Source organism: Pongo pygmaeus, chromosome 2, assembly GCF_028885625.2.
Source record: "Pongo pygmaeus isolate AG05252 chromosome 2, NHGRI_mPonPyg2-v2.0_pri, whole genome shotgun sequence".
Taxonomy (NCBI): domain Eukaryota; kingdom Metazoa; phylum Chordata; class Mammalia; order Primates; family Hominidae; genus Pongo; species Pongo pygmaeus.
In genome coordinates, this window is record NC_085930.1 from 111126976 (window position 1) to 111197479 (window position 70504).

At 49.9% G+C, this 70504-nt stretch overlaps 1 protein-coding gene across 7 annotated transcripts; it reads right to left on the reverse strand.

The window, feature by feature from the left end:
* Positions 1-1228: 1228 nt before the first annotated feature.
* On the reverse strand, positions 1229-36920 carry VIPR1 (vasoactive intestinal peptide receptor 1). Of its 7 annotated transcripts, none has more exons than XM_054483360.2 (13): positions 36140-36315; positions 25067-25172; positions 19591-19698; positions 12833-12939; positions 11321-11424; positions 10694-10826; positions 7864-8017; positions 7265-7325; positions 6927-6993; positions 6463-6554; positions 3690-3819; positions 3410-3451; positions 1229-2704 (listed from the first exon to the last, which is right to left on the reverse strand). In XM_054483360.2, exons 1-13 carry the CDS (start codon positions 36215-36217, stop codon positions 2513-2515), a joined length of 1374 nt encoding a protein of 457 aa, XP_054339335.1. In that variant the 5' UTR covers positions 36218-36315; the 3' UTR covers positions 1229-2512. The 7 variants fall into 7 exon arrangements, with proteins under 7 accessions (XP_054339335.1, XP_054339340.1, XP_054339338.1 ...); XM_054483365.2 differs by lacking the exon at positions 36140-36315 and adding an exon at positions 36724-36920 and having other exon boundaries at positions 1235-2704; XM_054483363.2 differs by lacking the exon at positions 19591-19698 and having other exon boundaries at positions 1235-2704.
* Positions 36921-70504: the final 33584 nt, after the last annotated feature.

The window sequence follows — 70504 nt, forward strand, 5'->3', positions numbered from 1 at the left end:
GGAGAATTGCTTGAACCTGAGAGATGGAGGTCGCAGTGAGCCAAGATCACACCACTGCACTCCAGCCTGGACGACAGAGCGAGACTCCATCTCAAAAAAAAAAAAAAGATGCTCAGGGAAGAATGAAAGACGTTCTAGATGCCCCAGCTCAGCTCTCCACCACCAGTACCTCACTGGTGGTCACCACTGTTGGTCTGGGCAGGGGTGGGGGCTACTGACAATGTTCTCTCTAGCAGGCCTGGGGGGGTACCTGAGGTCAAGGTTAGGAACAATGCCTCCTTCTCAGTCCTATGGCTGACCATGCACAGGGCAGGGCATGGAGTGTGAATCCAGATGGAGAGACCGTGCCACTCCTGGATATGCTGGGCAACTGATCAAAGGGCATTTCCCTGGGGGTGCCTCTGCCCATGGCTCACAGTCACTTCTATTCTGGCCTGAACACCCCTGACTCTGGCTTCTGAGGATACTGGGTTGGAACTGTCATTGATGATGGGTCCTGGGATGGTACTGGGTCAGACAAGGCATTGAAGTAGCTAGGCAGGCAGATCTGAGCCTTCGCCAGCCCATTCTGACCACATTTTACCAGCTTGACATCCCTCTCCTGCTCCTCTAGCAAGTTTGCAGGAGGTGGGACCCAAGGAGGTCACCATGGGCAATGGCTTTGGAGACATCTCTTGCTGACTGATGTTATTTTCCATACTGCCTCTGTGTCTAAACCTTTTTATTAGTGGCATATTGTCTCTGCTCACTCCACTTGTGTTGGTGACATTTGTTTTGTCCACTACCTACCTCCTCTTGGCTGAGCCCTGGGTAATTGCAACATGGTCATCCTAGACCCTTGTTTGCAGGAATGACTGCAGCCTGTGAAACACTCACACTCAACCATTTCTGGGACCCTGGGCAGCTCTGCCAGCTGTTTTGTATATTGATCTGAGATTAGAATGGTCTTTTCTTGGCTGGATTTAAGGAGTGGGGGGACACAATGGGGACCTGGTCTTCATCACACTCAGAAGAGAGAGGATACCACTCAAAAAGATGGGAGGTGAAGGCCCTCAGAACTGTGAACGCCTCATACGAAAATATGGATTTCTGTCAAAAGCCAAAAGAGTGGAGGCATCTGGTTTCAGTAATGTATTAGATCACCCATCCTTCGGGTGGAGGAAGATGGCTCCAAGTTGGAAGCTGGTCCCATTTTAGGCCATATGAGAACATCAACCACCAGGGGAATCAAGCCAATCCAAGCCAACATTTATTGTTGCACAAGCCTGTTGCAGTCCTGAGGGGATCTTCTGGCAGAGGTGTGGGTAGGAAGCTGAGTGGCCACTGGGGTGAAGGGCAGACAGAGGAGGCTGTGACCAGCAGGCTCCAGATGATACATGAGGTGGAGGCCTCCTCAGCCACACTCCAGGGAGGGTGGGGTGGGAAGGGGGATTCAGGGATAATGGCATTAATAATACAAGTGGTAAACAAATAACCAAGAGGATCCGGCTGGTTACAATACACAAAAGTTAGCAGTAAGAGTCTGTGCTTTCACATTCCTATCAGACAGATCTGAGTTCAAATCCTGTATGTGTAGCAGGGTGAGGTATCTGCTCTCTGTCAGAGCCCATGGGTGCACATCTCTGAGCCTAGTTACAACAGTTGGCACATAGGTGGGTGGACAAGGAGGGCAGCTCTTGATTCCTGTTGCTTCCACAGCACAGAGGGATAAGTATGGCTGGTGTGACAGATCCCACTTCACAGATGAAGCCACTGAGACTTGGAGGGCAGGTAGGCTTAGTCTGAGACCTAGCATTCGCTGGTGGCTGCCTTCTCATTTCCCAGAGGCTTCAGAGTCCCTCAGTCCTTGGGTTGCACCATCTTCCCACCAGACTGACCCTGGGGCCACTCCACTTCGGTGGGGAACCACTAAGATAGCTGTGCTGCCCAAACGAAAACTCCAGAAAAACCCACTTTGAGGAGCTGATAGCTAAGCGTAAGAGAGAATGGGGTAGTGAGCTGCATCTTCAGTGAAATGCCTGAGTGGTAATGCTTAACCCAAAGGAACTTGACAGCAATGGTGAAATTTCAGGCACTACCGTGGTGTTGGTGCTGGTGACCTTCCCGGACAGAACCTTTCTGCCCTCAGATCACACCAGTGTTGAGGATCACCGGTTGTTTTCCTCCGATTGGGCAGAAGAGCCAGCAGGGGGCAGAGTCAGGATGAAAGTATGTAGACTTTTTGCCCTTGATTGGCGTAGGGGGCCTTTGGAGGAGGAGTCTAATGACTGAGTTCCACCTGCAGTCCTCCAGGAGAGGAGCTCCCATCTCTCTTACTTGCTAGAAACGCTCCAGGCTGGTGCTAGGGCTGCGTTCTCTAGGAGTGTCCGGACCAGAGACCAGGGGGCCGGGGGCAGCCTCCGAGCCCAGGGCCGGGGCTGGCCGCGCCCGGGCAGGCCTCTGTCCCCGGCGTCTGCCGGGGTGAGTGGGAAGGGGCGGGAGGGGCCGCCTTGGGCCCCTGGGATCCTGGTGGTCAGACCAGGGAGACTTCGGCTTGGAAGCTGGAGGAGCGGCGGGCACCGGGGCTGACGCGGGTCAGCATGGAAACCTGCGTGCTGCACGTGGCGCCGTTGCTGCCTCCCGACGGGTGCCGGTATTTGGGGTTCCAGCCCAGGACGCCCTGCAGGTGCCAGCGCCGCCACTTCCGCCTCAGCTCCGCCTGCACCTAGGAGAGGGGAAGGTGGTCAGGCCGGCTGCTGTGGAGCCTCTTCCACTGCTGATTGGGCTGCCCTGGACTTAGGGTTCTGAACTAGCCAGTCTTATCCTCTTCAGGAAATCAAAATGGAGGGACCCCTATGCTGCCTCGGGCGGTGCGAACTTGGGACTGGGTTGAGGCCAGGTTCAGAAGGAGGCCTTGGAATGGCAGGAGGTAAGAGGCAGAGAGGATCCCAGAATACAGTCCAGGGAGAGGGAGGGATACTGCCTAGGGGTGACTGTACCCCAGTTCTTCCCATCCTGGGTCTCCAGCTCACTTGAGTGGGTTTTTTGTGCATTGTAACCGGAGCTCCACAGCAACTCAACCTTCAATGGAAGCCCTCACCCCTCCGCGCTCACTGCACACAGCCACTTAACTAGGTGTTTCTCAAACTCTGTTGTGCACAGGAATCCCCCTGGGGTTTAGTAAAAAGCTGTTTGTTTGTTTTTCAAAATAGTTATTAAAATGCAGATTCTAAGCCAGCAGGTCTGGGGTGGTCCCAGAGACGCGCATTTTTAACAAGGGCCTAGGTGACACCAGTGCTACTAGTTTGAGGACCACACTTGGAGTAGCAAGGTTTAACCCGTCCTTGCTCTGCACATATCCCACCAATGTTTCCGGACCCTGGTCCTGGGAGTTCCATTGCCTGAGCCCCAAGGACTGGGAGGGGCTTACCTCACCATTGAGGAAGCAGTAGAGGATAGCCACCACAAAACCCTGAGAAGGAAGATGACAGGAGAGGTGAGGCAGACAGACCAGAAGCCCCCAGCCCTGCCCCACCCCTGGCTCCAGCCCCTGTGTTCCTCTGGTTAAGGAAAGAGCTAAGCACAAAGTAGGTGCTTATCTAATACTTATTACAGTAAAAAGATTGGAATGCAGTGGCAAGGGCCAAGACTCCAGGTTGAATTCCCTTAAAAGCCAGGGAAGAATGCAGCCTTAAGTCAGCAGCCCGTACCTGGAAAGACCCCACGACGAGTTCAAAGACCATCTTCACTTCAGGCTTAAAATTGTCCGGAAAGAAGGCAAACATGATGTAGTGTACTCCAAACAGGGGGATCAGCAGGAGTGTGGACCTGGCCAGCCTCCTGGAGACAGGGGAGGGACAGGCCATGGGTATGTGTGTCCACACATGTGGATATGATAGGGCGTGGCATGGGGGCAGCTGGAGGCACAGAAGATGGGGACAATGACCAAGAAGTGTGAGGATGGACTGTAGGTTGCTCTAAATATTATGCCCTTGTCTGCTCCTGTTCCACAGCTGCAGTGCCTCTGCCCTTCTGCCCCCAGCCCTCCTGGCCTGGAGGGAAGCATGAGACAGAAAGAAACCCCCTCTATTCTCACCCTTCTGGAGGAGAGAGGATAAGAGGTAAAGGAGAGGCCAGTGAGAATGATGCTAACAGGGACATGTTAGCTGAAATCCACTATTGGGAGTTCTGTTGCCTGGGCCCCCTGGTCTGGGAGAGGCTTATCATCATTGCAGTAGAGGATGCTCTCAGCCATCAAGAGCAGTAGAAAATCTCTTAGGCAACAAGAGATCCTGGTTCCTTCTCTCCTGGTCTCAGTTTTTCCAATTTGTATAATGCAGTAAGTGTATGCTCGACATAGTCAAATTATAGAAACAGAGGCCCACTATGAACTTGGAAGTGTTTTGGGTACTATGAAGTGTAGTGCATCCATGAGAGACCACGAGAGAAGACATACTATGAAACAAGTCTTTCTAACTGGGGTGCTGACCACTATGCCCAGGGCCACTTGGGAGGGTGATGGGGACCCAAGTTCATACCTGATCACCAGGGACAACCCAAAATTAATCAGTATCGCCCTCTATCTGTGTTTTTTATGCTGTGTCTGCTTCTCCAGAAGTTGCCACCTTCTCTGGGGTTGCATCCCCCTCCTCCTACCTCCCCACACCAGTGCATATACTCCCAGTGTGCTCTGAAGGACCAGCTCCTTCTTCACAGCTTTGTGTACTCAGTAGGGTCAGCATTCATTCTAAATGCTCACCGCCTCCCATGGCCCAGAGCTCTTCCTGGTTCAGGCCTCCCAGCCACCTGACGTCATAGCTGATCCAGGCAATGTGAACCCATTGCTCCCTGGCTAGAAGAGGTGGGGTGTGGATAGGGAGGGTCTCTGACTCTGTCTCTCCTGCCTTAGCAGTCAGTCCATGGAAGCTTAGCCTAAGGCCCGAGGTCCCACAGCAAGCTGGGGGCAGAGGAGCTGGCCTTGCCCCTCCCACTCCTTCCTGGACCTGGTTCTCAGCCACGCCAAGATCCTGAGCAATGCCCACCCCTCTTCGGCTGCAAAACTATCCCACGCACCAGAGGCTAACAGATGGAGGCTTTCTTTAAATCAAAGGCTGATGGGGAGGTGGAGAGTGGGAGTTGACAGCCTCTCCTTGAGGAGCTTCATCTCCGACTGCCCCCACCCTTTTTGCCTGCTGACAACTGTTTCCTTTCTGTCTCACCACACAGACCTGGCCCTGACCATGGCCAGCTCTGTTTGCCTCAGATTCAGGCCCTTTTGAACCATTGTAAGTTGGGGGAAATAAGGTCCCATCGGCAAAGGAGAGGATGAGGGTGCACAGGCCCGATGTGCTGGCCCTCAGCAGACTGCAGACGCCACCCCCCCCCGCCCCCCCCACCAGCCTTTCCTTCTCAGACAGGAAGGGAAGCTCCACCTACACACCTGGCAGGAGAGAATGCAGTCACACCAGGAATGTGAGTCTTAGTCTCATCAGGGAGAATCACAGGATTCCAGAATAGAATCCTAAATCCAGCAGTGTGTGACATTCTAGCCAGGAATCTTAGAACCATAGCACAGACTCTCCAAAGAGAAGCCAGGCCAAGAAGAATCCCAGGACTGGAAGGCTTTGTGGGATGTCCCAGGTTTGTCTTGTGTGAATAGCACTGATACTCAATCTCCTACTCCCATCTGTGAGCATGCAGACCCTACTTGCCTTCCCACAGCCTCCCTTTTCATATTTTTCATGTTTCTTTAGCTCTGTCTTCAAGCCTGGTTGCTCCCGCAAAAAACCTGCCTCTTCCTCCAGTCCTCCCAAGCAGGGGGAACAGTCCTGACACCTTTCCAAGCCCTGGTCCACGGACATTGTGCCCCCTTCTCCCTGCCCATGGTGACATGCTCCAAAACCCTCAAGAAGAAGGGAGTGTATGTCAGTTTCCTCTCTGTAAAGTAAAAATAATTTTGCAGGGGACTGTGTGGATGAAATGACATGATGCATGGAAATCCCTTAGCGTGTGCCTGGCATGTAAACTGCAGGTGTCATCATTATTACTGAGGAATACTGAGTCCTGAACATGGCTGTCTCATTGGCGGATTGGGGTCTCCCCCAGGGCATTCATCTACTATGTGTTTATTGCACCCTTTTTCCATGTGAGGCACATGCCAGGGACTGGGCACATGGTATGAACAAGACACAGATCATCGGTGTCCTCGAGCTCCCTGGCTTGGCAGCAGATGCATACCTGGGAAGGATGCTAGGTGAGTGGGCAGGAGAAGCATGCGTGGGGCTCTGAGTGCCGCCTGGTGAGGGTGGGGCTGGAGCAGGGGACAGTGGTGGGCTGAGCCAGGCTATGGTGGAGGTGGGAAAGAACAATGTGGCTCTTTGGTGACTCTGGATGTTTGGGGTGGGAGGACTTCAAGGAGATGTGGGATGATTTGAGGACTGGGGATGGAGGTACTGGGGGCTGAGGCACTAGGCCCACACTCACGAGTATGGACTGCTGTCACTCTTCCTGATATCTGGGGGCCGCAGTTTCTGAAGCAGGATTCGGATGATGCAAATAAACAGGATGAAGTTTACCTAGTGGGTGGGGACCCGAGTTCGGGCAGTCAGAGCGGGAAGGCTGAGGTGTTCAGGCCCCTCGGCTGCTGGCCTGTCTTCTTTCCCAGGGTCCTGCTGTCCCTCTCTCTATCTTACCTCTCCTCTGGCACTTCCCCTTTGGGCAGGTCATCCGGGAACTCTACCTCCTTCACATCCCTAAGGACTGTGCTCCCAATCCGCTTATGCTCAAGGAAGAACTGGTGGGACGGGGGTGGGGATGATCCTGCATTGGGCATTAGGAAGCTACGTTTTAGTTCTGACCTAGATACTAATTTCCCATGTGACCTTGGGCTAAGTTGCCTGCCCTTTGGGCCTGTTTCCCCATCTCTAGGTGGTGGGAGGGTATCTTACCAAGATGGAGGTGAGGATGGGGCCCTTTATGATCCACCACAGTGAGGAGTTGATGGTGTCCCAGCACCTAAGCAGACCGTGGGGAAGAATGAGAAGGTTTGTCTTCAGCCAGAGAGACACTCAGCAGCACCTCCCCCAGTTGTCCTCAGCTCTGCTCCTGAGCCCTTTAGCAACCCCGGGCTCAGAGTCTGTTGCTCCCCAGGTCCTCCTCCAGCCTCCCCTCTGGCCCGAGAGCTGTGGTTTTTGTCCACTCACCAAGGCCAGATGGCATTATCATCCCACCCGGGGGGCCTGCCCAAGTGATGGCGGCCGGGGGAGTGTGTGGGGCAGCAGCTCACCCATAATCCTCAAAATGGATCCTGGCGATGGTCCACACCATGGTGAATGTGCTGGGTACCCCTGTCAGGCCCAGAGAAAGTGAAAGAGCAGAGAGGGCACAGGAAGCAGGGGTAGAGGGCATGAGAGAGAGATTTTGGAGAAAAGCAGGGAGAGGGACAGAGAGAGAAAAGGGTGGGTTGTCAGGCTGCTGTCTTTGGTTACATAGGTTGTTCACCACGGAGGGATGCTCCACTGAGGGGGTGAAGCTGTATGCCTGAAGGGCTGTGTCTACCTAGACGGACATTCTCTTTCTAATTGTGACAGAGGCCCTTTATAGATTAGCAGTGGCCCTGTGTATTTTGGGAGCTAAAGGGAAATGGAAAGATGTTCACAAAATCTGTCCCACAGGTCAGCCCTAGGTGCAGCTGCAGCCTGAGGGACTTGTCCTGGGCTCAGACATTTTGAGGACTTTCTTGACCCTTGGCTGATATCCTGGCAGGCAGGACCTGCAGCTAAGCAAGACGTAGGACTGCAAGCTGGGTTGGCACCCTCCCCCTAGGGAGTTCTCCAGGCCTTGCCCCCTCTGTTCCCAGCCTGGAAGCCCTCCCTGGTACCATACCCCAGCCGATGAGTATGTACCCCCAGAAGTACTTCCGCTCGGAGAAGAAGGAGACGGCAAGCAGGGTGTACAGGTAGAGGCCCTCCACCAGCAGCCAGAAGAAGTTGGCCATGACACAATATTGGAAAAAGACCATGGCTGCCTTACAGCCCACCTGCAGGGGGAGGAGAAAAGACAGGGTTCACTGGGGCTGTCAAGGGTCCTTGACTGCCCACACCCGTGTCTGGGGGGACAAACACAGTTGCAGTGCAGCCAACTTAATCTCTTTGTTGTTTTGCATTATCCCCTTAAAAATGTACTCATTGGTTTTCCCATTTTCCCTAATTTTAGATCCTCTGATACTTTGGGATAAACTGGTGATTTTAATTATCCATCCATCAATTCATCTATTCACCTTCCCGTCTATATATCTACCCATCTGCCCATTCAATCATCCACCCACCTATCCATGTATCCATTTATTTACCCACTCACCTACTAGACATTCACTATCAACTCACCCATTTATCCATTTTTTATCCATGTGTCCATCCATCATCTATCATCTTCCCATCTATCAATCCATCCACCCACACACCTATCTCTCCATTCATCTACCAACCCACTCAGTCATCTACCCATCCATTCATCTCTGCACCCACCCATCAATCCACTCGTGCATCCACCCACCTATCTACCTACCTGCCCCTCTGCCCATCATCTGTCCAATCTTCCTTACTTAACCCATTTATCCTGCTGCCTACTTAGCCATCCACCAACCTGCCCATTCACACCGCCACCCCACCCACTCATTCATCTAATGCCAATTTGTATTGAAGGTAGCTGGAAGGTATGAGGGAGAATTCTTGCTTGAGTTTGCAAGAGTCTGCTCAATGTCGGGGAGTGGAGGGCTGTGGACTGTGGAGTGGGGCCCAGATGGAAGTGTGGAGGGAGACTGGAACTGAGAAGAGGGTAGAAGAGGGGGAAGTAGAAATGAAGAAGAAGAGAAGAGAAGAGGAGAGGGGTGGCCATTCCTCCTGGGGTTCAGAGGACCTAGTGGAAGAATGGCTTTCTTAGGCAGACGAGGACCACGAAGGAGTTAGGGAGACCCATGAGTAGAGCAATCACGGGGCTCTGGGTTGCCCACTTGGCATGACTGGAAGGTATTCTGGGCCTTCTGTCCCCTCCCAGAAAGTCCCCCATTTCAGATCAAGCCTAGATGTCTGTCAGCCAGGGCTTAAATCCACCCTCCACCAGGAAACTGTCTGGCTTCCACTTCCCCCTGTACCCAAAACATTGGTTCCCACCCTTCCTTCCTGTACCCTTGGTTTGCGACATCCTCAGAGAGAAGCCTCCCCCTGCTAATGCCCCCACCACTCCCTTTGTTTGGAAAGTCCTTCCTCAGGTCTCGCTTCAGTCCCTCCAGTTACAGGAGTTCTTGCCTCCCCATCTTCCTCCCATTTGCTTTTGGAGAATAACTCAACTCTTTTTTTTTTTTTTTTTTTTTTTTGCGATGGAGTCTCGCTCTGTCGCCCAGGCTGGAGTGCAATGGCGTGATCTCGGCTCATTGCAACCTCTGCCTCCTGGGTTCAAGCGATTCTTCTGCCTCAGCCTTCTGTGTAGCTAGGATTACAGGTGCTCACCACCACGCTCGGCTAATTTTTTTTTTTTTTGTATTTTTAGTAGAGACGGGGTTTCACCATGTTGGTCAGGCTGGTCTTGAACTCCTGACCTCGTGATCCACCCAACTCAGCCTCCAGAAGTGCTGGGATTACAGGCGTGAGCCATAATCTGCATCTGGCCATAACTCAGCTCTTTACCAGGACAGTTATCTGTGCTTCCTCCTAGTCTTAGAAAAGCTTTGCAGTAATGAATTGGGAAGCCAGTCTCCATAATTATCCTTAACATGTGCACAGGAGGCAGCAGGTTCCTCCACAGGTCCTGTGGCTCGCAATGCTCATGTCTGACTTGGCCTCCCAGCTCCTGGGACGGAACCTCTGAGAAGCTCTGGGAATGGCCAAAGTGGGTTCCCTAGGTTTTCTCCCCCGTTGTTGAAATGCCTGAGATTCCAGTATGATCATTTCACTCTTTGGGGAGAAGGTACTGCTGACCCCTGATATAATGCACTACCTCTGGGGTCATGCATGAAGCAATGAGTTACTGACCACAAGGAATGAGTGGGGGCTGGAGCTGGTCTCAAGCTCTCTGTCAAAGCTTGGGGCACTCAGAGAGGGTCCCTCAGAATCCCTTGGAGATGGCCCCCTTAGTGACTGGCAATGAATTCCTTAGATGCTCCCTTTACCTCCCTTCCCTAGGAAGGCCCAGAACCAGCCTGATGTCAGGATCAGAACAAAAGAGGAGGACTGCATATGTATGGACCCACTCCAGATGGCACGGGGACGGGGGGGAGTAGGAAAAGTGGCATGGTGAGCAGAGCCCTGGCTATGCAGGTGGCAGATGGCAGAGTTGGAAGGAATCTTGGAAGTCCTTGCATGGATGGGGAAACTGAGGCTGTAAGTTCCCCAAGGCCACATAGGAAGTTAGCAACAGGTGGGACAGGGGCTCTGGGCTGTGGCCATAAAGTGTCCCATTTCCCATCTGCTTTTCTCACTGACGGCGGCAGGTCTGTGAGCGCCCAGATGGGTGAGCAACATCTCCTGTTGCCGGAGGGGAGTGTGATTTGAGTACTGCCAGGTGGGGTTGGGTGGGGGTTGGGCCATCCTTGGATTGAGGGGTGGGGTGGGAGAGAAGAGGGAGGAAGGAGAGGGAGAAGCAGGGGGAGAAGAGGAGGTTGCAGTGGTTAAAGATAACGGTGAGACTGAGGGAGGTGGGCCAGGGCCAGGATCCTCACCGAGCCCTCGGAGCACTGGTCCGACTCCCCGCTGTCGAAGAGGGCCAAGTCTTTGATGAAGACAGCGGCAGCCCTCAGGATGAAGGATATGAAGAGGTGCATGTGGATGTAGTTCCGCGTGCAGTGGAGCTTCCTGTGTGGGGTGGGCAGATCTGGGAGGCCAAAGGGGCCTTGGATTCCCACCCCAGCCAATGCTGTCCTATGCGCTGAGCAAGGATGGGGCAGGGGAGCATGTGTCCTCCAGAGGGCAGGCCCCGCCTCAAAGGGGGTCCCATCCTGAAATACGAGCCCCACCCCCAGGTACCCCATCCGCCTGTGCAGCTGGGCTCCCAAGTGCCTCAACCTCGTGTGTGGCCCCAGAAGCCTCATTCCTGTGTGCAGGCCCCACCCTCTGGTGCCCTGTCCCCAGGTGCAGGGCCATCCTAGGGGAGACTAGGCTGCAACACATGGAACAGCTCGGCCACCTGCCTTCTCCAGGGGAAGCTGGCCTGGCAGGAGCTTGGGACTGTGTGCTGCTGGGGGGCAACAGTGGAGGGGTCGGGGCATGCCTGGGCCACACTGGGCTCCACTGTGGGAGGGACACTTGCCAGGTTTGCTTTGAGGCCTGTCGCTTGGGCTGGGCCTCACCTGAACAGGCTCAGGATAGCAGTGGCGACCAGAAGGGTGGCGAGGGACAGGCCGTAGCCGATGGTGTAGCCGGTCTTCACAGAACCGTAGAACATAGTCTGCTGCTGTTGGAGGGACAGGGAGAGGCTCTTGGGTGGTGGGGTGGGAGGCTCATCTAGGGGGTATTGGCAGGGTGCCCTACACACTCTGCCTGCCCACCCCTGCCTTAGCAAATGAGAAGCCTGAGGTCTGGGGCTCCCAAGAGCAGCTGAGCAGAGCTCTTCAATCCCCTGACTCCTAATGCCCTGGTTTCCACAGACAGGGCAGGACTGTGTCTTAGGGTGGGGTGGGGGTTGAATGTACTCCCTCTCTTTGCGTCTTTATGAGGGACAAGTTGGTGAGGGAGAGAATGAAGACCTTGCATGTCCCTTTTGTTAATTTCATGTCTCCAGCCATGTGCCCGGCTTCCCTTCTGTGCCAGCTCTGAGCTGGGCACCCTAGGGGCAGGGTCTGCTTGCCCTTCCGACACCCCTCGAGGCCCTGTCTCTGTACAGGGAGGAGAGGTATGCAGAGGTTGCAGGATGTCGAAGAAGACACTGGCACTACTATGTCACATTTTAGGCCCTTGGAAATTGGGGTCGGTGGGATGAGGGCAGTCTGGCCTTTCTGATGGAGGAGGGCAAAGCTAGGCCCCGAGGGTGTCTTGCTTGGTCCCCTCTCCTGATGCCCTCCCCATGGACACAGGTGCAGTGCAGCACGACAGCCACTAGGCAAGCCACTCCTTCCTGTCCGCCTCCCACGCTTGCCTGAGGAGAAGCAAGTGGTTAAGGGGGAATGAGGGCCTACAGCTCCAGTGGGCTTCAAAGGCCTCTGAAGAAATTGCTGCCCTTAGGGGTGGGTGGAGTGAAAGCCCCGTCTGAGAAGGGCACCTGAGGGTGGGGCAGATACCATCACAGACAGACACACACACATGCATTTGCACCCCAAAGCAGTGAGGGGCTCCTAGCGGAGGACTCCAGCCTTCCCATCAATGTCCTTACCAGGCTCCCCAATCTTTACAGAGACCATGTTTTAACTGCTCCGGGGAAGATATCTGTCCCAGGACTGAGAACGACAGGCTCTGTCCCTGTTCCTGACTGGCTATTTGGTAGCCAAGGCTGGTTCCTTCCAGGACCTGCAGCACCTCAGTTTCCCCTCTGGATGGGATAGGGTGCTGGTGTCTGCCTGCCCTGCCAACTCCTGGGCTGAAGTGAGGCTCCCATGAGGCAGTGGGGTGGCCCAGCCTGGGGGTGCTGCTTCAGCTTTCGCTGCTCTGGGGGCCCCTCCTGTGGGAAAGCCTCCTCCCATACCCTGTCAGGGGGAGCCAAGGGTTGGGACCCCAGAAAGGCAGGCCTGGAGGAGGCTAGAGGAGGGCAGACTCCAGGAGTCCTGTTCCCACACAGACAGCAACCACACCCCTCGGTGGGAGAGATCAAAGTCTCCTAGGTGGGCCCGGGCGCTCTGCAGGTGGGGTGGGGGTGCCCTGAGACCCACCTCATCCAAACTCGCTGCCTTGTCATCCAAACCACAGGCAATGGGGTACGGGCCAGGCTCCAGGTGCGTCCAGCCTTCGTCGGTGCAGCTGCGGCTTACGTTGCGGCCTGGGTGGAGGGCAGGGGCAAGGACAAAGGCTGAGGCCGGGAGCATGGGGACCTGGCTATCTCTGCTTGGAAAAGGGCAGAGAATTCAGCCCTACTCCCACCAACCCTGGTGCTGTCAGGCTTCAGCTGCCCAGACCCAGTTACCCAGGGCACCGTGGGGGCACCTGGGGCAGGGAGAAGCCTCTTCACAGCTCCTGCACCAATGACAGAATCAGAGCAGACATTCTTGGGCTCAGCCCTTTTGTTATGGTGTGAACCTGACCCCAAGTACAACATACACTCTGATCCTTGTCACAGACCCTGCCTGGATCCTTGTCACAGAATAATTCCTGAACTTTGCTGTGAGCAGAATGCTGACCCTTGTCACAGGGCCACGGCTGGGGGAGGGGTCCCAGGTCTGCCCGGTCCTCCTCAGTCAGCCTGCCTGGGCCTGTGGGGCTGGGTTTCTTCTCACACCTGGAAGGGCTTAGATGTGCTGCTGGAGTGGGAGCAAGGGTGTGGGGGTGAGGAGGGGTGGGGTTGGGGAACCTGTGCAGGCAAAGGCATGTGAGGGGGAATCAGGCAGCACAGCATGGCAGGGGCTTGGGGCTGAAACAAGCAGAGGCTGAGGCTCCACGGAAGCTGCACTGTCCACTGTCCTCAGAGGCTCGAAGCTGCAGCAAAGGGACAGGACCGCTTAGCGGGTATGTGAGGTGAGGGGTACCACTGAGGCTCCCCACTCTCCAGCACTGGGAAGGTGTCCTCTCCCCAGAGAGGGAGAGGATGGGTTGAATAGAAATTAGATGAGCCAGAGAAGAATCTCGCTTCCCCATCTCAGTACCCATTCATCACCACCACCGCCACCACCATAGTCACCATGAGCAGCATCAGCAGCATCACTGTTGTCAGCCTCATCACAATGACAGGTTTTGAGTACTTTTCAAATGTCAGCACTGGTCAAGCACTTTAGGCACATCCTGTTTAATTTCCTCAATCATCCAGTGAGGAAGGTAACTCCATTTCACAGTTGAGAAGTGGAGGCCCCAAGAGGTTGGTTACTTGCCCAAGGCCACATAGAGAGGACAGGATAGAGCTGATCTGGTCTCCAGAGTCTTCCCAGGTAAGCTTGGTTCTCACCTGCATGGAGGTGACCTGAGGACTTATTTTGGTGACCAGGGTCAAGCTGTCCTATGAGCTCAGGAAGTGTCACTGGGCACGTGTGTTTATTTCCAAACTTTGCTGTATGCCCGGAATATACCAGGTGATTCCATATTCACCATTTCTGTAAATCCTCCTGGCAACCCTTGGAAAGAGGTCTTGTCACCCTACTTCATGGATGAAGAACTGAGGGACAGCTGGGGGTGGGGATGGAACAGCCAGGAAAAAGCAGCCGTGGGCTGGGTCTATTTCCACCACATGGCCCAGGGAGGGCAGGAAGGATTTGGTTGAGGAGGGGGCATTGGACTGGGCCAGTTTCCTGCCTTGGCATGCCTTTTTCTGCCCTGGGCTCCCAACCTCACTGCTGCAAGAGGCTCCTAGGACAGCAGAAAAGCCTTCAGCTGTCCCTCTGCACCCCTCTCAGCTTCCCATCGTTGCAGCCAGAGGTAGGCCTGGCCCAGAGCCTTCAGCCCAGCCCCTCATCAAAGGCAGGCTCTTCCTCAGCCCCAGTTCCAGGGAGCTAACTGCAGGCTCTGAGGCCCTGGATCCCACCCACAATCTGATTCTTTTGAGGACTTCCCCCTACAAGGCTCAGGCAGGTAGAAAAGAGGGTTAAGGGCTGGGTGTGGTGGCTCACACCTGTAATCCCAGCAGTTTGGGAGGCCAAGGCAGGCAGATCACGAGGTCAGAGTTCAAGATCAGCCTGGCCAACATAGTGAAACCCTGTCTTTACTAAAAATACAAAAATTATCTGGGAGTGGTGGCACACACCTATAGTCCCAGCTACTCAGGAGGCTGAGGCAGGAGAATCGCTTGAACCCAGGAGGTGGAGGTTGCAGTGAGCCGAGATCACACCACTGCACTCCAACCTGGGTGACAGAGTGAGACTCCAACTCAGGGGAAAAAAAAAGAGGATTAAGGCCAAAATCACCCAGCCTTGAAGCTGGGACACTGGAGCTTTGGGCTCCCTACTCACCAGAGGGACCAGGGCTTGAGAAGGCCAGGCCCAATGACATAGCAAGCATCTGGTATCATGAATTATGCCAGCAAACCTGGGTGACTCTGGCATGTACACAGCAGCTTCACATGCCGCGTGTGTGTGTGTGTGTGTGTGTAGTGGCGGAGGTGTTAGGGTAAACATTAATGTGTTAGGGCTAGGAATTGGTAGTTTTTGTTATCCCATCAAAAAATGGGGATCCCAAGGCTAAGAGAGGTTAAGTCATTTGCCCATGGTCACACAGCAAGGGAGCAGCAGGTCTGGGATGCAGACCAAGGTCTGCCTGACTCCAGATCTTTCTGGGCTCCCAGCAGTGGCCAAAGGGACACTCTGTTTTCTGGAGCCCTGGCTGCCATAGATGGTGAAGGAGGAGGGGAGGGGACAATGGGTCATCTTTGGGGCCAGGTGGTCTCTTTGAAGAGCCCTGGGACTGTGGTCAAGGCCTCATAGCAAGCTGCTCTCAAGGATATCGAAATGGCAGTCACCATGGGATCCCAAGAAGCAGCCAAGAGTCTCCCTCCAGTCTGGGCCTGGAAACCAGCAGGCCCTATATCTGTAGAGGGGGACATGAAGGGCAGGAGGGAGGTAGCAAGGGACTTTAACCCTGTGCTGGGAAGGACACCCCACTGGGGGGGGGTCAGGGCATGCAACAGTGAAGGGGTCAGGGCATGCCTGGGCCAGGCTGGGCTCCACCATGGGAGAGACACTTGTCAGGTCTGCTTTGAGGCCTGTCACTTGGGCTGGGCCTCACCTGAACAAGCTCAGGATAGCCATGACGACCAGAAGGTGGCAAGGGCCACCTTTCTCCCAGTCTCCTCCCACTCACTATGTCTCAAAAAGCAGTCATGGCCCCCGCTTGTGCCTAGGATCCTCCACTCAGTGCCTGGAGCCAGGAATTGAGGAATAATCCTCTCCCTCCTCTCCCTCATCAGTCACCAGTCCTGTCCCAGCTTCTTCTTCCCCAGCACCACCACTACCTCATCTCCCCTGGATTAGGTAGGAGCCCCCTGCTTTTCTGTCAGCTCCCCACCTTGAGACAGCTGGAAGGATCATGCTAACACCCAGACCTGAGCATGGGACTCTCCTGCTGATTCCCTGCCATGGTGTCCCATCCCAGCCAGCAAGTTTGAGCTTCCTAGTCTGGCAGCAAGGTTTTCTCATTTATAGCATCATGATGCAGGTGGTAGGGGAGGAGAGGTATCCCATAGACCCCACAGACATGGTTAACATAGACTGTATGTCGAATTTTCTCAGCCAGAATGGCTCTCCCATATTTATTTTAAAACAAATCTTTTCAAATATTTGAAGGTAGAGGCCGGGCATGGTGGTTCACGCCTATAATCCTAGCACTTTGGGAGGCCGAGGCAGGCAGATCACAAGGTCAGGAGATCGAGACCATCCTGGCTAACATGGTGAAACCCCATCTGTACTAAAAATACTAAAAATTAGCTGGGTGTGGTGGCGGGCGCCTGTAGTCCCAGCTACTGAGGAGGCTGAGGCAGGAGAATGGTGTGAACCCGGGAGGCAGAGGTTGCAGTGAGCAGAGATAGTGCCACTGCACTCCAGCCTGGGGGACAGAGCGAGATGCCATCTCAAAAAAAAAAAAAAAAAATATATATATATATATATATATATAATATATGTATATATAATATATATATGTATACATATAATATATATTATATGTATACATATTATATATAATATATACATATATAATATATATAATATGTATACATATAATATATATAATATATTTGAAGGTAGAAACACAGATGAAAGATATGCAGACTACAGATTAAAGAAGTATGCGCCTGTAATCCCAGCACTTTGGGAGGCTGAGGTGGGAGAATCATGAGGTCAGGAGTTCAAGACCAGCCTGGCCAATACAGTGAAACCCTGTCTCTACTAAAAATACAAAAATTAGCCAGGTGTGGTGGCTGGTGCCTGCAATCTTAGCTTCTTGGGAGGCTGAGGCAGGAGAATCGCTTGAACCCGGGAGACGGAGGTTGCAGTGAGCCAAGATGGTGCCACTGCACTGCAGCCTGGGTGACAGAGCAAGACTCTATCTCAAAACATTAATAAAATAAAAATAAAGAAGTGAGCTATCATGAACATTTTGATGCCTTAATGAGCAATTCCTTGCCTGGCCAAACTCCCTCCTTCAGGTATTTTATCCAGTCTAGGTAGATGACTTTTTTCTAACTCTCCACAATTTTTATCTTCTATAAGGTTTATTTAGCTTTCCCTGTATAACCAGGTCCCTTCCCGTGGGTATACTTCTTCCCAGGCCTGTTGTGTGAGTTGGTGTTGCCATCATTCCTGCCCCACACTTGCAAACTTCCCTTTGGAATTTCAGGTCGGTTGCCCACACCTTCTTCATCTGCTTGCTCAGGAGAACACTGTCTTTTTTCTGTTTTCAGTTCCTAATTGCAGTCTCTTATTTCTCTCCACCATTTTCAGAGACCAGGCCCACAGAGTATGGCTGTGCAAGTTGTTTACTGTACGAGGGCACCTGGCCGGTAGGCATATTCTGCTTGTCACTAGGTGGGCTCTAGTGAGAGGTCATCTCTGCCCGAGGAAGGACTGCCTTTTTCTTGTCAGTCCAAAGGCACCGTATGGGCCCCATTGATGGCGGCAGCCTCAGGGTTAGCTAGATGGTGGGCTGGAGTCCAGGTTCTCAAGGGCAGGAGTTGCCTTGACACATTCCAGCAGGGACAGAAGGAAGAGCCATGGGGAGGAATGCAGTTAGCAGAGCCTCAGGGAGAAAGGTAATTAGCAGGTGCTTGCTTCCAGGGATCAGAGAGAAGGCTGGTTTCCAGGCTCGGTGATGGCGTGCACTGTGAAACCTGCCAGAGGAGCTCATCTCTTATCTGCCCAGGCACTGGGTGTCCCTGGAGGAGGCGACCAGGCCAGGTGGGCACTGGCCTGGAATATGGCATGGCTGTGACCCTCCTAGACTCCTCAGGAGGGGTTCAAGTTCTGTCTTTCACTACTGAGGTCACAACAGCAGGCACTGGGGGGCAAACCGGATTACCCCAAAGAGACCCTGGGGTCTACCACCTATCCCCACTTTACAAACAGGGAAACTGGGGTCCAGGGAGGAAGAGGCCACCTGCAGTGAGAGATGCCTGAGTTCTGTTCACTCTCTGAATAATTACCTAGGTTCTGCTCCTCCTGAGTCCTCCCGACTCCAGGCCTGCCCCTCCCTCCATGCTCCCCACCTAGTCTCACTCTCTTCTCTAAGGCTCATTAAACCTAAGCCTAGGGTGGGGCCTGCTTGATTCCTCCCTCGCCGCACTCACTCCCATTCCCTCCATAAACAACTCTCCCACTTCTCTCCCGCACTGAGCTCACTACCTGAATTCAAGCCATCATTTCCTGCCTGCCTTGTGATTGGGTTTTCCTGTTTACACTCCTAGAATTCTTCCTTCTCACAGAAACCAGTTAGACGTTAAAAACCTAAATTGGACTTTGTCAGTCCCCTGCTTAAAACCCCCCACTTCTAACTGGACTTAGGAAAAAACTCAAGTCTTCTCTGTCCTCAAGGCCCTGCATGGTCTGGCCTCGGCCCACCTGTCCCTCCCCTCCCTTCCTCCCTGGTGCTCTTCCTGCTCCAGCCACACTGGCCTTCACGGAACTTCCTTGGATGCTTATTCCACAGGCTGTTGATTCTGTCTCTCAGTTGTCCCCAATCTGGGATCTTTGCCTGGTGGTTCTTTCTCACCTCCAGGTCTTCAGATTGCAGATGAAGTGTCACCTCCTCAGAGAGGGGCTGTTTGTGAACCTCTGCCTTAAGTTAGTCCCCACTCTCCTTATTCTCTTGTCCAGCACTTTTTATTATTGATGATACATCTGTTTATTTCCTTACTAAATGTCTCTCCAATGAGAATGCTAGCTCTGGGAGAGCAGCCCCGGGGGCTCTTTTATCCTCTCTCCACTGTGTTTGTCCAGCTCAGTGCCTGGCACACTGGTGAGTGCTTCATTCACTGCACAAAAGAATGACTGAATCTATATTGTAAATCTCTTTAATGACTCACTAGCTAGAAAGCCACCTCCTAAAGGGGCTCCCCCTTTTCTTTTCTGCCTCATTCTGTGGACATTCTGTGGACATTCATTTAAGTGGAACATGACAAGGTGTGTAAGCAAAGTCATGTGGTGGCTTCATGGATCCCAAGAGGTCATAGGCTCCAGGCATCGAAAGAATGAATCATGACCAGCCCAAGACAACAGGACTATGGGAGCCATAATTTAATCAAGTACCTGTCAGTCAATCAGTTATCAATTGTTGAGCAAATATTTAGTGAGCCTTTCCCACATGCTTATCTTTATGTGAAGAGCTAATCAAATCCCGTGAGTTCTTTAAAGACCCAGCACCATTGCCTCCTCTGCCAGGGAGTCCCTCAGATTGCTCTAGCCTCTTTGACCACTTTCCTTTGCCTTTGCACTTCCTTGAGAGGTGAGTCCCCACTCCAGCCGGCCCCACTCACATCACCTCTTCAACCCAGGGGTCTTACCTTGAATGGGGGAGAAGAGCTTGAAGATGAGGGGACAGGCCAAGACAACTACCTGGCCCCGAGGGGTGGCTGGCCAGCAGGTGAGGTTGTCCCACATCTTGCTGCAGCCTATGGGGGTAAGGCAGAGGACACATGGGTCAGCACAGTGCAGGTGCCTCCAGCCCTGGGGCCTGAGGCCATAGGCACCCACTCTCTTCCTCCCTCTGCCAGGCTCCCACCTCAAGGAGCCTCCAGTCTGAGAGGGGAGGCACAGCCCTGCTGAGGTTGCACGGGGCCTGTCCTGACAGTGAGGCAGGAAGGAGGCCTGACTACAGTTCCTTGGTCCTTAGCGAGGGATGGAGCGCCCCCTGGGGATGTTTCCAATGCCAGCGGTGGTTTTGATTGTTTCAGCAATAGGGGGGCCTCACTGGCGTTTAATGGGCAGTCACCAGGGATGCCAGACAGGCAACTCCTGCACAGTGATGAATTGTCTCACATTCTGCATTGCTTGCAGATGAGCCACTGGGCATATGTATAGGTGAAAACTTTTCATAATGACCAGAGCCTAGACTCTTACACCATTTTACGTATAAACACACGCCATTTACTTTATTATTTATTTACTTACTTATTTTTTGAGATGGAGTCTCGCTCTGTCACCAGGCTAGAGTGCAGTGGTGCAACCTTGGCAACCTCTGCCTCCTGGGTTCAAGCAATTCTCCTGCCTCAGCCTCCCGAGTAGCTGGGACTATAGGCCTGAGCCACCATGCCCGGCTAATTTTTGTATTTTTAGTAGAGACGGGGTTTCACCATGTTGGCCAGGTTGATCTCAAACTCCTGACCTCAAGTGATCCTCCCACCTTGGCCTCCCAAAGTGCTGGGATTACAGGTATGAACCACCGCGCCCGGCCAACACAAGCTATTTATTGCACAAGTTTAACATACATGGAGTTTTCCAGGAATGCAGCCACTGAGAAAAGGGAGGGAAGATTGTATTTTGTTTTGTTCTGAACTTCACTAAGAGTTGTTCAATGTTTTGGAAAATCATGATACCCATAGCAATGCTGCCTGTGATACTTGAGTCACCAATACAACTACCTGTGTCTATCAGTCTGCATTTGTAGGCTTCACATTCCCAGAATTTATATTTGTAGGTACAACCTTCAGACTACATCTATTGTGGTTATGCTTGAATATGTACATGGTACTTCATTGTAAATTACTTTCCTTTTAATATTTATTTTATAGTATAGCTAGAACATTATTTTTTATAAAGTGGATGGGTGTGTGTCCTGAATTTCATATTATGATAGTGAAGGAGGCATTAGAAAATGTTTTGAGACTCTGTCTCAAAAAAAAAAGAACTAGATGCATCCCAATATGCTCATCACCCCATCGTAGTCTCGCTCTGTCGCCCAGGCTGGAGTACAATGGCGTGATCTCGGCTCACTGCAACCTCCACCACCCAGGTTAAAGTGATTCTCCTGCCTCAGCCTTCCGAGTAGCTGGGATTACAGGAGCCCACCACCACACCCGGCTAATTTTTGTATTTTTAGTAGAGACAGGATTTCGCCATGTTGGCCAGGCTGGTCTCGAGCTCCTGACCCCAGGTGATTCACCTGCCTCTCGGCCTCCCAAAGTGCTGGAATTACAGACGTGAGCCACCGTGCCCAGCCTATACCTAGTTCTTGAACAACACAGATTCCCCCCAACATGGTCGGATTGTGAATTGTGATGGAGGGGAATAGTTAGGGAATAAGTGCAGCGAAAACCCTGCATTGTGGCTGCATTCTCCGCCACAGCCTTGCAGAGCCTGGCCAGTGAAAGATGCACAGTGTGGTCTCTAGGGGTCTGCTTTAATAGGCACATGCAAATGCCGTCATTTAGTCTGTTCAGAAGCTGCATGCCCGTGAGGGACTAGGACTGCTCTGGACGCATCCCATGCAGGAGGCTTAATTGTCTCTTTGCAATCCTGCCAGTCCCATAGATTTGCTCAGAAAACCCAACCCCTGAGCCAAAGTCAACGCCAGCTGGGCCAAGCCCAGCCCAACCCAGCTCAGGTCCGAAGGTTCACAAGTTCCCAAGAAGGGGGTCTGGGAAGAGGAGGTGGAGGGATGTCCTTACTTGGGGAAGAGCCTCGGGACTCTGTGCATTGGAATGGGCTGGCAGCAGCAAGGGGCGCCTTCTGGGGCTGCAGCAGTCAGGCCACATCTATAGCTAAAGGCTGAGGAGGACACCTGGATCCCTAGGGCTTGGCCAGAGATCGCAGCCTTCCTTGGTCATGGACCCTGACCACTTTTCCCCCAACCTGTCTTGAGGGCTCTTGTGGCCTCCTGCTGGCTGCCAGTCCCTCTTCCACTCTGGGCCAGCTTCTCTGAAAGCTGAGTGGGGGCACTTCAGGTCAGTCAAACCCTGCTGGGGGTTCAAGACCCTGTTAAGAATATCAGCAAACATTCATATAACCTTTGCATGTGCCAGGCACTGTTCTAACCTCTTTGGATGAATAACTTATTTAATGCTTCCATTTCACAGATGAGGAAATGGAGGCACAGACTGATTAGAAAACCAGCTCAAGGTCATGTTGCTGGTAAGCGGTACAGTCTATTCTCACTCCTCTTGGTTGGAAGGGCTGTCATTTCTCTGGGAATTTTGCTGCTGCTGGACTTTGTTTACCCCTCTCTGACAGCGCTGGGCACGCCCTGTTATGTAGGCCGGCTATTGTGTCTGAGTCCCTGCCAGACTTTGGGCTCTCTAAACCTCCGGCTGCCAGCACAGGCCGGGGAGTGAATCCGGGGCTGGGTCTCTGGCCCTGAGCTCTGCTTCACTGCAGTGGGACAGAAGAGAGGAAACCAGGCTCTGCCCTTGGGAGGCCACACTTGGCCTCAAGGAATCTCGGCACAACCAAGGCCAGGCTGTGAACTGGTGCTGGGGTGTAGGGCAGCCGGCTGGGCAGGGGAGCAGGATGAGAGGCCAATATGAGGGACATGGTCAGGGAAGCAGGGGACGGGGTGACAGCCATGAGTATACTTGGTACCTGGAATGGCCTGTTGTCCTGGGCTAGGCAACGGGAGTATTTCCTGTGTGTCTGCCCTAATGAGGCCCCACAGGTCCCATCACACATGTCACCAGGTCTACAGAAATACAGGGCCCAGGCTGGCTCTGTGTGCCCAAAGGTGGGGCTGTGCCCTCAGCAGGAAAGCCCAACCCAGAGCTTGGGGTAAGGGATGGTGAGGCAAGATGAGATGGGGCCTCTGCTGTGTCATTTTGTAGACTCGTGTGCACACAGAGATACACACACTGACATGTACACACCAGTACGCAGAACACCAGGCACACATGCAAACATGCACACATGTACACTTACCTGAACACAGACCACAGACACAAGCAAATGGGCACAGAGAGACACACAACTCACAGAGACATACATTCAGAGAGACAGACATGTCTGGGTGTACCACTGACATTCACACTGATAGACATACAAGCCAACACACAGAGACACAGCACACTGGGCAGACACATCTAGGCATGTCGAGATGGCATGTGCCCAGGCTTAAATAGACACACACTTCTGACTCACAAAGATACTCAGAGTCAGACACAGAGCTATAGACCCCAGAGGCACAGACGCAGCTCCAGACAGACATGGGCCAGGAGCGCATACCTAGATGTGCATGAACACGCACAGAGCCCTACACAAGGTCACGGGCAGACCCATGGCCACAACCTATGCCGGCCCTTCTCTGCATCCCAGCCTGGCTGCTGGTGACAGGGTGTTGGCACCTGACGGGAACGCTGTGCCAGCAGTGACCTCATCGGAATCACGAGGGTGGCCTGTCCCCAGGCGTGAGAGGTGCGCAGTGGAGTCTAGAGTCTGGGCCTCTTGGGGCTGCCTATGATCCCACCGCTGGGGCCTGCCAAAGCCTGTCTGCACCTGGTCCTGGCTCCCTGCACTGGTGGAGTGGGGTGGGGCCTATAGGTAGTGGGCAGGCCCAGCCACCCCTTGACCCATGCCTCAGTCTCTGGGCCCTAGAGTCAAGGGGTTGTCCTGCTTTGAGACCAGGGTAGGCAAAGCCCATCTGTGAGGCTACACATACTCACTTACAGAGCAGGAGGCAGACAGCCTGGGCACCAGGGCCAAGGAGAGGGACCCAGAAGGGGTTACATAACTGTCAGCTCTAGAGAGGTGGAAGGGGAACTAGGGAACCAGGAAGACGTAAAGATGTTCCCTGCTCCTGAGCAAGGCTGTTACATAACTGTAAGCTCAGCCTCGGGGAGATGGCCTGGGATGGAGGCCCAGAACGGGCCCAGCCATCTCATGCCTCCAGCCCAGACGTGCCAGGCCACTGTCCCTGGCAGTAAGACTTGAACCTGCCAACCATGCCCCACTCCCCATGGGAAGTCTGCCTCAATGCCTCCCGCCTTTCCAGACTCTCTGTTTCTCCAAACCTGCTCACCCCTACAAGTCTGGTTCAAGTGGTACCAAAGAATTCCATCCATTCTTACCCGGGGCTGCTGAGTCAAAAGGAGGGTGCTGTCATCTGTCCTGATAGCCCTGCTGTCCAGTCTTGGTAGCTGGGCACCACCCTTCACACTGCCAGGTGGAGCTCTCCCAGCCCCCTGAGGAGGAGTGGCTGGGGCCCTCATGTGCTCAGCCCCTGGGGCTGACCTTGACTTGTCTCATCAGCCGAATAATGAGCTGATGGTTCATCTGGCCACTAAGGGTGGGTTGGGATGGAGAGGCCAGTGTGTGTGCCTGTATGTGTATGCTTAGGGGCTGGGCGTGTGTGTATGTGTGTGTGTGTGGTGTCACTATCGGTCCTCTGGATGTGGCAGAGACAGAGCCTGGGGTTGAGAGGGAGGAGTGGGCCTCAGTTTCCAGGCTGAATATTGGCTGTGGTGAGTATTCCACATCTTTCCAGACAAAACTTGTGCCCCTTCTTGCTCTGGACCACTAAGATGACTTTGAGCTTCCATGTGGTCCCTGTGGGGGTCACATATTGTGACTGAATGTGCCTCTTTTTCCTCTGGAGATGCTAACAGTACAATGTTCTAATCCTGGAGTGTGGTGTTATGGGGCTAATTCTCCCCGTGCCAGCTCCAGGGGGTCCTGGAACCTGCCTGCCCTCATGGGTCACAGGTCCCCCACCACACAGCACCCTGGGCCTTGTGTCCTGGGTGGGCTGGCCGCCATGGAGATCTTCACTTTTCCTGGAGAAGAGGGATAGGGACCCCCAGAGGCAGAGTTGGCTCCATGTACTTTTCAGAACCCCAATTTAGTATGTCCTCCTCAGCTGCGGCTGGGAACTCCCCAGACCTGGGGTGGGAATGTGGAAGCCTGTTAGCCCCTTTCTTCTTCCATCTGGCTCCCAAGCCGCTCCTCACCATCATCCAACAAATGTGGAACGAACGTGACTTGGATCTCAGCTTGAGACATGAGGAATCGTGGGCTCCCTGGGGGCATGCAGCCCCTCTCTGCCCATGGGGGCCTCACCTATTGTCTCATTCTCCAGCTGGGCCTCCTCCAGGCACTGCTTGTGCTGCACCTCGATCATCTGCACATAGTCACACTCCTCCTGCAGCCTGGCCGCCTGGCCGCCCTGGGGACAAAGACAGGGAGGGCCCATCAGCCTCATCCATAGACTCAGGAGCACCAGGCCCAGTCTCTGGACTGCACCTGCCCTCTCTCTGGAAGAGATCCAAGTTCCAGATGGAACCCCAATACCAACACCAGACTGAAACCTGAACCTGACCCCAACCTGTTGTCCATTGCCCCCAAACCTGGGTCAGCCCCGAGGACCCTGCCACAGCTTCTTGATGGCTCCCCCAATAGTGCTGCAGCTGTAACTGCTTTGTCTCTTTGTGGGTGGCACAACTCCAGATGGCGGCAAGAGGGCCTCCCCTTAGAGGCCTGAGCTGGCCCTCTGGACTCTGCCACTCTCCAGCTTGGTTTGAGAGTCTGTCCCTGTCTTGATCTCCCTGATGAATGGGGCCAGCTCATGCTACTACTCTGTTATGTGGAGTTGGATCCTGGCCTCTGGTTCCCAGGGCCAGCCCTGGGAAGAATCCAGGAGTCTAGCTGTATTTTCCAGCTGCTGTCATTCCAGGATTCTGTGCTCAGTCCCCTGGGTCACCAGGCTAGGAAGGGGACTCTGGCCTTCCTTGCCCAGACCTCACCTGCCTCCTTTTTAGTTTCTAAATAATTCAAGCTATACCAGATCTACTGAGGGTGGGGAGGTTTAAGGAAGTAAGAGAGCCCCTCTAGGATCCCACCAGGCCTCCCCTGCCTCTGGAAGGTGAAGAGAAGGGATGGAAAAGCCCAAGCTTCTCCTCTCCCCTTCCCTGTACCCTGGCCAGGGATCAGGGGTGGGCCAGACCAGTGTGACTGGGGACACTGACCTTGTGGAAGACATGTGAATGGGGGTGATGGCTGTCTAGGAACAGCCAGAAAAAAACAGGTCTTGGGAGCTCTTAGATGGGTTAGGGTGGGTGAAGGCCTCCATGGAGGAAGCGCTGGGCTGGCAGCACCTTCTGCGTCTTTGGCTTTAGAAAAGTGGTTGTTGGCCCCAGCAACCCCACACCAGTTTCCTCATCTCTGCCTGGGGAGAAGAATGTCAGTTCCCACCAGGGCCATAGAAGAGAGTCCAGCAAGACCACTCCAGAATCAGACCTTCTCAGTGTCTCCTCCAACTTGTCCCTCCCACCCTGGGACAGGGTCCTTACCTCCCTGGGCCTCAGTTTCTCTGTAGGCTACATGGGCCTCAACCACCTCCCCTGCTGACTTAGAGATTCTTGAAGTGGGTCTGTGGGAAGAACATAGGTGGGGGACCTTCCTTTAAGGGGGTCCCTGCTGGCCTACAGGCACCAAAGTGCTTAGTACTTTGACCATTGTTTTAAGTAAATCAGCTCCATTTACTGGGATGTGCATCCCAGCTGGCAGCCAGCAATCCATCGCTGTGGAGGGAGAGGGGTCCAAGCTGAAGCTGAACAACTCAGTGCCTAAGAGGCTGCACAGCCAAGTCCTTTCCACCCCAAACAGCTCTCTCATTCCTGTTGAGGGCTCTCTGGTGGAGCCTGTCTCACAGGCCACCTGCAGGCCAACACTCCCAGAAGCAGCTAGCACCATGGTTGACCTCGTCCAGGTCCAGGGAAGGCCTCCCTCTCCAGGACTCCTTTAGATTTCCCCAGCATCCAGACCTCACCTGCCAAAGTGCCGTTGCCCTGGAAGCCACAGTGAGCACGAGCTCCATCTTGCACCTTTACCAGCCGATGAGGGTAAAGACATTAGCTGGTAAGTCATTTAAAACTTATTGAAAGTAACACAGTTGTGTGATGGAGCATGATACAGTTATTCATATAACTGTTAAAAGATAGGAGACTTCAAGGAAACTGTCTGTGGTTCCTTTTTGGGGTCATGTGCTTTCTCTCCTTCCCATAAGGGTTACTCAGGCTGAAATGCTCAAGACACTCTGTCTCAAGGGATTTGTGGCTGGTTCATCCTCAAGTATAGGGGGAATAGTGGCCAGGAAGATCTCAGAGGTGGCTTCTGGAAGAGGAACCTGGGTACTGGCTACCCTGCCTTGTGTCCCATCATTGGTCTGTCTTGCCTGCCTTGGAGCACATTTCTCACCAAGGTACCATTCCAACCCGATTTCCCACCAGCAACAGGGTTCTTTCTGCCTTCTGGCCCCTTCCCAGCCTCTCCTGATTCTCCTGTCCATTCTCACCTCTCATGACACTGTGAAATGTCATGAGACATTTGAAAACAGGATGGATGGTAGCAGATATCTATTGTTTCTGCCTTCCACCATCCTTTACTCTCTTCTGGTGCCGTGTCCTCATCTGTGTCTGGGAAACAACCTCCTTCCCTACCTCTAGTTCATGGAGTTCTGATGAACCCTCTTCCAGGAGATTGACATGTGACCAAGGCTTAAGTCCATCAGAGCATTCCTGGCCACAGTGCCTGACACATGGCCTGAGTCAGGCTACTCAGAGCCAGGAGGCTCACTCCTGGGACTTTGGATTAAGTGATTAAGCAAGTGAATTTGGTTTTTCCCACTAGACTGGAAACCTTAAAGGAAGCAAGGGCTCAAGCTTCTGCTGTCTTCTTGTTGACAAGTGGAACACATGGATGAAAACTACACAGCTGAAGGCAGAATAGAGAGATGGAGAAAAATCAGGTTCTCTTAATATTGTCTGGGTCTGTGAATGCAGCCATGCCTGAAACCAGCTCTACTGCTAGCAACATGAGCTGATGCCTTTCCTTTATGGCTTGGATCAGTTGAGTTTTCTGTTGGTCACTGTAAAGAAAAGTGTCCAGCCTTGACCTCTGAGGACAAGATAATGGACGTCCTCACTTTCTGGGCCTTCTTAAGCCAGGACTGTGGCCAGGTAGTTTGCCAAGAAATATTTGTTTCCCAATCACCATGAGCGCCTAGGATTTCTGGCAGCTTCTGCTTGCGACTCTCTGAGGGTAGAAGAGTGTTGGGTCAACTTCTCCAGCCAACTCTGCTCCCTCAGCAGCACAGACACAGAGCCCTTCCTTAGAGGCAGTTTGGAGAGAAAGGAGGGGTGGGTACCGAAGCCTGTGGTGTTTATGAAACAGTGGGTGTGGTCTGGAAGATGAGCTCTCTCTTTGTCACAATTTAGTTTAGCGTTAAGCCCTATCTGGAGAGGGGTAGAGGAAATGGAGACCCAAAGAGGGACCTGAGGTCACCCAGCAAATGCGCATTCCCAGATGGGACCTAAGTCTCTGACCGCTGGTCTGGACTGCATCAATCCTTCAACACAGCCTCGCCTTGGGCCCTCTGGTCAACCATTGCCCTTTGAGGGACCGGGCCAGGGCAGCTCCCTCTAGTCCTTATCACTGAGGAATTCAGGCAGACTTTGGACTTCCTCTCCCACTTATTTATTTCCCTATTCTAAACATCCTCATTATCCCTCTGGACTTCAGGCACACAGAGAGCGTTGAAAAATTCCCTGCCTGAATATAGCCAAGTCTGCTGATGTCAGGGAAGTGTTCCAGGGTGGGATATAGCTGGAGTCTGGGCTTTCTACAGAATGGGTATGCTGCACTCATTCTGTAGAGGTAGGTCATGGAGGATGTACAAATTAGACAATTAGAAGTGGAGTAAGAGCACCCCAGAAAGTAGAGCAGCATGTGCACAAGCATGGAGGCATGAAAATGCCTAATACATGCAAGGTTGTGAGAAGCCTGGTGTAGCTGCAGCAAGGAGTTCTGGGGGCATCAGGAGACAAGTCGAGAGATGTAGACTGGGATAGGATTGGGAAGGGCCTGGAATGCCAGTTTTCGAGTGTGAGCTTTCACTCCTAGGCCATGGTGGCCGACAGAGACTTGAAGCAGGAGACTGAGGATGGGGGATACATATTTTACAAATATCCCTCAGGTTGCAGGTGGTGGGGCTGAAAGCTACTGCACCAGTCCAGGCAGGAACTGATGAAGCCTGGGCAGGACAGTGGGTATAGAGAAGAGGGGGCATAGAGAGGAGGGGGCAGGTGGAATGAACAAGACCTGGTTAGTCCCTGTCTCCAACTAGACTCAGGATTCTCCTGCCAACTCCCTGTCATTCACCTCCCACATCCAGCTAACACCATGGCAGAGGACAGAAGAAGACCAGGATGGAGAAGATGCTGTGGACTTCTTCAGTCTTCTTCAGCCTGGGTCCCTTCTGGGCTTAGGAACTCCTGTCCTAAAGAAGGTGCTGAGAGCCCAGCCTGGCCTAAAACTCTCTAGCCTCAGCTCAACGCAGGGTCAGGATGCCTTTAAGCTTACTTTTTGGAGCTCAGTCCAGCACAGGAATTGGTGAGGGGCTAGAGAGAAAGCCCTGCTTTTTCCTCTCCATGTGGGGTTCTCTGAGATCTGGAGCAAAGGCTAGGTGTGGTGATAGGGGTACGGGTGAAGATGCTGGGAGTTGTAGCTGTTAGATGCAAGGGGCTCTGAAAGACAGGGTGGGCCACGCTCAGGTTCATAGGCCATGTTCAACCCCCTCAAGGGAAGCCTGAGACCACAGCTACTGCCTTGAATCAGAAGCCCCAGCCTCATCATCTGGGGCCAGAGAACTAGGGCGGGAGGAGCCAAGTAGCGCAGCAGGAAGTGTGAGTCTCTCGGAGGAGAAGCTGGTCTCTGAGAGGAGCACAAAATGCAGCAGGCTGGATAAGGTGAGGCAGGAGAAAGAACTGTCTGCAAATTGCCAAGCCTGCAGAGCCTCCATGGATGATTTGTGCTTCTGAGGTTTGTCAAGAGGGCTATTTTATTTTTTTCCAGGCTGCAACTGTTAACGGAGGCAGGGGAATGGGGAGTAGAGGACAGGGGGCTCAGGAGTGGTTCCATTTACCCTCTCCCCCATGACCCCACAGCCCTTTACAGAAACCATCTCATATCGCACGACGTATTTACTCTACTCCGCCAGCCCCCTGCTGAAATCATGGAGTAAAAAAGAGACACGGGGAATGGAGGACCCAGAGAGAAAGCAGTGTGATCACAGGCACACGGGACAGCAGCCCAGCTTCCCGTCCTTGCTGGCTTTTGCATGTGAGTGGGCGAGGACGTGCAGACCTTGTAGTTGGGAGGCAAGAGGGGAGAGAGGAGAGAAAAGGGGGGAGGAGGAAGGGCAGGAAAGGAGCAGGTAAAGGACCTATGAAGGTAAGTTGGATCATGGGATCCAGGAGTCACAAAAGAAAGGAGAAACATGCTCGCAGCTTTGCAGAGAGCACTAAAGGAAACCAAAATAAGACTTCCCCTCATTGCAGAGCAGCCTGCTAGGGTGATGGGAATGTGTAATAGTTTGACCTGGGCAGTGGTGACACAGGTGTACACATATGTGACAATTCACTGAGCTGTCAATTCAGATTTCTACATTTTACTAATTTTAAAAATATCTAAAGTCCCAGCGCAGCATGTGACACGCCATCGCCCACCCTGGAAGTAGTAGCCCCTCTTCATGAGGTGGCAGAGCCTAGTTCAGACCAGAGGTTCCAGAATGAGACTGTCTGCCTCTTCCTGGCTGGATGACTTGGGCAATTTACTCAACCTCATCTATAAAATGGGGACAATAACAATACCACCTACTTCTAGAATTGGGGTTGAGGGTCACATGTAAAAGACACCAGCCAGGCACCAGGGGGGTTAGCAGTGACTGCCAAAGCTCTAGTCCAGTCCTCATGCCAGGCTTCCCCTGCCATCCACACCCAAGCCTAGCCACAGCCATAGTTCCTTGCATAACCCCAGGTAGGCTGAAGGTCCTACCCACTAACAAGTGCCAGCCGTACCCACCAGAGGTCTCGAGTCTGCCAGTTACCTTCGCCCCATACTGATTTCTCTTCTCTTCCTTGTATTTTTACATCCCTTAGCCAACAGCCCAAAGCCTCCCCGCTGCAAATTCTTTTTTTTTTTTTTTTTGCCAGCCTCACTTCCTCTTGGGGAAGGCTGAGCTCTGGTAGAAGAGGAAAATGAGAACTGCTGTGTGAGTGTTGATGGGGATGGGGAGGAAGAGGGGGAGACATAGGGATACAGGATTGTGCTTTGGGTAAGAACTTTCCACATCTCAGAGTGATATCAGGACAAGGGCTCTCATAATTAGCAGAACCCAAGCACAGACACTTAGCTTGTTCCCATCTAAGGGTTCTTCTTGGAAGGTTTCTTTTGGGGGCATGAAGCCTTTATTTGCAGAGGAACACAGGCTAAGCATTTAGTTTAAATCCTCTGCCGCTTGTTCACAATCCTGGCCACACCTAGGGAACTGGAGTTTGCAGGACTCCGCTTATAAACACAGTGCCTGTGGGTGACGTTGGTGTTTGGAGCCACCTGCAGAGGGCTGGACTCCAGCACAGGCAGCCACAAGGCTATGAGTCCTTAGTACATGGAGATTGGTTGGTGGCCTCTTCCCCCTCCTCTGGTGACCTGCTGTGCAGGAAGAACTTGTTTTGAAGTTAGGTAGTAGGAGGCACTTCCTGAGAGATAGTGGGCCGCATGAGAGGGGCTGCACGAAAAGACTGAGTCCTGCCCAGTGGAGGCTAGCCTGACGCTCACTGCCAAGGCACCCTGCTTTCTCCCTGCCAGCTCGCTGGACAGTCCCGTCAGACACAGACATGAAACTCCTGCGAGAAGACCAAGCCCTGGATAATATCACCGCTCATCCTGTGGCACTTCATTACATTCTGGCTGGGGATATTTGAATATTAGATATTAAGCAATTCCTATCAATTTTGTTAGGTGTGTAATGACAGTATCATAGTTATATAGAAGAGTGTCCTTTGGTTTTAGAGATGCATTCTGAAATGATTTGGGGTAAAAGGTCAGGAGGTTTATAATTTACTTTAAAATACTTCAGCCCAAAAGCAAATGAAGCATATATTAATTGTTAGATGTTAACAATTGTCAAACCTCGGAATTGGGTATTTGCACGTTCATTATAATATTGTCTCTGCTTGTTTAAAAATTTTCACAAAAAAAGTAAAAATTTAAAACACTATACAAGTGGTGGAGAAATTAAACTGTTTTTTCTTCTTCAGAAATACTTCTAAGGGGCCAGGCGTGGTGACTCACGCTTGTAATTCCAAGCACTTTGGCAGGCTGAGGCAGGTGGATCACCTGAAGCCAGGAGTTCAAGAGCAGCCTGGCCAACATGGCAAAACCCTGTCTATACTAAAAATACAAAAATTAGCCAGGCATGGTGGCGGGAGCCTGTAATCTCAGCTCCTAGGGAGGCTGAGCCAGGAGAATCGCTTAAACCTGGAAGCTGGAGGTTGCAGTGAGCCAAGATCACACCACCACACTCCAGCCTGGGTGACAGAGCAAGACTCCATCTCAAAAAGAAAAAAAAAAAAAAAAGGAAATACTTCTAAGTTATGTGAGAGAGTTTGTACATACTGACATTTTCAATGGGTACAATAAAAATCATTTTGTGTTAAAAAGTCAAATAGGGGAAGGCAGAATCTGGGGGTTGAACAGAAGGGTTTAAGAAAGGGACTAGGCTTTGCATAGTCCCCAGGCCCCATTCCCTGCTCCATGGCCAAAGGGGCCACAGTGAAGGGCCCAGCAATGGCAGAGTTGTGGCACGTGGCAGGTTAGAGCCCTTATCCTGGTCTCATGGCCCATGTTGGATTTCCACTGAGGCTGCCCACAGTGTGAAGGCCCATCTGCTCTGAGAGGCCCCATTGCCTACCTAGGCCTGGAGCCTTACCCCCAAAATGTTTTGGCCACCTAATGAGGACACCTCCCCCATTCCCCAGGACTCCTGCTGCCCTGGGAACCTGTGGGCAGATGGAGGCCAGAAATAGCTGTATAAGATTCCACAGGGCTCCCAAGCTGGGGACGTAGGAGAAGGGATGACAGTCACACAGTTCACATAGCTACCTTCACAGCCTTTACCTCCTTCAAAGCTCACAGAAGTCCTGCTTGAAAGACAAACCCCATTTCACAGAGACTCTGGTGCTCCAGGGGTAGATTATGTCCCACTCAGGAGGCAGAGTTGGCTCCAGCCTAACCCTCTTCTCCCGCTTCTCCTGCACAATGGGCCGAGGCCTCTCACCTTCCCTTTTGTGGTGAGGAACCCGAGGCCCTTCCACAGAGGTTAAAGATGTTCCCAAGGTCAAGCCATTGCCATGGAGTGGAGTGAGGACCAGGTCTCCTGTCCCCAGCCTGGGCTCCCCAAGGATGTCCCACGAACCTCAGAGAAGGCCTAGTCTTAGTGCACCAGGATGGGAGGGTGGAAACTTCCAAAGGGGCTCGCTTTTCCAGCATGGTACCCTGGGAGCCCTGGCCAGGCCTAACTGAGGTGGTAACCTCACTTGAGGAGGAGGTCTGACCCAGATGTGGCCATGTTTCCCAAAGCTCACAGGGTGGCCTGCTGGGGGCCAAGAGGGCCTGGGCAGCTGTGGTCAGCCTCTGGAGAGGCTAGAGGCAGGTGGCAGGGGCAGCAGGATGCCGGTGGCAAGGCAAGGCCTTCAGGAGCTGGTGGCCACTGATCAACCTCAGAGTGGGGGAGAAGCCGAGCCTCTCCCAGCCCCTGGGACTCCTCCTTCTGGGGGCAGGCCCATTGGTCCTGTCAACAGAGGCTGTTTTATGGTTTAGGGTGAAAGATTGGCCCATCTGGTCAAACTCTTTAGGGCACAGTCCTGCTTCTTCCAGGGAGCCTCCCCTGACTGTTCCTCTCAGCAACCCCTGCCCCAGTTCTGGGAGGCTGTACCCCACATCCACCTGGATTCTTTCTCATAAGTCACTGGGTCTGGTCTCCCACACCAGATAGAGAATTTCCCAGGAGGAGGCCTGTGACCCTCCTGCCCCAGCCTCGTACTGGGCATTGCCCTGAGCAGCTCTGCTTCTGGATGAGGAGTCCCTGTGCCTGCTGTCTGGGGGGCAGGGGCAGTAGAAGGCTTGACAGGTGGCCTTGGGGCAGACTTCCTCCTCTGAGACACTGGAGGTTTTCTTTCCTTTTTTTTTTTTTTTTTTTTTGCCTCCCTGTTCAGAGATTTCTCCTTCCCAGGCTGAAGTCAGGGCACCATAAACAGGAGTGATAAGGCCTTGGGCCTTCAACCTGAACTTTGCAGCTGCCATTTTATGACTCTGATAACTCCTGGCACCCACCCCCGCCCCCCCCCACCCCCGCCGTCACACCGAATCCAGCTAGAGCAGGTTTGCCCCATTCCATGAGGGAGCGATTGGTAGCTGGTAGGGAGGAAGGAGAAGCAGGGAGGGAAATAGGGACCCCTCAGTCTAGCCTGCCCTCACCCAGTCCTGGTTGAGTCCCTTCTCCTCTCTCTGTGGACCCAGCCCCTGCACTGCTGTAAGAAACATGGGGATGTAAGAGACCCCAGTCCCTGACCTCATAGGATGGCCAGAATAGCCCAGCCTGGGAGGTGGGTAGGGCTGAAGGGTGGGGTTAGAGGCGGAAGGGTTGAGTTGGCTGGAGCAATCACGGAAGGCTGTCTGGAGGAGGAGATAGAGTTGAGCATTAAACGAATAAGATGTGGAAAGACAGGGGGAGGGTAGGCATTGGAGGGAGGAGACAGATTTGGGCCGTCTCAGGAAGTGTGAAGTAGAAGTGGCCTGGTGTGAAAGGAGACCTCTCTGAATCTACTCTGCCCCTGGGCTCAGAAGCTTCTCAGGATGGAGGAATGGGGTGTCAGCAGTGGTCCCAAGATCCCTGGCTCATCCAAGAAGAGTTTGAGTAGCTTGAACCCGGGGTTGGGAGGGCCAGACGGTGGTTGGAGAGGCCTGAAGGCTTCATGCAAGTTGTGCCAGAGCTGTGGTCTCTGGGACAGAGCTTGGTAAGACTTTGAGTGCTCAGGAGATGGGTCTCATGGCTGTCATGGGTGGAGGTGAGGCTCCTGCCAATTGTCAGAGGTCTGCTCCTAGGACAGGCAATGAGCTTCCCATTCCCAGGGTGCTCAAGACATCTGCTAGATGGAAACACAGAGATACCTGCTCTGGTGGAGGTGATGGTAAGGGAAGTGATCATGGGAGAGAATGAACTAGATAATCAAGATTCCTCACCCTCCCCCAGCCAACTTGGAGTGGGCATTTAAGGCCCTGCCTAAGCAGCAACTCTAGATTACTCAAAGTCTGGGGTAGGAAGAAAATCAACCTCTGTCTAGGTCTAACTGGTGGGAGACAGATGTGGCTCTTGTGTCTCTGGACCTCGCTTTGCCCATCTGTAAAATGGGCTTCAGTAGACTCAATGAGTGCTGAGGTCTCCCCTGTTCTAGAGTGAGATGATCCATGCATCTCCTGCCTCAATCAGCATCTGCCTCCCAGCCCAGGTAAGCCAGCCACAGACACACACATCACACCCACACATGGGGCACACGAGTACACATGTATCAAGGGTATACACATACCCACGTTGAGAGGAAGCAGAAGTGGGAGGAAGAGGGAGGCCACTGCTTGTTGGCATTGGCTTCCTGCTCAGTTCTCTCCATGCACAGGCCTGGTCCCTCCTGTTAACCACCACCCTTAGCCCCTCACTGCCCACCAGCTTCCACCTTGGGCTCTGGTACCTTTTTGCTCTGCTCAGTGGGAGGCCACAGGGAGGGATGTGCCTATCACTCACCTGATCCCAAGAACCCCTTCTCAAGTCCTGGGGCCCCCAGCACTGGTTCTGCTGCTGACACCCCACAGGCACCTCTAGACGGTCACAGCACACAAGAACGGCCCTCACATCCTCCCTGTCACCTACGGTGTACTAAACCTTCCATCTCAATCGGCCATAGTACCTGACCCTGCACCCACTGGCCGCCCCACCCCGCTGCGCACCCGCAACCACGACAAGGAAGGCAAGTCTGGGGCCCACTCTTCCTCGCTGCCCCTCCACTGATGCTGTGCCTGCTCCGAGCTGCGCTGGGAGGGACTGGGCACGACCAATATCCCAGCCCTTGCGTCTAGGTTCGGTCTGGAGCGGTGGGAGGAGGCGAGACGAGATGCTTGATGTCCCCTATTCCTCTTACACAGACACGAGCACAGACGGCCCGGCTCCCGCCGCCCCCCACCTCCCCCGCCCTCCGCAAACCCCAGGCTGCCGGGACTCTGGGCGGCCGGGCGAACACTCACCGCCGGCCCAAGGGCGCAGGCGAGGGCGCCTGCCAGCACGCATAGCCAGCGGGCGGGCAGCGGACTTGGCGGGCGCATGGTCTGCCCTGAGCCCGCGGCGGGCTGCCCCGCGCGGGCAAAGAGCTGGCGGGCGGCGCACCAGGCGGGCGATGGCCGGGAGCCTGGCAGAGTGGCGCTGGCGCTGGGGCCCCAGAGCTAAGAGGCGCAGCTCAGGGCTGGGGGCGGGCCCCGGGGGCTCGTCTGACGGGCGGCGGGTCTAGCCAATGGATGGGTGGAGGCGGGGCCGCCGCGCAGGTATGGGGCGGGGCTGGGGAGCCCCTGCCAGTGTGGAAGCTCTGCGCTCTCTTTGCCAATCCCACAACTTGGTCTTCCGTCGTGAGACATTCATAGGCCTTCGCCCCTCCGGGCTCATCACCCGGGAATCTCGAGACCCGAACACATCCCATCCTTCCATGCTTAGCTCACGACCTTCCCAAGTTCCCACCTCCGTACGCCCCCTCAGCCCCATCCCAGGGCGCTCCTCATGTCTACCCTCGGAGCCAACTCCTCCAGGAGGCCTCCCCGCCAGGCTCCCCATTTCCCACCTGTGCCTCGGAGGGTTCGTGCGCGCAAATCCGATTACGAGACAGGAAGTGCCACTTATCTTCCCAGGCTGCGAGCTGGGGCCCAGCACGTGGCCAGGGGCTGACAGAGATCGGGTTGTTTGATCCATTTTCAACAGCCCCAATTCATCCTTCGCGCCGAAGAAGCCGGACGAGAGGAAGCGAGGGCTCGAAAGAGGCCCGACTCTGGGTTACTTGGTGTTCCCTGCTCCCGGGTGACCTGGCGGGGCGCGCTCAGCACCTGCTGGGTGCCCTGGCCCTTCAAGCCTCGGGGGACCTGCTCCAGGGAGGATGGGGTGTCCGCACCCTCGCCGGTCTCGGTCAGGGCACCTCCCCAGGGAGGCTGGGCTGAAGTGCCAGCGCCCTCGCGTGGGGAGCGAGGTCTGCTCCCAGCCCGCGGGCCGACTCCGCAGCTGACCTAAAACGAACCACAGACCTCGTCCTCCTCCTGCATTCCCTATTTTACAGCTGGGGATACTGGGGTCCAGAGAGGGGCCAGGATCCTGGCCGCCTGCCTTTGGTGCTGAGCTTCCAAGGGGCGGCGGCTCGGCCGCTGGGTGACACCGGGCCAGCCCCTCTTCTCGTTTATTCGTCCCTGGCATGGGGAGCGGGGTCACCAGCTCTGCTCCCTGGGAGCGCGTCTTCTTGTGGACCAAACGCAGGTGGCTGCTGGCCCTCTTTCTACGGGCTCGGGCCTGCACAATCGAGGCTGGAAATGTGGTCGCGGAGGCGGGATAGAGTGGCTGGCGGAGCCGTGTGATAGAAGGAGGGGCGGAGTTCAGTGGAGAGGCGGAGAGGGCAGCGGGTCCCAGAGCCTTGAGCAGAATGTGCGGCTACCTGAAGGAGGTTCCGCGCTAGGCTTTGGCTGAACAGCAGGCGCGCAGGAGTTCCCTGAGGACCCACCAGGGCTTCCCTCCCTACAGCGAGGGAACGTTGGGATGCTGCCATGGGGTGGGCTTGAGGGGAGTGGGGGAAAGCCGGGAAGGGATGAGTGCCCTGGCCCTTTCTTCAGGGCGTGCTTACACTTTCTTTCCACTCTCTCTTCTTCCTCTTCTTTCTTCCTCCGTTCCAGCATTCCATCTCCTGCACTTGCTCTTTTTCCCTTCCCCCACTCTCCTCCTTCCCTTCATTAAAGGGAACCTCACCACCATGGAGCCCCTCCCTCCTTTCTTCCATGCACATTTATTAATCTCTTTCTGTGTGCCAGGCCCTGTGCTGTGCACGGGGGGCACAGAGGTGGATGGGCGACATCCCCTTGCCATGAGGGGAACTTGGGGAGCTACTGGGCTCCCTGCAATTTCCACCTCCTTCCGGATATAATCAGTGAGCCTGGACACAGGCCCTTCCTTAAATTTGGGAGCTGTGGAGATGCCTCTGTCCTAGCCTTTCTTGGGTTTGTACTCGATCTCCCAATGGCGGGAGTGTTTGAATGATCCTCAGCCATCTCCTCAGCTATCCACACCCCTGACGGCTGCTGTTAGCTCAGAAATCAGGGGTCTTTGTCTCTCCTTATGACCCTGTGTACCCCGTCTCGGGTCTCAGTTCCCTGGCAGGACAGTGGAATTGTGTCTTTTTCCTGGGAAGTTACTTCTGCTGGCATGGTGTCCTAGGAGCCCTAGATGTGAAGAGCAAATCTGTGGGTTTGGGGTGCCATGAATCCTCAGCCCCCACTCCTCAACACATGCATACACACACAGCACCTAGCCAGCTGCAGGATGCTGAAATCCTATCATTAATGTGTAATTTCCCCAGGGTTGTTGAAGTTCTCCTGCTCTCCTGGAGGACAAGGTTCTTGGACACTTGAGGGTGTATGATGGGTGTGAGGATTGGAGAGGCAGACCTCACTTTGCCATGTGACCCGCCAGTGGATGGCTGGTGGGCAGGGTGGGGAGGGAGGGAGAGGGACTGTCTACTGGTGGGGATGGGCTGCCTTCCCCTGGCTCTGGAAGGGGGCCCACACTACCCCTCCTCTCCTCTGTTGGAGGGCTCGATGGCCAGGCTGGAGGCAGTGAGTGAGTGAGTGAGTGGCCGGGAAGGCATCTGATGCCTTTGCAGGCCTCACTCCCTGGAAGGGAGTAGGTGAATCAGAAATAATTGTTTCCTTGCAGATGCTTCACAATAAACATCACTTCTTTGTTCTTTCATAATTGTTCTCCTGGGGGATCCACCCTTCCTTACCTATCAAAGGGCACACAACATATTCAGAAATGAAAAGAGCAGAAAGAATATAGCAAAACCAAACAAAAGCCTAAAAAATTCAACCAACATTAAATGTGACCGTGTTTCAACTAATTTTCCCGAATGTCCTGTCCTGTGTTTGGAAGCGCTGAGGGGAAGGGGGTCATCCGTGGGCCCACTCTTGGGGAGTCCTGTAGAATCTGCTGAGGAAGCCATCCTTTTGTGCACCCAGTTGATCTGGGAAGGCTTCTTGGAGGAAGAGGGATGTCAGAAGCAGGCGGGGGGGCCGATGGACTACCTAAGGGAGTGGTCCCAATCTCCCCACCCTGTCCAAAGCCTAAGCCCCTCTGGAGTCTGCCTTGCCTTCCCAGTCCAGGCTTGAGGAGGAGAGCCATAGTCACCTCCTACTCTCTGTTACCGCATGTCCTTCTTGCACGGATTCCTCCCTGGGGGGGTCTGTTCTGAAGTCTCCCCTCTGGGATCCCTAAAACCTGTCCCTAGTCTCTAGCCGCATCTCATATCCCTTCTGGATGTCAGAATCACATGGGTGCCAAGGACACGGGAGGTGGCAGGAAAGAGAGAGAAGTGGAGTCACTTGCCATCCCCCGTGACAACAGGCATGGCACAAAGAGAATCTGCAGTTACTCATTCTGAGCCTGCCTGGCTTCCTGCCTGTCTCATCCATGCGCTGTGTGCCACCCTCGCCTCTTCTCAGAATCGTGCACTCACTGCCTTCAAGGCTTCCAGTTTAGGGGCTTCATGGTGGTGAGGTTCTGTGGTTGAGTGGGAAGGGGGCTTGGGGGCCACGGAGTGGCCTTGACCTGTACGGTGGAGGCCAGGTTAGGAGTTGGTGAGGAAACCACCTGGCTGGGGGAGTCACTGCTCTAGGATTCCCCTGCCAGAGCCACCCACATTGCTGTCTGGATGCAGGCAACATTTGCTTTCTCCGGGCTTCTGAGTTGAAGGGACCTACACTTTTGGTCTTTATCCATAGAGTGGGGCTGGTAGCTCTGGGAATATGGAGTGATCACCACCTCCCCAGGGTGCACCTTCTTTTGGGGCCAGTTCTTCCGGTGAGAAGATGCACCTTAACTCCAGGCTGTAATTTGGTGGGGGGCAGGAGAGGCCTGGGCAGGCATTTAAAGAAGAAATATTCCCTTCATCCCTTCCATAACAGCATGCAGTGAATATCATTCATTCACCCTGCATGTCTCACCACCCACACTCATCTGGGGGCTGGGGATGTGACTGTGACTTAGACATGGGCTGTCCTCTGCAGGGAAGCCTAGCACTGCTTGGGTGTGGGATTGTGGGGATCTTCTGCTGGTGCTACACCTGCATCTAGGAAGAAAACCAAGTTCACGAGAGAGCAGGTGATGGAGAAGGAATCATCCTGACTTAACAGATTTGGAAATGAAGCCCAGGGACAAGTTCTGAAATGGCTATTCCTGGTCCTGGAGGCTGGGGATTAGAGCTCTGTTGGGGGGAAGGGTGGTGCTAACTATAGGTGTGTCAGTTCAGGTCCTTTAGTGAGCAAATGCTAAGGTGGAGTTAGGAGTGTGAACGTTTATTGGATGGCAGGGGGACCTGTGAGAGACAAAAGAGGAGAAAGTAGGACTGGGCAGAGAGAAACTCAGACTGCGTTGCAGATCTGAAAAAGTATCTGCCAATTTGATAGCGAGTTCCAGGGCAAAGGCTGGAATAGAAGCCTTAGTAACCCTACTGTGCTTGGTTAATGTCTAGGGCTGTCTAGGAAGAGCATTGACAGGCCCAGTCATAGACCTATTGACCAGAGCCTGAAGGCAATGTGGCTAGAGGCTCCAGCTCATTGCCCTCCTCACAGTTGAGTGGCAAGCTCTTTCTAGAGGGGGATCCAAGTGATGCCCCTTTGCAGCTGCCACAGAGGGGAAACTGAGGCATGGAGAATGAAGTGTGTGAGAGAGATCCTGCTCCAGGGGATATGGGAAGAGGGGACCTAGGTCCTACTCTTGGAGCTCCTGGTCTGGGCAGAGAGCAAAAGCCTGAGAACTCCTTCCCTCAAAACCCCAGGGCTCAGTTTGGTCCAGGGGGTCAGCAGTCTGTCACCAGACAGCTTAGCAAGGGGGTTGTATTACTCTATTTGCACACTGATGATAAAGAGATACCTGAGACTGGGAAGTTTATAAAGAAAAAGAGGTTTAGTGGACTCATAGTTCCATGTGGCTGGAGAGGCCTCACAATCATGGCAGAAGGTGAAAGGCAGAAGGCAGGCAAAAAGGGGTTGTGCAGAGGAACTCCCATTTATAAAACCATCAGATCTCATGAGAGTTATTCACTAACACAAGAACAGTATCGGGGAAACCGCCCCCATGATTCAATTATCTCCCACCAGGTCCCTCCCACAACACATGGGAATTATGAGAGCTACAATTCAAGATGACATTTGGGTGGCGACACAGCCAAACCATATCAGGGGTCATGGTGCTGGGAGTGTGGGAGACTCTAAAGGGGAGGACTGCTCCACCCTGTTTTCAAAAGCAGCCACAGCTTCTGGTCAAATGCTTGCTGCAGTGTGCATGTGTGCGTGCGTGTGTGTGTGTGTACACATGTGTGTCCGCGTGTAAGAGCATGTGAGTGTGTGCCCTTGTGTGTGGGCATGAGTTCATACAGACACATCTACTTCCAGCCAGGGGTCTGAGAGCAGGGCTAGGCCAGTGTGTGCAGGGAGGAAGTAGAGTTAGGGGCAAGGTTCAAGGTAGGTAGGGCACAGAGGGGCTGAGTTTCAGAGGGTGCCCATAACCACAGACAGCACTGCATCATCTCTCAGAGCTCATTTCTGAGGCAGTGAATTCCTGAGGGGGGTGAGGCCACCTAGCCCAGGGAGAACTCAGACTAACTCCACAGGGGATCTCAAAGTTCTCACGCTCACCTCCCCCTTCCCAGCCCTGCATTCCTGTGTGTAGCTGACCTTCGGCAGAGATTCTGGAAAAGGGAGATAATGTAGGCAGGACAAAACAGACATGGAGTTTAACATAATTGATGCCACCAGAGATTAGTGTGTGTGTTAAAAATGTGAGGGTATCCACTGGGGAAAAAAAGAAAGTATGTAACTCCCAAATAACCAGAAAAAAGAAAAATGAAACTAAGAAAACTCCTTGTATCCAATAAAAGATTGTTTGGGAGGATTAAAAATAAAGATTGTTTGTTTGGGAAGATTAAAAATAAAGATTGTTCATATGAGAGGATTAAAAATAAAAATATATGATAAATAGAAGCATCAAATCAAGTATTAGAAATAATTTCAAAAATGAATCATCATAGTCAATGGGAATGAGTGAGAATTTAAGATAGAAAACAAAAGGCACAAAGAGGATAGTTCACATTGTTAGACCACTCAATCTCTCAAGAAGATATAAACATGCCAAGCGTCTATGCATCTAATGCTATAGCCTCAAGTTATGTAAAAAAGGGAGGGACTGTCAAATCTACAGTCATAGTGGAAGAGTTTAACACCCTTCTCTCAGGAATTCTTTTCAGCTCTCAGAATAAGGAGAGCCACATCTCCCTCTATGTGTATATGTAACTAAAAATATGGTGTCCAGCAACCAAAGCAAGTTGCAGAATGATATGTGTGGTACAATGTTACTTTTATAGAGTTAACAATACTATCTGCAAACAATACTATGTAACTTTTATGGATACTAATTATGCAGTAAAAGTGTAAATCATGTCCAGGAATGATAAACACAAAGGCATGTTATTAGTTACCTCTGCAAAGAGAGGGAGGGGAACGGAATAAAGGAGATGTATTAGCTTATTTTTTTTGAGACGGAGTCTTGCCCCAGGCTGGAGTACAGTGGCACAATCTTGGCTCACTGCAACCTCCGCCTCCCGGGTTCAAGCCATTCTCCTGCCTCATCCTCCCGAGTAGCTGGGATTACAGGCGCACGCCACCACTCCTGGCTAATTTTTGTATTTTTAGTAGAGACAGGATTTCGCCATGTTGGCCAGGCTGGTCTGGAACTCCTACCACAAATGTGGCTGCTTGAAACAGCACTCATTATTATGTCACATTTTCTAGAGTCAGAAGTCCATATAAAGGTTAGCTGGGTCCTCTGCTTGAAATCAAAGTGTCAGCCAGGACTGTGTTTTCATATGAAGCTCAGGGTCTTCTTCCAAGTTCATTCAGGTTGTTCAGTTTTCATTGTTATTCCAAGTTCTTTCAGGTTGTTCAATTTTTTGCAGCTATAAGATTCCCTACTTTTTTGTTGGTCATTGACTTGGGTGTCATTCTCAGCTCCTAGAGGTTGACCTCAGGTTCTAGCCATGTGACTCTCTCTGTAGGCAGTTCACAACATAGAGGTTTGCTTTTTTTGACAGGCCAGCAGGAGAGTATCTGCTGCAGCTTTGAAGCTGTCTGACTTATGTCTCTGAACTCTAGAACCTCCTTTTAAAGGGCTCACCTGATTAAGTCAGGCCCACCCATACTCACAGGGAGGGGATTATACAGGGTGTGCACACCAGGAGGCAGGAATCTTGGATGCCATCTTAGAATTCTGCCAACCATAGGAGGGATACACAGGGGATTCTCAACTGCACTGAATATTTTATTTCTTTAAAAAATGTCTACAGCAGGCCAGGCATGGTGGCTCATGCCTGTAATCCCAGCACTTTGGGAGGCCAAGGAGGGCAGATCACAAGGTCAGGAGATCGAAACCATCCTGGCTAACATGGTGAAACCCTGTCTCTACTAAAAATACAAAAATTTAGCCATGTGTGGTGGCAGGCGCCTATAGTCCCAGCTACTTGGGAGGCTGAGGCAGGAGAATCACTTGAACCCAGGAGGCGGAGGTTGCACTGAGCCGAGATCACGCCACTGCACTCCAGCCTGGGTGACAGAGTGAGACTCTGTCTCAAAAAAGATAAAAATATATATAAAAAAATCTACAGCAAATATGACATTATATTAAGGTCTAATAAAACTGGGTGATGGATATTTGGGTTTGATTTTCTTATTCTTTTCTCCTGTATGTTTGGAAATATTTCATGCATAGACAATTAATAAATTTTAAAACATCAGAAATCACCCTTCTAAGTAATTATTATGGTAAGGAAGTAAAAACTGGAATTATACATTATTTAGAAATGAATAACAATGAATATTAAAATAAGAGATATGAACATTCTAGTAACTGGAGGAAAATTTGTAGCCTTAATTACATTGATAATAAACAAGAAAGACAAAATTAGAGAAATAAGTTAACAGCTAAATATACTAGAAAAAATAATAAATCCAAAGAAAGAAGGAATTAGTAACTATAAAAACAGAAAACAATGAAATCAAAATAAAATATTGAATTGATCAATAAAGTAAACTTTCCTCTTGAGTACACCAGTAAATAGACAAAGGTTTAGCAAGGCTGATCAGAAATGAAAGTGGAAATATACAAGAGAAAGGACATAGTTCCGAGAATAGAGTATATTTGAAAGCTATGAGGGAATACTATCTTAATGCCAATATATTTGAACATCTAGGTGAAATGGGTGCTTTTCTAGAGAAAGATAAACTATTAAATTTACCCCTAAAAAATGCCAAGCTCAGATAGTTTTAAAAGAGAATTATATAAACCTTTAAGGCACAGATAACTCATGTGTAATCAAACTGTTTGAAAGCAGTGAAGAAGATGAAATGTTTTCCGACATATTCTACGAGATATTGTAATGCTGATATTAAAACAAAGCAAATATATGGTAAGTGAAAAAAACTGTATTTCCATTTTATAATTTCATGGATATCAATAAATATATATATCTATGAATTAATTTAATACATATTTAATGTCTAATGTTTAATTCATGTTCATACATAAGCATAAAAGCAAAAATTAAACAGCAGGGTCAATAAAGTACAAAGTTGTCTTAGTTCCTGAGCTAAGACAAGGGAGACAAACCACTGCTGCCCCACTGGGGAAGGTTTGAGGCAGGTCTGTTGTCAGCTGCTGTGCCTTAGGCAGGATGCTGCTGGCCGCTGCCTGGTGAGGTGAGGGGACCTGGGCCCAGGATGGGTGTGGGCAGAGGCAGCCTCACCTGCCAGGTAGGAGTTGAGACTGGAGGAGAGGACCCTGGCTGGTCATAGAGTAGCTGCCCTTGATAAACCAGATGTTTCCAGAAAGGTATGGGCCCAGAGTCTGGCTCCCATGGGCTGAGAAGGTAGAGCACAGCCCAGGTCTGTGCTACTCTGACGAGGACCTCGGGACCCTGAAGAAACACCCAGAGAAATCCAGGTACAGCCATATCCTGATCCTTGCAGAGCAGGGGTGGGAGTATCTATTTAACTTTCTTTTGACCCATCAGCCAGACCTGGGTTCTGACCTGGGGCCTTTGCAACAGCCACTGTGTCATTCCCCCAATTGAAGGATGGGTTCTAGGACTGGGGCCAAGCTTGTGGCTTGAAGACCAGGCAAAGACAGCAAGAGATCTGAGCTAGGTTGGGGAAGCCCAGCTCTAATCCCTCCTCTGTCCCCCATTGCAGCCACAGGAATCCAGCATAAAGGCCTCTAGGGACCCTAGGCCCGACTGTGCCCACAGGCAAGCAGCCATGCTCACTAAATGCTTCTTCTTATCATCTTTATTACTCTGTGATTACCAGAGTGCCAGCCCCATGCTCGGCCCTGGGAGTGTGTGTCTACTCTCCCTGGGGAGACAAAGCTATTTTAGGGTCCCAAGGCCCTCTCGCGAGTGGCTGCCCTCTCCCTGATGGCTGCCCACAGTGGCAAGGTAGGCTGGTGCCCTGCCACTGGACAGGGACAGTGGCCTGCAATCTGGGGTCTGCAGCAGACAGCCTCAGGTCTCACTGGAGCCAGAAGACACCCAACTCCCTCCTAGCTTTTCCTTCATTTGGATGGAATCTCAATCCATTGACTCAGGTTCAGGAAATATGGCTTGTCTTTATTTTCTAGAATTCAAGTTAATTTTGGCTTTATACTCTCATTACACCGGATTGGCAAAAAATAGAACTTCAGCCTTTCTTGGGTTCCTGCGTGGTTTGTTCTGGGAAAATGTTAGAGATCTCCTTCCTTCTCGCCCTCCATTGGTTGCTGGTTCTGCCAAGACCCACAGTAGCCCAGCCTGCATGGTCCTGGCTAGTTCAGGGCCTGGGGCTTTGGGGACTGAGGATTTGGTGGGTCTGGGGCCTGGTGTCCAGGACCCAGCCTCCTGTGTACCCTGCAGTCCCCTTGCTTAGGTGGGAGCAGGCAAAGAACAGGTGGGGAGCAGGTAGTGAGTCTAGTGCTGCTCAAGGGAGACAGTTTGGAGGAATCACAGGGAAGTCCTCCCCTTCTCCTCCTGGGTCCCCAGGCTTGACACTTGAAAACAAATGCCTGGACAGGAAGTGTCTTGAGGTCACTTCTGCTTTTCTTCCAGCCTCCACCCTCCTCTGCAGTGAGAGGAATCATTTTCAGGAGAAGAATAGCAAAGATCATCTCATGCTCTCATTGCCAAGTTGGGTCCCTAACGCTTTCCCCAGGTCCTCACCTCCATTCCCTTCCAAGCTGGGCCAGGACAACCTCAGGCTGTGGTGGTGCTTGCTCTGCGGAAGGAGGAGAGGACCCAGCAGCACCCTCTTTTCTCCTTTTGAGGAAACTTGGTGAAGGCAGCACTCAGCAAGGAGAGCAGGCCTGGGAAGCTAGGGGTGGTGGTGACCAGGGGAATCAAACTGGAGCTGCCTGGCAACCTAGCTGCAGAGAAAAACCAGCTGGATAGGACCACCTGTGCAGGGCTGGGAAGGAGGCCAGGAAGATGTTTGCTGAAGATAGAGAGGCAGGAGGAAGAGAAAAGAGGAAGGAGAGATAGGAGAGGAGGGATAAGGAAGGAACGAAGGATGAGGAGGGTGGGCAGAGGATGGAAAGTTGGGAGAGAAGAAAAAAATGAGAGGGGAGGAGGGAGTGGGGAGGGAAGAGGAAGCCAAATGCTGCAGCCAGGGGAGGAAGGGGAAGTCTTTTCTTGCAAGCGCATCCCTGACTTCTCTCTCTCACCCTTTGCTTCCAGTCTCAGGTCATCTTTAACTCATCCCTCACCTGCTCACCTGTTCACCTGTTCACCACAATTGCTTCCTCAGAATCTCTGGAACCCCATTCTCCAATCTCAGTATCTGGATTGAGTATTATTATTGTTTGTTAAGAAAAGCTTCAGGCAAGGTGTGGTGGCTCACACCTATAATCCTAGCACTTTGGGAAGTCAAGGTCAGTGGATCACTTGAGGTCAGGAGATTGAGACCAGCCTGGCCAAGATGGTGAAACCCCAGCTCTATTAAAAATACAAAAATTAGCCGGGTGTAGTGGTGCACGCCTGTAGCCCCAGCTACTTGGGAGGCTGAGGCAGGAGAATAACTTGAACCCAGGAGGTGGAGGTTTCAGTGGGCTGAGATCACACCACTGCACTCCAGCCTGGGTGACACAGTGAGACTCCATGTCAAACAAACAAACAAACAAACAAACAAACCAAAGAAAAAAAAAGAAAGAAAACTTCAAAATACATGAAATGAATAAAGTATCATAATGATCTTCCATGCACCCATCACTTAATTTGTTTCCTCTGTCCCTCTACCTCAACCACGATTATTTTGAATCCAATTACAGATCCATCATTTTATCTGTAAATATTTCAGTGTGTACCTCTAAAGGATAAGGACTCTAAAAAATAACCACAATACCATTACACACAACACAATTTTCACACCTAAGAAATACCAAAATTCCTTAATAGCATTCAATATCCAATCATTATTTAATTTTCATTCCTTGCCTTATAAGTGCTTTGATTGATTGATTATTTATTTATTTATTATTTTTATCAGTTGTTTGCTTAAATCCGATTCACACATTCAAATTTCATACAGAGACTTCCCTCAATCTCTCTGCCTGTGCTTCTCTTTTCCTTGCAGGCTCTCTTTTGAAGAAACTGGGTTGTGGGTTCTGCGCACGGGCATCCTCCTGTCAAAGTTTGCTGTTTGTGTCCCTGTGGTGTTACTTAATACATTTCTCTCAGACTGACTATTGTGGAACACATTTTAAAACATCAGCGAGATCCTGTGGCTCCTTAGTTCCCAGCGCGTACCAGGCCCTGAGTGACGCCTCCATCACATCCCTTCACCTCTCTTCCTGTTTTCTGCTCTCCCTGAAGGCATACCAGCCTCCCTGCTATTTTGAAAATTTATTCCTAGATCCCTCTTGCTTTTCAGTCTGTACCGGCGGCACCCTCTGCTTGGAATGCTCTTCCCCAGTATTCCCATGGCTCCCCACCTCTCTTCTCAATGCCAGTCCCCCTCCTTACTACTGCAAACTGCTCCCTTCCCCCAAACTCCTAAACCTCTTTACTCTCTACTCTTTTTCGTAACACTTATCACCTTCCAAGGTGTTGTGTCTCTAGGATACCTGGAGGCAGTTCTTACATCTGCCCTTTCTCTACCCACCCATTCCTTCCCTCTGGCTCCCAACCCAGTGGGCACTGCCTACTTGGTAAGGGACTTCCAGGCCGGGTGCCAAGGGAGGGGAGGAACTGGCCAGACCAGCTCATGCCTCTGTTTGCACAGGTCTGTGTAAAAATAGCCTCAGCTATGCACACCTCTCTCACTTCCTCTTTATTCTGGATCCTGCCCAGGCCTGAGTCACTTGCCAGCTGTGCTTGCCCCTAGGCCTATTCTTGCCTGAGATGGGATAGGGCCCAGAGGGATAACGACAGGGACCCTGACAGCATTAGCAGCTCTGCTGCAGCCCACATGAACTTTGACGCCTGCTGCCACTCTGGGAAGCCACCCTGAATTGACCACTGGCTTCTTTTGCTTTGTGGTGACCCTAACTTTCAGATTATTTAACCCCTTCTTTGGGGGTAGGCCTGTCTGTCCTCTGTCTTGCATGGGGAGGAATTGGGGTGGGGAAGGAGCAAGGAGGAAGCTGAACTCCTGCCCTGGGAGCTCCCAGGCTAAGTGGGGAGACCAGTGTCTCTTGTAGGAATGAGGCAGGGTGTGAGTGGAGATTGCAGGCAGAGCTTAGTCTCTCTGGGTGGTGCAGATTAGGGGAAGGGCTTCACGGGAACTGTGCTCTGAAGAAATGGAGGGTCGGAGGAGAGGTCTTGGACTGGTGGTGGAAGAATGATTGTGTGTGTGTAACCTATGGTGGGAGAGTGGAGAGAAGGTAGAAGGCTGAAGGCTTGCTGGAGCTAAGACCACATTTGAGAGTAATTGGCCACCAGTGGAGGGCCATACGGAGGAATAAGAAAGTACAGAACTGTGCGTAATAAAGAAATATCTTACTCCTGGTCTGGAGGAGTGCCAATGCATGGGGAAGCCTGGGGCTGAGGAACCCTCAGTCTGAGGCCAGACTAGGGCTGGGTCTTATCCTCCCGTCCACACGGTGGGGCTGGATGTTTTGCCATAGCCAGGCTGCTCTAGCCTGGCACATGCCGGCCACTCAGCTGAGGGAGTCACTCACTTCCTTATCCTCCTGGTGTCAGTGTGAAGACACACCACACAGAGTTCATCCATCATCCAGTGCCCTTCTGATGGGGTGGAAGCCACAGTTCTTTTACTCTTGACCCACGTAGTTCAGTGATGGGGTAGGGCTTATCCTCCCCTCTGGCTCCAGTAGTGAGCACCTGCCTCAGGCCTGGCCAATGGGAGTCATGCCAATGGTCACATGCCCCAACCTGGGCCAATGAGCATCAGCCCTGGGGCTTTTGCTGGAACTGTGGGAAAGAAGCTTGCTTTTCCGCTAGTAAGCTGGGAAAATGTAAGCTTGCTGCTGCTGTGGCATATTTACCTGCTTGAGATTTGAGCAAACACAAGGAAATCAGATCCAAGCGATAGAGATAGACAGATTTCTGATGACATTGTTTGAGTTCCTGAATCCAGTTGCACCGGAAGCCCTGTGAACTTTTCTGTTTCTGATATATAAATCTCTTCTTTGCTTAGGCCAGTATACGCTGGCTTCATGTTAAGTGAAAAAGAAAGAGTTCTCTAATACTGCATGTTCCCACTCCAATTCCCTAGTCCTCAAGTTGTTCAGGGACAGCAGAATGGAAGAGGCCACCTTGGGAAGGAGTGGGAATGTACGTGTGGTTTGTTTTAGCCCAGGACAGAAAGAAGCACTTCTTTTGAATCTTCCTGTTGGCCTCCGCTCCTGGGCAGTCTCTCCTGGACGTGGTGCCCTTTCTTTTTCCTTAGAGAGATGTTCTGCTCTGTCTCCATAGAGTGAGTAGAGCCAGTGTGGTTACTCCAGACCTCCCCCTCAGTCCTGCCAGGATGTGCTGCTCCTTCACGGTAAGGGCTTCCTGCATCCCCTTCCACCCAACCCCACCTGTTTTCCATCTGGAAGAAACACTCTGTCTGTGTGCGAAAGGAAGACAGTCTTTACAATCTTGATGACAGTGTTGATCTCAATTTATTTCTTTATTCTGGGGATTCATTTCCATGTGAAATCTGTCAGGACAGCACATGTCGAGAGGAAGTTTTAGATGCTGAATTTGTGAGGATATAGCTTCAGCTACGTGGGCTAGAGATGGGAAGAACAGCGGCTTAAATAAGACAGGGATTTATTTCTTTCTCATAGAGAAGCCAGAGTTGGTGTGGAGGCTCTTGCTGTGACATGAAAGGCCCAGAATTCTTTGGTCTTTCTACTCCACTATCCCTTGGATGTTGTCTGTATCAGTTATTGTACTGGTTTGCTCTGGCTGCCATAGCCAAGTACCATAAGTTTGGGGGATTAAACAACAGAAACTTATTTTCTTGTAGTTCTGGAGGCCAGAAGTCCAAGGATAGGGTGTTAGTAGGGTTGGTTTCTAAGGACTATGAGAATCCCATGCCTCTCATCCAGCTTCTGGTAGTTGCTGGCAATCTTTGGCACTCCTTGGCTCGAAGAAGCACCATCCCAATCTCTGCTTTCATTTTCCCGTGGCATTCTCCCTGTGTGGCATATGTCTCCAAATTTCCCCTTTTTATGAGGACATCAGTCATATTGGTCTAGGGCCCGCTCTAATAAGTTTATTTTAACTGGATTACCTCTGTAAAGACATTTACTTCAAATAATGCTACATTTTGAGGTACTAGGGGTTAGGACTTCAACATGTAAGTTTTTGACAGGAGAGCCACAATTCAATCCATAGCAGTTATTTAATATTATATAAGAAATTAACCTAAAACTCAGTGGCTTAAATAAATTATTTATTATGTCTTATGGTTTCTGTCGATCAGGAATTTGTAAGAAACTTGGTTGGACAGGTTTGGCTTGAGACCTGTCATGAGTTTGCAGTCAGATGTCAGCTAGGGCTGAAGTCATCTAAAGGTTTATTTGGGGTACTATCTATTCCCAATCATTTTCTCTCTCACGTGGCTATTGGAAGGAGGCCTTGGTTTCTCCTCCATGTAGACCTTTCCACAGGGCTACTTGAGTGTCCTTATGTCATGGTGGCTGGTTCTCCAGAGTGACGGACCCCAGGGACTGAAATGGAAGATAGACTGCCTTTTATGACTATCTGTGAGAGTCATACACTGTCACTTCTGCCGTATTCTATTAATCACAGAGGCCATTCTTGGTTGAATGTGGGAGGAGGCTACACAAGGGAGTGAATATCAGGAGGTAAAGACCTTTGTCCACATGGCCCAGGTTGAGCACTGCTGCTTCTGCTTTCCAGGCAGTGGGAAGAGGCAAAGGGGAAGAAGATGGCATGCCCCTTCCTAGCAACTGAGTGATTTGGAAGTTGCACAGTCACCTCTTCTCACATCCCATTGGCCAAAACTTAATCACATGGCCACCCATGGCTAAAATACACAGCTGAGCAATATAGCCTTTATAAGAGGCAGTCATGTGTCCAGCTTAAAAACTCTATTACTATGTGTCTCAGTTTGAGTCTCCCTGGAAGCGGAACCTAGAGCAAAGTATTTGGGTCCAGGTAGTTTATTTGGGAGGTGACCCTAGCAGGCTGCAGGAAGGGAGCAGGGAGTGTGTCATCAAGGTCTCTGCTTCAGAAGATGGGGGCCCAACTGAGCGAGAACCTCAGAAGCCTCCCAGAGTGAGTGGGAAGCTGGGCCACTTTTCTGTGGGTCCCACTCTGGGGAATTAACTCCCCTGCACTTCCTGGCTGCATCTCCCCCTCATCCCCCAGCTGACTCTGTGGCTTTTAAAAATAGCCCTGAGACAGGCAAAACAAGAGACCTATGACTGTTGAGGTGGGATGCTGAGGGCTGGTATAGAGCTGGCCCCTGAAGCTGCAGCTGTAATCAGAGGAGGGGCCCCAAATATCTGCTACACTCTGGAAGAAGCAGAGGTCAGACTGGGGAACCATCCTAGCAGCTCTCATATAGTTTGCCGGCTTTGCCTGCCCTGCCCCCTACTCAAAGTTTCTGAGGACAGGGGTCCAGGTTGCGCAGCTTAAAGACCTCTGTCAGCCACTGACTCCCCAGGGCAGGTGCTGTGGACTCACTTTAGTTCGTGCCTGGGAGTTCACTTCTCAGCTCTGCCATACCAGCCTTCAGTGACAGCCCAACGTGGTCCATCTCCAGGAAAGTCTTGGAATGTGGACTCTATCACTCCCAGACCCCCTACTGGGAAATTGAGGGCTGCCCTGTCAGTCCTTGGCCACCACCCAAAATCCCAATTCAAGGGGCTAAGTCTGGTGCCTGTCAGGCTCTTGTTTCTATTCCACCCTGCCAGGAACCCTCCCCTGCTAAGCTCCTTGCTGGGCACAGTGGAAAAGTTCAGAATCCATAAATACAAGTTAAAACAATAAGTAGAAAGAAGATAAGATGGAGTAAAGTCTTTTTCTGGGCAGTCTGGCTGCCAGCCCCTGCTCTAGAACATTGGTTTCTAAGATTTCCTGGCCCATCTCTGCAAGGATTAAATGAGGACCCCTCCGAACTGGAGGTCACCACTTCCCTCTTTCATGGGGCGGGGTCTGTCCACAGCAGGGGTTTGAACCTTTTTACTGCCGTGGAACTTCTTTTGAATCCAATGGACCCTCATTAGGACAATGTTTTAGCTATTTATTTTTTTCAATAGTTTTGGGGAATAGGTGGTTTTTTGTTACATGGATAAGTTTTTTAGTGGTAATTTCTGAGATTTTGGTGCATCTGTCACCTGAACAGGTGTCTTTTTCATGTAATGACTTTTTTTTTTTCCTTTGGGTAGATACCCAGTAGTGGAATTGCTGGATCAAATGGTAGTTCTACTTTTAGTTCTTTAAGGAATCTTCTTACTGTTTTCCACAGTGGTTGTACTAGTTTACATTCCCTCCAACAGGGTAAAAGTGTTGCCTTTTCACCACATCCACTCCAACATCTTTTTTTTTTTAAATTTTTAAATTATGGTTATTCTTGAAGGAGTAAGTTGGTATCGTATTGTGATTTTGATTTGCATTTCCCTGATAATTAGTGATGTTGAGCATTTTTTCCATATGTTTGTTGGCCATTTGTATATCTTCTTTTGAGAGTTGTGTATACATGTCCTTTGCCCATTTTTTGATGGGATTATTTGTTTATTTCTTGCTGATTTGTTTGGGTTCTTTGTAGATTCTGGATATTAGTCCCTTGTTGGATGCATAGTTTGTGAATATTTTCTCCCACTCTGTGGGTTGTCTGTTTACACAGCTGATTATTTCTTTTGTTGTGCAGAAGCCTTTCAGTTTAATCAGGTTCCATCTATTTGTTTTTGTTTTTGTTGCATTTGCTTTTAGGTTCTTGGTCATGAACTCTTTGCCTAAGCCAACGTTTAAAAGAGTTTTTCCAATGTTATCTTCTAGAATTTATAGGTTTCAGGTCTAAGATTTAAGACTTTGATCCATCTTGAGTTGATTTTCATATAATGTGAGAGATGAGGATCCAGTTTCATTCTTCTACATGTGGCTTGTCAGTTATCTCAGCACCGTTTGTTGAATAGGGTGTCCTTTCTCCACTTTATGTTTCATTTGGTTTGTTGAAGATCAGTTGGCTGTCAGTATTTGGCTTTATTTCTGGGTTCTCTATTCTGTTCCATTGGTCTATGTGCCTATATTTATACCAGTATTATATGCCATTTCGATAACTACAGCCTTGTAGTTTAGTTTGAAGTTGGGTAATATGATGCCTCCAAATTTGGTCTTTTTGCTTAGTTTTGCTTTGGCTATGTGGGATTTTTCTTGGTTGCATATGGATTTTAGGATTGCTTTTTTCTAGTTCTATGAAGAATAATGATGGTACTTTGATGGGAATTGCACTGAATCTGTAAATTGCTTTTGGCAGTGTGGTCATTTTCACAATATTAATTCTACCCATCCATGAGCATTAGGTATATTTCCAATTAGTTTGTGTCATTGGTGATTTCTTTCAGCAGTATTTTGTGATTTTCCTTGTAGAGATCTTTCGCCTCCTTGGTTAGGTATATTCTTAAGTATTTTATTTTTATTTTTATTTTTGCAGCTGTCATAAAAGGGATTGAGTTCTTGATTTGCTTCTCAACTTGGTCGTTGTTGGTGTAGAGCAGTGCTATTGATTTGTGCACATCAATTTTGTATCCCAAAACTTTACTAAATTCATTTATCAGATCTAGGAGCTTTTTGAATTGGTTTTTAGGATTTTCTAGGTATATGATCATATCATTGGTGAACAGTGACAGTTTAACTTCCTCTTTATTGTTTTGAATGCCTTTTATTTCTTTCTCTTGTCTGATTGCTCTGGCTAGGACTTCCAATACTATGTTAAACAGAAGTGGTGAAAGTGGGCATTCTTGTCTTGTTCCAATTCTCAGAGGAAATGCTTTCAAATTTTCTCTGTTCCGTATAATGTTGACTGTGGGTTTGTCAGAGATGGCTTTTATTACCTTGAAGTTTGGCCCTTCTATGCCAATTTTGCTGAGGGTTTTAATCATAAAAGGATGCTGAATTTTGTCAAATGCTTTTTCTGCATCTATTGAGATAATCATATGATTTTTGTTTTAAATTCTGTTTATGTGGTGTATCACATTTATTGGCTTGCATATGTTAAATCATCTCTGTGTCCGTGGTGTGAAACCCACTCAATCATGGTGGGTTATCTTTTTGTAATGCTGTTGGATTCAGTTAGCTAGTATTTTGCTAATAATTTTTGCATCTAAGTTAATCAGGGATATTGGTCTGTAGTTTTCTTTTTTTGCTATGTCTTTTCCTGGTTTTAGTATTAGGTGATACTGGCTTCACAGACTGATTTAGGGAGGATTCCCTCTTTCTGTGTCTTTTGGAATAGTTTCAGTAACATTGGTACCAATTCTTCTTTCAATGTCTGATAGAATTCAGCTGTGAGTCCATGTGGTCCTGGACTTTATTTTGGTAGCAATTTTTAAAATTACTGTTTCAATCTTGCTACTTGTTGTTGGTCTATTCAGAGTTTCTATTTCTTCCTGATTTAATCTAGGAGGGTTGTATGTTTCCAGGAATTTATCCATCTCCTCTAGATTTTCTAGTTTGTGTGCATGAAGATGTTCATTGTAGGCTTGAATGATCTTTCATATTTCTGTGGTATCCATTGAAACATCTCCTATTTCATATCTAATTGAGCTTATTTGGATCTTCTCTCTTCTTTTCTTGGCTAATCTCACTAACGGTCCATCAATTTTGTTTATCTTTTCAAAGAACCAGGTTTTGTTTCATTTATCTTTTGGGTTTTTTTGTTTGTTTCAATTTCGTTTAGTTCTTCTCTGATCTTTGTTATTTCTTTTCTTCAGCTGAGTTGGTTTGGTTTGTTCTTGTTTCTCTAGTTCCTTGAGTTGTGACCTTAGATAGTCTATTTGCACTCTTTCAGTCTTTTTGATGTAGGTGTTTAATGCTATAAACGTTCCTCTCAGCATCGCTTTTGCTGTATCCGAGAGTTGTTTTTTTTTTCTTTTTGAGATGGAGTTTTGCTCTGCTGCCAGGCTGGAATGCAGTGGCACAATCTTGGCTCATTGCATCTGTCTCCCAGGTTCAAGTGATTCTCCTGCCTCAGTCCCCTGAGTAGCTGGGATTACAGGTGCATGTCACTACGCCTTGTTAATTTTTGTATTTTTAGTAGAGACGGGGTTTCATCATGTTGGCCAGGCTGGTCTTGAACTCCTGACCTCAAGTGATTTGCCTGCCTTGGCCTCCCAAAGTGTTGGAATTACAGGTGTGAGCCACCCCACCCAGCCTCAGAGGTTTTCATAAGTTGTGTCACTATTATTGTTCAGCACAAAGAATTTTTAAATTTTCATTGTGATTTCATTGTTAACCTAAAGATCATTCAAGAGCAGATCATTTAATTTCCATGTATTTGTATAGTTTTGAGTGTTCCCTTTGGAGTTAATTTATAGTTTTATTCCACTGTGATCTGAAAGGATATTTGATATAATTTTGATTTTCTTATATTTATTGAGACTAGTTTTGTGACTAGTCTATCTTAGATAATGTACCATGTGCTGAAGAAAAGAATATATTCTGCAGTTGTTAGGTAGAATGTTCTGTAAATATCCATTAAGTCCATTTGTTCTAGGGTATAGTTTAATTCCGTTGTTTCTTTGTTATCTTTCTGTCTTTATGACCCGTATATTGCTGTCAGTGGAGTATTGAAGTCTCCCACTATTATTGCGTTGCTGTCTATCTCAATTCTTAGGTCTAGTAGTAATCATTTTATAAATTTGGAAACTCCAGTGTTAGGTGCATATATATTTAGGATTGTGATATTTCCTGTTGGACTAATCCTTTTATTATTATATAATGTCCATCTTTGTCTTTTTGTTTTACTGTTGATGTTTTAAAGTCTGTTTTGTCTGATATAAGAATAGCTACTCCTGCTAATTTTTGTTTCCATTTGCATGGAATATCTTTTTTCACTCCCTTACCTTAAGTTTATGTGAGTCCTTATGTGATAGATGAGTCTTTTGAAGACAGCAGATACTTGGTTGGTGGATTTTTATTCATTCTGCCATTCTGTATCTTCTAAGAGGAGTATTTAGGCCATTTACATTCAACGTTAGTATTGAGATGTGAGGTACTGTTCTATTCATCATGTTTGTTGTTGCCTTAATACCTTGTTTTTTGGTATGTTATTGTTTTATAGGACCTGTAAGATTTATGCTTTAAGGAGATTCTATTTTGGTGCATTTCAAGGTTTTGTTTCAAGATTTAGAACTCCTTTTAGCATTTCTTGCAGGGCTGGCTTAGTGGTGAATTTTCTCAGTGTTTGTTTGTCTGAAAAAGACTTAGTTTTGCTGGATACGAAATTCTTGGCTGACAATTATTTTTGTTTTTCAGGAGGCCAAAGATGAGTCCCCAATCCCTTCTGGCTTGTAAAGTTTCTGCTGAGAAACCCACTGTTAACCTTGATAGGTTTTCCTTTACAGCTTTTCTGATGCTTTTGTCTCACAGCTCTTAAGATTCTTTCCTTCATCTTGACTTTAGATAATGTGAAGACTATGTGCCTAGGTGATGATCTTTTTTTGCATTGAATTTCCCAGGTGTTCTTTGAGCATCTTGTATTTTTAAAAATTCTTTTTTCTTTGTCTGTGTTGGATTGGGTTAATTTGAAAGCCTTGTCTTCGAGCTCCGAAGTTCTTTCTTCTACTTGTTCTAATTTATTGTTGAAACTTGCCACGGTATTTTGTATTTTTCTAAGTGTGTCTTTCATTTCCAGAAGTTGTGATTTTTTTTTATGATATCTATTACTCTGGGAATTTTTTTTATCCATATCCTGTATTTTTTAAAAATTTCTTTAAATTGGTTTTCACCTTTCTCTGTTATCTCCTTGAGTAGCTTAATAAACAACCTTCTGAATTCTTTATCTGGCAATTCAGAGCTTTCTTCTTGGTTTGGATCCATTGCTGGGGAGCTCATGGGATCTTTTGGGAGTGTTATAGAACCCTGTTTTTTCATATTACCAGAATGACTTTTCTGGGTCCTTCTCATTTGGGTGGACTATTTCAGTGGAGAGGTCTGAAACTCAAGGCCTGCTGTTCAGATTCTCTTGTCTCATGGGGTGATCTCTTGATGTGGTGCTCTCCCTCTTCCCTAGAGATGAGGCTTCCTGAGAGCCAGACTGAAATGATTGTTACTGCTCTTCTGGGTCTAGCCACCCTGTGGGCTACCAGGCTCCAGGCTTGTGCTGCAGTATGTCTGCAAAGAGTCCTGTGATGTAATCTGTCTTCAGGTCTCCTAACCATGGATACCAGCACCTGCTCTGGTAGAGGTGGCAGGGAAATGTAGTAGACTCTGTGAGAGTCCCTTGTTATAGATATATTTAGTGTGCTGGCTTTCTTGAATTCTGATTATGCTAGCAGTGAGGTTGTCACATGGACACACTCAGGATTTCTGGTTAGCCAGGATGTTGCAGGCAGTGGAATTAGGTGTTTTCTTCTCCTTGCTGGGATCAGGGTTGTTCTGTCATGAGTTGCTGTAATGGCCTGAATTGGTTGACCTCCAGCCAGGAGGTGGTGCTTTCAAGAGAGCACCAGCTGTGGTAGTAGTAGGGGGATCTAAGCTTGCCCTAAATTGGCCAAGGTAAGTATTTCAATTTCTCAGGTGATTGGCGGGCCCATAAAGCTCCCAAGAGTTTCTGTCTTTTGTGTCTGGCTACCAGGGTGGGTAGAGAAATACCATCAGGTGGGGGCAGGATCAGGCATATCTGGGCTCAGACTCTTTTTGGGCAGCACTTGCTGTGGCTACTGTGGGGGATAAGGGGTGTTTCTCAGGCCTATGGAGCTATGTTCCAGAGGGGATCTTGGCTATCTCTGCTGTGTCATACAGTTCGCCAAGGAAGTGGGAGATAGCTGGTAGCAAGAGGCCTCACCCAGCTCCCATGCAGCTGGCGAGGCCTATCTCACTCTTGCAATACTCCCACTCAGACCTTGCCCCAGGCTGTGAGCCACCCTGCTGAGAAAGCAGGCCTTCAGACCTCACCCCTCCTCATCTGCCCACTCCATAGCCAGCTCCCATGCTCCTACACTTAAATCTGCAGCAGCTCCTGCTTGTCCCCGGACTCTGCTTAAGAAAATTTGTGCCCAGTTGAAACCACTACCAATTTCAATTGGGAGTTTTCTTCACCCTGCAATCCCTCCCCAATTCTGCTGGCTGCCTTCCCCAAGGGCCCCTGTGAGATATAGTCAGAGATGGCTTCCCTGGGCTCAAGCTGGAGACTGGGAGTGCCTAGAAGGCCCATCCCACTGCTACCTCTACTTTTTATATTTCACGCAACTTCCTAATTCTGTTTCAGCTCTAGGCAAGGCTAAATCTTCCTCTCATGATCTGGATTTTCAGATTCTCCAGTGGGGATGTATGTTCAGAGGCAGATATACCCCCCATCATACTTTGGGGACTCAGTTTTTTGCCTGTTTCACAGAATTTGCAGCAGCATGCCATTTCTTTCAAAGAATCTGTGAATTATTTTGGTTTTCCTTGCACATTCCTGCAGTGGTTCTTGGAGCAAAAGATCATGGTGTTCTGCCTGTCCATGTGGGAGCTGCACATTAGCCCTGTCTCCTATCTACCATCTTCTCCAGATAATGTTTTAAAATGCACAAGAAACAAAACATAGAATTACATAGGAAGTCAATTGAAATACAGTTATCAAAATATTAAAAACACATTTTGGTCACAGTAATACATGTGTTTCTTTATTAATGTATCAAATAACAAGATCTAGTGGCAGGCTGAGTAACCCCAGTGATTTTAAAATAGTGATAAGAATAAATGACATTTTGAGACATCTCCACTAATGGTAACTTGAGATGAAAGTAGCTGGGATTTCTATTGGTGATAAAGTCACAGCTCCTGCTGATACCACTGTGCTATGTTTTCTACTTTCATCTTGGAAGAGAATGCTAACCTTCAGTTAAAATGGAATAAAGTAGCCATTTTTTACCATCCAATTATTTGGACTCCATAAGTTTCTATTCATGCATTTCTTGGATGTCACTCGACCCAGGGATAAGATTATCTGTTCTATGGGAAGCCTTAACTGAGATCTGTTGCCTTCTCAGGCCTCATGGCCCCAGCTGGACACTCTCCCTGCCTGGCTGGTTTTGATTGAGCCAACAAGGGCAGGGGCCCTGCCAGCATATGTGGCCTATGCAGATGTTCTGCATCCAGATCTTGGGAACAGGAGGGTAACTCCAGCCTCAAGTCATGGCCACCATGGCTTCCAGGTGAGGCTGGGGTAGAAGTGGAAAGGAGGGTGGGACTGGAAGGTATTGGCCATCTCCCGAGGAGGGACCAGGGAACACTCTCCCAACTCTGCCCTCAAAAGAGTCATTTCTACAGATGGATGGAGAGGGCTAGCCCCTGACTGCTTCCTGGCAGAGCCTGGCCCTGGATAGCTTGGGCTTGGTGCTGGGGAAACTATGAGCCCCACGAGATCCCAAAGAGAGTGAGAAATGTGGAAGGTACCTCACTGAACTCTAGAGCTCTTCCCATGCATTAGGGGTGGGTGCTTCCAGGAAGGAGGTCCTGGAACTAATGCTTTGTCTCCAGTGCTTACCCTGCAGCATCCTGGGTTGTCCTAGACAACCAGGTATGAACCAGGAAGAGGGAAAGAGGAAGGAATGCTAGTTCAGCAGCTACTGCTGCATCCTTAAACTCAGGTGTGTAAGAAACTGTTTTATGTTCCGTAACCCAAATTATTTCTGATTCTGGGCTCCTGCTCTACTACGATGACAGAAAATTAAATCTCAATGATTTTCTAGACTTATTGCCTTTCTGGGGGTTGAGTCAAAGCTCTGGGGGCTGATGTAAGTCCAGCTGTTAAGGGGTTTCCATAGTGGTTCAGTCCTGGAGTTTCTTTGCTATTTTCCTGCTGTGCCTGTGGGATCAGAAAACTGAGGCTTCTGGCTATGCCTGGGGAGCCAGCTCTCCAGGAGACAGAGAAAGTCTCTTCTGGGCTACCCCACATGCGCATTTTCTCTTTGGGTTCTTACTGCCCCTGCTGAGGCTCTGTCTGGGGAGTGGGCCCAGGGAGCTTTGCTCTTGAGTTTCATGAACTTTTTCTGCTGTCAACATGTCCTGATCAGTTTTGAGACTTTCCTCAGAGACCTCTGGGATCATCTATGATCCAGGGGGACTCATAGGTGTTCCTTGCCTCCTTTTGGATTCCTTTAGAAAGAGACCCCAAGAGCAGAATTTGAGCACAGGCAATTTATATGGGAGGTGATCCTAGGAAGCACTCAAGGGAAATGAGGAAGTGGGACAGAAGAGGGAAGGCAGCCAATGCAGGGTGGCTAATGACCAGGTCACCCCCATGGATGCCTGGAACTCCAGCTCTGGGAGCCTGCATGGAACACACCTCAGAGTCGTGCTATCCCCATCTGTAGGTTGTGGAAGCTGGGGTATCTCTCCATCAACTCCCATAGATTGTGGGTCCTTTCATGTCCCGTGGCCAAAAAAGCCCTCAGATAGGGAATTGCAGGTGCCTGCAGTAAAAAGTTACAGGTGTCTTTTGCTAGGGGAGGTGAATGCGGAGGGGATACAGGCAGGGCACCATCCACTCCACCCTCTCTTCCCTGGGTGATGTATCCAGGTCCACAGGTTGTTCGAGGGGAAGGAGAGAAAACCTGTGCTAACTTGTTAAAAATACCTTTCTGTGCACTGGCTTCTTCCAAGGCTGCTTTCCCCACCACTAGTGCTCTCATGCCTGTTTTAGGGGGTCTCCTGGATGGAGCTCCGTAGGCTGGATGGGGAACAGTGCGAAGACGAACTGGACTGAGCCTCAGCCCTACATGACTCAGACAAGGAAGAAATAAGACTGCATTGAGATAGCACTTTTATGTGAAGCAAAATGTTGTCAGGGCCACCAGAGGGGAGCAAGACAGCTGGGGACCTTAGAGGAGGAAGGCAACATCTCTGCTGGGATTCTGGAAAGTGTCAGGGAGAGGCTGGCTTGTGAAAGTGTGGTGGGATTTGCAGGGTGGCGGAGGAGAGTGAGGGCATCCTGGCAGGAGGCACAGGAAAAGCAAAGGAGCTGCTGCTTGAGAGTCCAGGGAGGACAGGACTGCAAGGAGGGAGGCCTGGCCAGGACTAGGAGTGGAGCCTTCAAAAGGCAGGCAGCCTGGGCCTAGCTCCACCCTACTGAGCCCTCAGGCACTTCCTCCTGTGGAGGCCACCAGGAGAGCCGGTCCAGCTACCAGTGCAGTCTTGGCTTCAGGACAGCTTAACCCAGCAGTGCCAGCTGCCAGGCACTCCAGTTAGAAGCCACTACCCTCATTAGCTAGCATGGGATCAGCTGCTTTGGGCCTCAGAGCTCCGGATGTCTTAGAGGTTTGTAAATCACCAGATTAAAAAACTAATTGCAGCATTTGTCCTGAGCCTGGCTCATTCCTGTCAATGACTGGTTTTGTTTCATTTCTGGTGGGGGGTGCGGAAGCTGCGGAGAGGGGCTCAGTAGAATCCTGGGCAAACCTGAGCCTCAAGACACGGTGGGTGTTCTGCCCTGGGAGAGCCAGGCTCTGACTCCCATGGTGGCTTCAGCTATGTCTGCCTGGCCTCTGAGTGCCAGGCAGTAACATTCACCCTCGAGTGCACCTTCCAGGAGCCTTTGAAGAAGGAGGGAAGAGCATTCGAGGACACCGGTCAATTGGTTAGGGCCTGACTGGGGGCACAGCTTCCCTCAGCCGTACCACACCCTGGGTGGAGGAGGAACAGGCTATAGGGCTGCTGAGCAGAAGTGGTGAAGTGGCAAGGCTCAGAGGCCACTAGGTCACTTTAATCCAGCCCTGACCCCAGAGATGCTTACTGACCTAGGTGGCTTTTGGTCAGCATCTCAGCTCTGCCCCGTGGTCCTCTACTCCCTCCAGCCCATCCCCACATGGCTCACTTTGGGTCTCCCTCCTGACTTCTTCATCCTCTGCAAACTCCCACAGCCTCCGAGTCTCCCCACAGCCTGGCTCCCTACCTTCCTTGCTGGCCTGCCGAAAAGGGCTTTCCAAAACACATATTGGCTGTGCCACTCTCCTATTCCCCACTTTCAAGGGCTCCCGTTGGCTGAAGAACAAAATTTCTCAGACTGACATCCCAGCTCCCCTACTCTTGAAGGGTTATGGCAAAGTAATTCTGGTGTGAGTTCTGGCTCTACTATTCGTCAGCTGTGTGACCTTGGGCAAGGTGTTTAACTTCTCTGCACCTCAATTTCCTTGTCTGTAAAATGTGGATTTAGTCCCTAAATCCTGGTGAGGATTAAATTGGTTAGCACATGGAAAGCATTTAGCACAGTGCATGGCACATAGTAAGTGCTCAGTAAAATGTAGCTCTTATCTATTTCACACTACCCTGCCGCAACGGCTGCCTAATATTTTGACCACCCTTAGCTATCTCAATGACCTGAAGTTCTGTCAAGACTTCCCAGTACAGCTCTATATTAACTATCTATTGTGTAGCAAATGACCCCAAACTTAGCAGCTTAAAACAATGAATACTTATTATCTCACAGTTTCCGTGATCAGGAGTCTGAGCATGGTTCAGCTGGGTCTTGTAATTCAGAGTCTCACAAGGCTGCAATGCAGGTATCAGTCAAGGCTGTGGTTTTACCTGAGGCTTAGCTGGGGAAGGGTCTGCTTCCAAGCTCATGTAGTTGTTGACAGAATTGTTTCTTGCGGCTATAGGACCAAGGACCTCACTTTCTTGCTGGCTGCTGGAGGTCCTTGCAGGCTGTTAGCTGGAGGCTTCCCGTGGTTCTCGAGGCTGCCTGAGCTCCTTGCCATGTGAGGTTCCCCAACATGGTTGCTTGCTTCGTCAAAGCCAGTAAGGGAGAGAGAAGCTCTAGTAACAGCGTTACAGTATTGTGTAGATACTTCTGTCTCACTGGGTTCAGACTCCTTTTGAAGTCCCAGCCTCTACAAGGTCAGGGCTGAGTGTAGGTCAGGGTCTGGGTGTGATCTCAGGTCAGGCATGAGAACAGAGCTCCAGGGACATGCTAGAAAAGGACTGGGCTTTTGTTAGATTGATAATGAGAACCAATCAGCTGGTTTTCAGAAACAAGCATAGCCCTTTCCAGGAGCCACAGTGAGCCCAAAGCTATCAAGACCCTGGGTTCTCCTCATGAAATAAGGTAACTACACTGGGGGATGGAGAAAACAGCATGAAGGGGACCCAGAGTTTGTTTCTTATACTCAGCAAAGCCACTCTGCTTATCTGGGGTAAAGGTAGAAATTGCTATTTATTCAGGTGCTACTCAATCCTACTCCTCTTTTTGGCTCAGAGAAAGGAGTGCACAATTCCTGCTGGACCAGGCCTTCATAAATGAAGGCTATGTCTGGGCTTGATCATCACTCCAAATGATGGGATTGCAGGATTTCCCTATGAGAAGGGGGTGGCTGGTCCAGTTTTCCCTGTGGCATGAGAAGAAGCACAGAGTGGGCAGAGCAATGACCTGTTGGGCAGGGAGCAGAACTGAGTAAGTATTAAGGAGAGTCTGGGCCACACCCTGGGCTCTGTTGGAGTGTATACATGTGCCCATTATATTGTTGAAGAAATTGAGGCTGGGAGAGGCTAAGGGACCTGGGGAAGCTCACATAGTGAATAAGGATGGACTGTTCCCACAGCTCCTGTCCTGCCTCCCTCCTGTGCTCTGATGTCACAGTCTTTAGGCCCTGTTTGTGTACTTTGCCTTTTTGTACCATATGTGGGAGGTGAGATTTGGCTGGAGGATCTGTGTGGCCCCAGGACTGAGAAGCATAGTCCCCCTCTGGAACTGCAATATATTTGTGCTTTGGGGGAAGGGTTGGAAGCTTCAGACCCTGGTGGTTTGGAGGATGGTTTAACCTCCTAGCCCTTATTCTGTGGAGGCAGAGGACAGAGCAGGGTATGTTTTGGGGAGCCAATAGATGACATATCTGTTAGAAACAAGAGACAGTCCCTAAGCTGTACAGTCTGAGAGATTGTCTGCCCATCTCTGAGAAAGCTGAAATCCAAAGAGCTCCAAGCTACACACCACACAGTGTGGGGCTGGGCTGGAGCTTGAGGTTCTTTTCCCACTTTCTTATGATCTCTCTGGAGGTCTGGGAACCCAGGAGCACCCCCACGTCCCTGGCTCCCAAAGAAGGCTCTCCCTGCTGGCTGCTGAAGCCAGGGGAGAGCATGCTCTGGGTGACCCAAGGTCTGGTTAACAGAGAACTGTTGCTTAAGTCATAGACGAATTTAGAGCCCCACAAAATCCTGCTTCCCTGGAAGATAGCTAAACTCTGTGTAAGTGTCAGGGGCTCCTCAGCACTTGGAATGCCACCATCTGTGCTCTGGTGAGGCATGCAGTGCAGTGACGTGTTGGAGAGGAGCCAGCTTCCGTCTTCCTCTCAGGGCTACAGGCTGGGGTCTGGGTTATCTGCACTGGACAATGGGCACACATTCCATCTTGAAGGACAGATGTCCTGACCAGCACCAGCCACTTCACATGCACGCAAAGCCTGGAGTTGCATAATGGCTTTTCCATGGAGCCGGAGGGAACTCGCTGGAAGCAGCAGGAGTGATTTAGGTGTGTCACAGGAAGAGTTGCTTCTTTTTGCCAAAGACCCATCGGGAAGGGAGGAGAGGCAAACCCACCTTCCCAGGAGCCTAGTTCCCAAGGGCTGGGTGCTCCTTACTGCCAGGGAGGAGTCAACAGCCTCTTTGTCTTCCAGAGTGGGAGAGGGAGTTTGCCAAGGAGAGATGAGCTGCCTTTCAGACGCCTCTAACCAGGCTCCTGGAGGAGGAAACAGGATGAAATGAATCGTCCAGGAACAGGGAGGGTGGAGACTTTGCTTTGAGGGTTGGGGTGGGGATTAGTGACCAGAGCAGTTGTTTGAGAGCACTTCACCCCTGGGCACAGGGTGGTGCGCTGCAGGTTGCAGGGGGCAGGGAACCACGGGCTATGCCACGCAGCCCTTCCTGGAAGCTCAGTCAGGAGCTACATGGGCTGGGTCCTGATGGGCACAGTGGCTTGCTCCAGGCTGGAGTGAGCAGCCTGTTGAAAGCCAGGGCAGGTGAATCCTAAGCCAAGATTCCTGCCTTCTACCCCATTGCAGGGCTCTCCTGAAACCAGAAGTTTAGGTTGAGTCCTGGCTCTGTGGTGATCTTGACCATGCCATTAATTCAGCCTCTGCCCCTTCTGGACCTCAGTGTTCTCACCCGCAGAATGAAGGTGTTTAAGGGAAGGAGCAGAGAGGGAGGGCAGGGGGAAAAGAGAAGGGAGGTGGGTGATGAGTCTGCTCAGAAGACCCCAAATCCCTCCAGATATTTGTTGGTTCTGGTCTTTTGCCTATTGGCCGTTTGGGGTGGGAGGGCATACCCTTTCTTGTTAATGGAGTGCATCTGTTTTGGGACCCAGGGCTCTGAGTTGAGCATGTGGGGGAAGGGGTGGTGGGTGGAGGGTGACAGAGCAGGGCTGAAGTCTGCCCTGGAGCCATCACTATCATCTCTGCCTGAATGTCTGACTTCAACAACCTCAAGGGCAATTTTGCAATAAATTCTCAGGCACATAGCCTCAAGTGTCCAAATGTAGACACTTTAAGAGAGTATCAGGACATGCTTTAAATTATGTATATTACACAAATATTTACATATTAATTAACAAAGTATTTTATTTTATTGGTGGGCTTATGCAACATTTTCAATTAAGAATTCGAGCTGGGTACGGCAGCTCACACCTGTAATTCCAGCAGTTTTGGAGGCTGAGATGGGGAAGTTGCTTGAGGCCAGGAGTTCAAGACTAGCCTGGGCAATATGGCAAGATCCTGTCTCTGCAAAAATAATTTTTTTTTAAATTAGCCAGGCACAGTGGTACACACCTATAGTTGTAGCTACTTAGGAGGCTGAGGTAGGAGGATCCCTGAGGCTGCAGTGAGCTATGATTGCACCACTGCACTCTAGCCTAGGCAGCAGAGCAAGATCCTATAAAAAAAATTGTTTCAAATATAAAATTCTTCCTAATTCATAATAGTAACATATATCCATGTACACTAAAACAAAAACCATTATGTGGATTATTCGGACATTAAAAATAGCATAAGCGGGCTGGGCATGCTGTCTCATGCCTGTAATCCCAGCACTTTGGGAGGCTGAGGCGGGCAGATAGCTTGAGACCAGCCTGGGCAACATGGTGAAACCCCACCTCTACAAAAAATAAAAAAATTAGTTGAGTGTGGTGCTGCATTTCTGTAGTTCCAGCTACTTGGGGGGGCTAAGGTGGGAGGATTGATGCTTGCTCTCAGGACGTCAAAGCTGCAGTGAGCCAGGAATGTCCTATTACTGGTAATACTAAGTTTGATCACTTGGCTAAGGTAGTATCTGGCAGATTTTTTCACTTTAAAAGTATCTTTTCTTCCCTTTGTTATTTGCGGGGGGTTTTTGGTTTGTTTTTCATTTTTTCAAGGAAGGGTCTTACTCTGTTGCCTAGGCTGTTCCTATCGGAAATGACACAACTGTCATTTCCAGCTGTAATGTCATTACACAACTGTAATCCCAGCACTTAGAGAGGCCGAGGCAGGCGGATCATGAAGTCAAGAGATCGAGACCATCCTGGCCAACATTGTGAAACCCCGTCTCTATTAAAAATACAAAAATTAGCTGGGCATGGTGGCACGCACTTGCAGTCCCAGCTACTCAGGAGGCTGAGGCAGGAGAATCGCTTGAACCCGGGAGGTGGAAGTTGCAGTGAGCCGAGATCACGCCACTGCACTCCAGCCTCGGTGACAGTGTGAGACTCTGTCTCAAAAACAAAAAAACATGTGGTTGATTTTTGTTCGTTGATCTTGTGTTCTGCTACTTTGCTAGACTCACTTCTTATTTGGAGGATTTTTTAAAAAGATTGCTTGTGATTTTCTACATAGACGGTTGTATCATTTCTGATAGGAACAGTTTGATTTTTCCCTTCTCAATCTATTTTTCTTCTTTTATTGCAGGGGTTAGAAATTCTAGTTTTATACATATATATATATATATATATATATATATTTTTTTTTTTTTTTTTTTTTTTTTTTTTTTTTTTTTTTGAGACAGAGTCTCACTCTGTCACCTAGGCTGGAGTGCAGTGGTGCAGTCCACTGTAATCCCAGCACTTTGGGAGGCTGAGGCGGGCAGATTGCTTGAGACCAGCCTGGGCAACATTTTATTTATTTTTCTTCTTTTATTGCAGTGGTTAGAAATTCTAGTACTCTCTCTCTATATATATATGTATATATTACGTGGTGTTTATGTGGTGAATTACACTGATTGTTCTCTAAATATTGAATCAGTCTTGTATACTTAGAATAAATCATACTTGGTCTTGTTGCGTAATTATTTTTATACATTTCTAGACTGAGTTTACTAATTTTTGTTGAGGATTTTGGTGTCTAAGTTCATGGGAGATATTGGTTTGTAGTTTTCTTTTCTTGTAATATCGCAGTCTGGTTTTTTTTGTTGTTGTTGTTATTATTTTTGAGACAGAGTCTTGCTCTGTCTCCCAGGCTGGAGTTCAGTGAAACGATCTCAACTCACTGCAACCTCTGCCTCCTGGGTTCAAGCAATTCTCATGCCTCAGCTGGGATTACAGATGTGCCAGTAGCTGGGATTACAGATATGCACCATTATGCCTGGCTAATTCTTGTATTTTTAGTAGAGACAGGGTTTTGCCGTGTTGGACAGGCTGGTCTTGAATTCTTGGTCTTATGTGATCTGCCTGTCTCAGCCTCCCAAAGTGCTGGGATTATAGGCGTGAGCCACTGTGCCCGGCCTGCTGTCTGGTTTTTATATCAGGGTAATACCAGTCTCATAAAGTGAGTTGGAAAGTATTCCTTCCCCTTCTATTATTCTGGAGGATGTTGTGTAAAGTTAAAAAAAAAATTTGGTAGAATTCTCCATTGAAACTACCTGAGCCTGGATACTTCTTTTTTAGGAATTTTAAAATTACGAACTCAATTTCTTCAGTGGTTATAGGACTATTCATATTACCCATTACATCTTGGTTAAGTTTTAGTAGTTTGTGATTTTGGAGGAATTGGTCCATTTCTTCAAGGAAGTAAATTTTTTTTTTAAATCCACATTTATTTATTGACTTTTCATTAGTTTGAATCCTTGAGGATTTAAACTAAACAGCATCACTCGGATTCCGTGTCCAATAGTCTTAGCAGGAAGATCGCTTCGGAATTTGGCATGAACCATGCCACTGTTTCCATGGGCCTTTTTGCCCGAATAGAATTCTGTTTCATCTCAGGCATAAACACCTTCAATTTTAAGAAGAGCTGTGTGCTCCCTTTGGTTCTGGAAACCCCGTTTATAGCCAGCAAAAATGGCCTTGGACCACAGTCTTCCAGACGTGTTTCCTTTTATAAGTCCTGTTACCAGCAGGCCTCCACAGGAGCCAAGATGGGGGGAAGAGCAAGGGAGTCAAATTTATCAGCATAAAATTGTAGTATTTCATTTATGACACTGGTGATTCGTGTTTTCTCTTTTTATCTTTGTGAGTCTTGTTAGGGGCTTATCGTCTTTTTTAAATTTTTCAAACAAGCAGGCTATGTTTCATTGATTTTTCTCTATTATTTTTTAATTTTTAATTTCACTGATTTATAATCTTATCTTTATTATTTCCTCCCTTCTGCCTGATTTGGGTTTATTTTTCTTTCTTTTTCTAAAGTTTCTTCAGATGGGTGCTTACATTATTGATTCGAGACTTTTTCTCTTTTCTAATGTGAGCCTTTAGTATTATACTTCCCTCTCAACCATTTAGCTGCATCCCACATATTTTGATATGTTATATTTTCATTTTAATTTAGTTCTATACATATATATGTGTGTGTATATATGTGTATCTCTGTGTGTGTAAACATATGTATGTATGTATGTGTGTGTGTATATATGTATATATGTATATATGTGTATATATGTATATATATGTATATATGTATATATGTATATATGTGTATATGTATATATATGTATATGTGTGTATATATATATGTATATATGTATATATGTTTTATTTTTTTAAGACAGGGTCTCACTCTATCACCCAGGCTGGAGTACAGTAGTGCAATCTTGGCTCACTACAACTTGCACCTCCCGGGCTCAAGTGATCTTCCTACCTCAGCCTCCTGATTAGCTGGGACTACAGGTATGAGCCACCACACCTGGTTAATTTTTGTACTTTTTTTACATGCAGCCCAGGATGGCTTTGAATGTGGCCTAATACAGATTCATAAACTTTCTTAAAACATTATGAGATTTTCTTGTGATTTTTTTTTTAGCTCATCAGCTATCATTAGTGTTAGTGTATTTTATGTGTGGCCCAAGACAATTATTCTTCTTCCAATGTGGCCCAGGGAAGCCAAAAAATTAGACACCCCTGGATATGGTCTGTCTTGGTGCATGTACCATGAATACTTACAAGTAATGTATATTCTGCTCTTGTTAGGTGGAGTGCTCTATATACGTAAATTTGATTCTGTTGGTTGTTTGTGTGGTTCAGTTCTTTTATATTCTTGCTAATTTTTTTTCCTAGTAGTTCTAACAAATGCTGAGAGAGGGGTGCTAATGTTCTCAACTCTAATTGTGGGTTTTCAATTTCTCCTTTCAGATCACTTGTGGATTTTGAGGCTCTGTTATTTGGTATTTACACATTGAACATTGCCATATCTTTCTGGTGGATTGATTCTTTTATCATTATGTA

What these genes read in the sequence shown, in the direction of transcription:
- VIPR1 (XM_054483360.2), bottom strand. Translation starts at nt 36,217, where the DNA reads ATGCGCCCGCCAAGTCCGCTGCCCGCCCGCTGGCTATGCGTGCTGGCA. An exon ending in GTACATACTCATCGGCTGGG is followed by an intron (nt 7,326 to 7,863) that starts GTATGGTACCAG and finishes TGGGCCTGACAG; the next exon opens with GGGTACCCAGCACATTCACC. An exon ending in CCATCCTCACCTCCATCTTG is followed by an intron (nt 6,555 to 6,926) that starts GTAAGATACCCT and finishes CCCACCCACTAG; the next exon opens with GTAAACTTCATCCTGTTTAT.